Raw genomic sequence first — 72,089 nt, 5'->3', positions numbered from 1 at the left:
ACACAAACACCAAAACAAACTTTATAGAATAAGGAACATGTTAGGGTTCTGCCGAATGTGATTCAAAACTTCCTGTCACATAACCTGTGAAGGCCCAAAACTGTGAGCCAATTTTCACTCTGAACAAAGGTAAGAGAGTTGGAACTTACCTCTATTTCTTCAAGGTTATTTTGTTTCTACCTCAAACAAAGTTCTCCCACCTTGATTTAAATCAGAGAGTTCTGCTCTCTCAAGGTTATTGTCAACAAGTGTGTTTCTAGCTCAAAGAAAAGTCTAAGGATTCAACTAATAAGGTTCCAGTTCCCTTAGGACATAACATTGTATTCCACCCAAGGAGTGGTTTTTCTATGGAATATTTAGGTCCAGGGTGTGAGCATGACTTGTTTTATTCTAACAACAAAATTTTTAACTATGGCCGGGCGGTGGTGGCGCACGCCTTTAATCCCAGCACTCGGGAGGCAGAGACAGGCGAATCTCTGAGTTCGAGGCCAGCCTGGTCTACAAGAGCTAGTTCCAGGACAGACTCTAGAAACTACAGGGAAATCCTGTCTCGAAAAAACCAAAAAAAAAAAAAAAAAAAAAAATTTAACTATGGATGTAGCCCCTGACCTTCAACTGACCTGTTCATTTCCTTGTATCATGTTAATGTAGGTTTTTATATTACTCCTACCTCTTGGGGTCAGGGTATTTTAAGCAATTGGAAATTAAACATGGATGATTTCAGTATTCACTGATGCCCCCTCTCAGTAGTATTCTATATATTTGTTTTATTATTTTTAAATCCATCTTTGTACTCTTTGCTTTTATTTCTAATCACTACACCCTTACCCTGGCAAATGGTATTTTTGTTGAGACTGGTGCCCCACCTATCACACCTTTAGCAAATGGCTCAACAGCTTCTAAAAGATACTTGTTTCACACAAAGAGCACAACTACAGCAAGGTCAGGACCTCAAGAGTTACCAAAAACTCTCAATATCATGAAATTGAAGAGCCTGTGTACTCCTTATAAATATCACAAGTTGAAATGGACAGCATCTTCTCTATAAACTCATCCAGGTGCACAAGCATTCAAATAACAACCGAAGGTCAGATAAGCACAAAAGCCTTTCTGCCTACTTAGAATTTCCTCCCTTCACTTATAGGGGCCAATAAACCTACAGGTTTTTTTTCTTTGCTGATTTGCTCAACTCAAAAGTGCTCCTGGACACGTAGGTCTTATTTTCAAACAAATAAGAAAAGAGAAATTGGTAAAGAAAATTGGATTCAAATTTGAATGACTTCTCGGGGTTCATGGATCTTTCTTTCTTTCTTTCTTCCTTCCTTGTTTTCTTTTTTCTTTCTTTCTCTCTTTCTCTCTCTCTCTCTCTCTCTCTCTCTCTCTCTCTCTTTTTCTTTCTTCCTTCCTTTATTTGTATTCTGGTTAAACTGAAGGAGAACATACAATATCATTTTATCCTTGCAGCCATCCCTGTGGCCATCTCATAATTTATAGAAAACTTTAAGTGAGATCATATCTAACTGTTACGTGTTACAGTGAGTCACATTAGCTGGATTGTTCCTTTGTGTTAGGAGATGAGGACCTCATATGTTCTTGCTAACCTTAGACACATGTTTTGTAAGAAGTAAGATCCTTACACATTTTTGACTTGCAGACTCCTTGTTCTTAAGACCTTTCCTTTGTCAGAAAGTGGGTAAAAATTTCTTATCATTTTTAGAGTTCAAATTCAGATTCCAATTTTTATAAATGTCATAACTATTCAAAATTTTAAATTAAAAAGAGGACAGCCTGATAGACAAAAGGATAGGACTCAAAAACTTTCTGTGTTTAGAACATCTTCTGCCCAGCTGGAGACTCATTATGGAATAATGGCAACAATATGAAAGATTAATAAAATCTGAATGTTAATAAAATCAAGATGAATCAACAAAACCACAAATCTGATAAAAGTCGTAATGAAAATCTGAATGTGGTAAGAACTATTGATGTGGGCGGGTCTTCTGTTTGAGTTGATTTCATTGGTTAATAAAGAAACTGCCTGGCCAATTTGATTAGCCAGCCCTTAGGTGGGAGGAGTAGACAGAACAGAATGCTGGGAAGGGAAGTTAATATATCACCATGCCTTTGCTCTCTGGATCAGATGCGATGAAGCTCTGGCCCACGATGGACATACACTAGAATCTTCCTGGTAAGGCACCACTTCGTGGTGCTACACAGATTGTTAGATATGGGTTAATCAAGATGTGAGTAAGAGGCTGAAGCTAATGGGCCAGGCAGTGTGTAAATGAATACAGTTTGTGTGTTGTTATTTCGGGTGTAAAGCTAACCATGTGGGAGCTGGGCAGGATGAAAAGCAGGCCTGCCCGCTGCTCCCCACTACAAACTATGCTAAGAATATGCCAGGAATCATAAAAAAAAATTAACAGGGGACCAGGTAACCTTGTATGTCCATTAACTCCAGAAGTCATTGAAATCTGAATAATGGATCCCTGAAGTATCAGATGTAGGATCATCTAACTGAACATGTTTCTATGAAAGTGAGAGAATTTGTTGTTGGATGGGAACCATTACAGTAAATTCTATAAAAGAGTGATGAACAGAGCCTCCAAATGATGTTCAGGAGACAATGTACTGAATTAAAGATTTTGGGCGGGGGATTTCCTTCTAATGTGCAAACACTTTGGGCTCTTGTGACTGATGGAATGGATATAACCAAATCATAGCTACCTCCTAGAAAATCCAGAGAAATGGGCAAGAGAGGATGGGTAAAACATAACATAGAAAAGGTGAAAAATATTGAGTTAGTTTTAGGTATGTACAATCATCTTTGTATCAGAGAGTATAGTATATACATTTCTTCCCTGAAAATTAGTGTACTCAAAGTGATTTTACCTTGGTGACACTTAGATTAACAAATGTAGAGTTTGAGAGGGAGAACTATTGCTATGTGCAATGGGAGTCTGTGGAGAAGAAATTGTCTACCTAGGCATGGGCCCTCTAAGAAGATTTGCAATCAACAAACAGTCAGTGGGTACAAGGCCAGTCAGAGTCCATCAAAACTGAAGCTGGAAGGAAAGTGGACATAGCAGGGAAAATGAACAACACTGTTTCTTGGCTCATAGCAAGACCAAGAAGTAACACAATGAGACCACGTAGCCTAGAAGGCAGCCTTATGCACTATACCAGGAAGAAGAGACTGAAAGGCACATACGTCTAAGAAGGGAGGGCATCAGAAAAAAATGTAGAGCTCAATAAAAATCAATAAAAAAAGAAAAAAAGTGTATTTCCAATCCATGCTGCCTTAACAAACATTGCTCTTTGCAGGGAACAGTGTAACCAAGCTTGATCCAAGTTTTGTTAGAACTCAATAAGATTTTTCAGTATTCCTTTAGATGCTGAATCCCAGTAACAGTTTGTTCAAACTAGTCACCCTCTATTAAACATTGATGATATAATATAAATCTCTACATGACTTCATGATTTAGAAAAGCATCTACAAAGAACAATAAGGACAGCAGTAGAATTTGGAAGCAAGAACCTTTGTCCATTGAGATGGTATGTCTGGTAGTGATAAAATGTTTGAATAAAATCCCAAGGTCTAGAATGGGTTTCCCTCTTGGAGTTGTTGCAAATAAAGACAACTGAGGACTTACATAATATAAGCTAATGCCGTTCCTCACGGCTACACATCACAACAGGTTAGGTAGATCCTGTTGGTGAATGAAAGGTACAGTTTGCTTCTACATCAAGGAAAAATAAGGCTTAGAATGGTCTAGAATCCCTATCTGTATTAGATGGCTTTCTTAGTACCTAAAGGTGCTATACAGGTTTGTCAGACACAGTTGTTCCCAATGATACTACTTGGCACTTGTTTTGTTCATCAGCGACCCTAGCATGAAGTCACCAGTAGTGTAGTGTGTAGTAATGACACAATCGGCACATGCAACCAAACCATTTCTAATTGATTTTATATCCTCATATATTTAGAAAGAAGGCCAAGATTTGTTTTGCGAGTGTAAAAATATATTCCTGGGAAGATAGTAGACTCAAGCACGGATGCTAGTGATCCTGTCTGTTAAATCACAGGACTATTGCATTACATATGACATTTGTGTTTGGGACTCTCGATTACAGTGGCTATCACCCTAGTGTGTATACAGAGATAATCTTTACACATCTTTGTGGTTAACTGAAGATTCCCATCTTCTAAAACTAATGAGAAAACTGACAGTTGTGCCATTGTAACCCAGTGCTCTCAAAAGAATCAAATACCTAAGTAATCCTCTAGAAGAAACAGGGACTATTGTGAAGGACAGAAATGGTCTGAGAACCTGACGAATGTGAGGCAATGTATGAGAATAATTGATTTCTGTCTAGTCAAACATGACCACAAGGCATCTAGAGCATATATGGATTTTACTACCTAAAATGTGATGCTGTCATAGCAAGGAAGTAAGTAAAGCAATACAGATATAATTAGGTTGGTGATTATTGCTGCTAAAACTCCCTGAGGGAGGGGAGAGTCATGCTACCCTCACCCAGAACTCTAGAACTTCCTTCCTTCTGACATATGATATGTGTTCCTTTGGGGGCAATCTGCTATTGTACATAAGAGGTTGAAAGTCTACTAAAGGTAGGCCTCCTGTGAAGCAGCATCCACTAGTCAGAGCCAAACTGCAGGAGGACTCTTTAGAGATGCAGCCTACTTTGATCCAGCCATGCTCCTGTAAGTAACCTCTTACCTGTGCATGAATGGAATCCTTTCTTTGTATTTCCTGATATTCTATAAGACTGGCTAGACATCAATTCAAATCTCAGGGGAAAGAAAACAATACCAGATTTAGAAGAACTTTGCAATCATTTCTCTAGAACACAACTGTATGAGGGCTCAAGAGTCTTTCAATATTAGCCCTTAAAGACGGCAAGCCTCCTTGTCTTGGACATGCGTGACAATGTCCATGTCACATGTTAGGTTTTCTTAATTGAAGTGGAGAAATAAAGTGAACTGTATTGATAGTTTCCAATGAATAGAACCAAAGATGTTTTTCAGGATTTTCCAATGAATAGTGCAGCACTGAGGACAGGAATATCACTGTACTGAAACTGAGAAATTAGATTTTATTTGGGACATAAGGCTAATTACATACAGTTTTTCTTACCTACAGGGAAACGAAGGAACATTTTTAGTTTTTGTGGTTTATGTGTGAGTTTACTCACTGGAATCAACCTGGAAAGTATTCATTTCTGAAGCCTAATTTTCACTCATAGCAGATTTTGATTCACATAGTGTTTCTTATCACCTTTTTATAAGACAAATCTTACTGCAGAAGTACGAGTGGGGAGAGGCTAAGAAACTATCTTTTTGGTACATAGAATTTGAATAACTTCAGTTTGAGGTAATGGAATGTTTTATGAAATAAGTTGGTATACATGTATTTACAAGTTTTATATGTAAAATTACATTAAAGACATCAGTTTTTTTGAAAGTATTAGTTTTGGAAAATGAAACCATAGGATAAGTTATTTATCATTAAATTTTAGTTAAGGTGTTTGTTTATATTGTAAAAGTCATTGTACTTTAGTAAATTTTATTTTGAATATATGAGTTTAGGTATTTTATGTGCATAAATCTTTAATTTTTATCCACTTTTATGATTGAAATCTTCCAGAGATACCCATTTCTTTTTCACAAATTATCTAGGAATAGTTTCATGAAAATAATTGTGTTTTTGCAGTTTTGTTCCTTCTTCTTGTGAATGGAACTTACTGCCTCTGTCTGCTTATCTGATAAATCCAACATTGATGAGCAAACCAACACTCCCCATTATGAAAACTTACTAAAGCAGGTGCTTTGCAGGACAGGGGGAAGGGGGAGAATTCAGCTTCCTAGAACTTCTGTTACCATGTCATTGAAGACAGAGTTTTATTTTCTGTGTTTGAATTTATTTAATGTCATTTTATCTTAAAATTTAATACATAAACACTTCATCTACATCACCAGGATCCCCTCTCCCACCTCTGAATCTTGTGTATCCTACCTTGGCAAAATCATGATCTTTCCTTTAATTATTTGTTTTAACTGTATATATATAACCAAATGAGTCCATTTAATCTTCTTCCTAAGTACAGAAGCCCAGAGTAGTCCTGCAGGAGACAGACAAATTGGAACCTTGCCAGTAAGCCACTGCTACGTGACTATACAAAAATTAATGGAGATGGGTTAAATTAATATGTAAAAGTTAGCCCATAAGTAGCTAGAGCTAATGGGCCAAGCAGTGATTTAAGTAATGCAGTTTCTGTGTGGTTATTTCGGGAGTCTGTGGGGTGATGAACAAGCAGCCTCCTAGTACAGACTATTCACTGAGACATGATACAGGCATGAAGTGCAAGTAGCCTAATGGGAAAGCTATATATAGTAACATATTGAGAGACTGGCTTACCCAAGCCCCTTGGAGGCAAAATGCTTCCATCATGAGCCACAGATACTGCATATGAAGTGTTAGGATTTGCTGCTTAGCTGTGTAAGAATTTATTATTTTTTTGGTGATATCACCCTTGATATATCCCTATTCTTCCCTGTAAGAATTCTACTGCTTTCTTCAAGGTATTGGGTATTGGAAATCTATATCTTGGTTGAGTTTTATAGAACTTCACTATTAACTGATTGCCTTGTGTCTCAAAAAAAAAAAAAAAAAAAAAAAACCAGTGTACTTTGTGAACAATGGTGACATCACAAAAAACTTTGGAGACACATTAATTATCTCAATGAATTATATGTTCTGGTAAGGTTATGAGCTTATGGGAAAGCGGGTAAAACGCCTTGTTTTAAAATGGCAGGTATATATGTCATTCTATTAGTGACTGTAGAGTTGTAACATTATGACCGAAGGTAACACAAAGAAAGGGCATGTATTGAAGCTCATGCTTCCAGATGAATAAGACTCTGTGTTTCCAAAATGGAGGAGGCATGTCATCAAGTAGAAATATAGCAGGGACAGATATCTGGGAGTTCACAACAATAATAGAAATCATGGTACAGGAATAATGGAAATAGGCAAAGGCTTCTTTATCTCCCACTGTCTACCCCTCGCTTTCCACTCCCCTCAGCAGAGCTACACCACAAGTTGGAATCCATACAAATACTGAACACTATGACAGAAATTGCTCAGTCACACTACCACCTCATGGGAGAGAAATTGGATTTATGATGGTTAATGAAGATTGGCAATTTGATATCATCTAGAGTTATCTAGGAGAAAAAGATATGTCTGTGTGTGGGGGAGAGCATTCTGTAACTAGCTTAATTAGAAGAGAAGACTACCATCACACATGGGATCAACCACTTTATGGGCTATGTCTCAGACCAAACATACAGGACAAAAGAAATAGATCAAAAGCACTCTATACCTCTGTTTCCTGCTTGTGGAAAATCCTGAGAGCCGCTTTCTCAGCTTCTCTACCATGAGAAAATGTGTCCCTTTGCAGTATATCTCACAAAGAAAACTATTCTCCAACAAACTTGATCAGATTTATAAAGAAATGAAAGTGAACTTGGACGTGAGTTTTTAGTCCTCATCATCTTGAGGCACACTCTGCTATTCACTCCCGTTGTATTGACAGCTGCATTGCTTGTCCTGGCTGAGGGTAAATGGGCCCATTATTATCTTTAGAATTTTGTCACTTCACCTGCATTCTTGGTCTGACAGATACAGGCTTGCCCTACGGTCACATCCTGATTGTAACCCTTATCTGTATATAGAAACTGGGTGAATATATTTATACTCAAACTCTCTCACTTTGCACGTACTCTTAAGTTGCTCTTAGTTTTATGTTCAAAGGTGATATTTTCTAAATCTGCTATACAATATGTGTCCCATAAGGACACCAACCCACACTTAGTATCTTCCAGTAGAAAAGACAAACTGTATTATATTTGGGTAGACATAAGAATTGGAAGAATGGAACTCAGGTATGAAATTCAGCTATAATTCTATTATATGTATGTATATGTAGCAATTACAGTACAGATTCATTATTTCAAGAAGTGATAAATGCATATGCAGACAAAAAGTGAAATATTATTTCCTAAAATGCATTCCCCTTTTTTGTCCCACTAAGCCTCCCGGGTAACAATTTCTCCAGTTGATACAGCTACAAGACAGCTCAAGAACCTAATACTCAGGAATCAGTGGAGAATAGGAAAAAGAAAAGTTCTAAGAGCCAGCGAAACAGAAAAGTTACTGTCAGGTTTCATCTCCTAGAAATATCAGAGAATCTGCACTCATGAAGTCTCATCCACACTGCTGCCCAAATAAGGCCTGACCGATTATTATGTTTTTTAAAACTATTTTTAAAAATCTCCTTAAGTGCTTAATGTTAATACTTATATGCAGATGGTAGATATGGGCCTTTAATAATCAGAACCATTCTTTAAAATTTTTTCATTATGTAACATAACTTTTACAAACTCACAAATGTTAAAACCATCTCCCGGTAATGTAGCAGATGAGAATTTGGAATTTATCAACATATATGCATGGAAAAAAATGTATATTGCAAAGAATAAGATCACTGAAGGTTGAAGTGTCAATGTGGTTACCTTTCTCACTAAGGTCAGGCTAGTACAAAAGCAGGTACAAAGATTATGAAATTACATAGAATACTCAGAAAAGAAGCTCATGCACACAGGGCCAACAGATTTTCAACACATATTTGAAATTTCCAATGGAAAATGTATTCTTATGAACAAACAATATTGGTAAACTCTACAAGTGGATGTGAAGAAGCAATATCAGCATTTTATGAAATATGCCAGAAGGAAATTTGTAGAGACCTGGTTCATTAGGTAAAGAGCTTGCACAGAGTCCTAAAGATCTGGGTCATATCTATGCACCCAAGTGCAATACCAGACATGAAGTCATAGGTTCTTAAACTGAGAAGAGGGCAAAAAATCAGGACTATCCTTGGCCTGTGTGGTGTGACATGCTAGCACAATTGGTTAACTCCTAGAAGATTAATGATTCCTATCTATCAATGAGATGAAAAGTTATTAAGACAGTGAAAATCAACATTTGGACCACCACATGGTCGTGAAAATTGATGTGTGACAACCACCTGCATAAATACATACATTTGTACACATAAAATAATACATATATATACAAGTTCACCACACATAAAGGTACTCATGTAATTATTACTGATAAAAATGACATGATTTTGTTATTTTATGTGAAAAGCACAAACCCAGCATGAGATCATTGTAACTTCATTTTCAAAGGCACAGTCTCCTTAACCAAGCCATTTGGGAATTCACTCTCTAAAAAGGTACAGATAAGTTGATCTCTTCAGATTCTGCCTCTACCATTCATATTCTGAGATTTCTGCCCTGTGCAAGCAGCAATTGTCTAAATAGTAGTTGGAAGTGTTAGAGAAGCTATTCATGAACTGTAGAATAGGTAGTACATGCCCATTTATATTCAATGTATTCATTAAAATGTAGAGAGGTAATAAAAGTTACAGAGAGTAATAATTTAAGTTCTGAATGTATTAATTAATGGATCCTGTGACTGTAGTTTGCCCATACCGTCTTCACTTTGAGAAAATAATATAGCAAATAGGTTTTGGTGATTGCGCAATGCCATAGAACATATGAACATGACCTGAGCAAAAACTGAGAATTGAGTAGAAAAACACATCCTAGCCTAGTATGGTGTGGAAAAGCCTTAGCAATAAATAATATGATGAACATATGCATCAATGTATGGCATAATTAAATCACATAAAGACTATTCTCATTGTCAGGAAAGGAAAGCAAAATTTTATAAACAAAATGCAATGAAAGCGTGAGTGAGCATAAATTACTAAACAACACTCTGCTAAATCATCCTTGACAATGAGCAAAATAGCAAAAGAAGAAAAAGGGGTTAAGCTCAAAAAATATAAAATGTATCCTTTCAAAACTGGCAGCATGCATCCACAGATGTACTGAAAGGAAATAATAGCCTGTAGCATATATAAGAGGAAATGTTTAAAATCCCTTTATGAAGAAATAAGAAAAAGGAAAAGAGAAAAAAAACATAACAAACTCAATAGAAACAATCAGTGAAAATAAAAATAAAAAATGGGACAATCAGTGAAATTTAGTAGTGGTTCTTTGAAAAAAATCATTAAAGTTTGGAAACTTCTATTACAATGTCATGGTCACCACTGCTCTTGGCCAAACCCCAGAATTAATAAGACTATTCCTAAGGACAACACAGAAACAAAAGCAAACTGGTAGGAAACTGGAAGCTTCATGTCTACTGGCTAGCTTCTATAGTGTTGGAAGGCACCAGGCAAGCTACCCAAGCAGGAAAGTAATCAGTTACACACAGTTGTGAACTCTGCCAGCTATAGCAATGCCTGATATCTCAAGAAATGCCCACTGATGCAATAGTAGCAAGAATATATAATTGAAGTGCCTAACTTATTTCCTGATTGGTTTAAGTCCCACTTCACTAGATGAAACATATATCTGGTACCATCATCAGACCAAGAACTTATAGCTACACAGGACAGCCTCGCTAGTGGTAAATTTGTTGCTTTTAGGTTGGTAAATTGGCAGAGTATTAAGCTTGCTCCTGATGACTTTTTAATGATTAATAGAATATTTATTTATTTAAAGGGGAAAACTTACAGACCACCATCCCAGACAACAGCCCTCTGCGCAATCAGGAAAGGAGCCTAGTTGCTGGAAGGGGAGCCTGAAGCCAGAGAGAGAGTGGAGGGCAGTTGCTGCTTTTTTAAAGATGAGAGAGAGAGAGAGAGAGAGAGAGAGAGAGAGAGAGAGAGAGAGAGAGAGAGAGAGAGAGAGAGAGAGAAAGAGAGAGAGAGAGAGAGTCCACGCCCCAATGGGCTAGTATCTCAGTGGCTATTGGCTGAAGGAGTGGAAGGAGCTCCTGCAACACCTCCCCCTTTTGTTTTAGTAAGAAAGTTCTAAACCTACTACGAAATTATATACAATAAGTACAAATATCCTATTCTAACTAGCTTAAGTTAGTTAGAATAAATAACTTGGCCAAGTCATGAGAGGAAGGTAACTACTTTTATATAGTCTTTAACCCCATCGAAGATCTGAGAAGGAAAATAATGTTACCTGAGTAATTAGGAAGTGCAATCAAACAACTTCCAAAACATGCAACAAATCAGAGATAACTGGCTACCTGGGCAATCAACCAAAGTCACATTTGCAGTGTTGAAGCAACCAACTTTGGCTAAGGCCTAATATAACTGACATACCATTTTCAAAGGCAAGAAATTATTCAAAACTATCTTAACCTGTCTTGGCATTATATGACAGTCCTGTTTTAAGCATTTACGGATACTCTGTATCTCTGTCAGTGGTTGAGGTATGGGCATTTCTTTGCACAAAGGCCAGTTCTGCCAAAAAGAAAGGCTCCGGATGGAGTGCCTTTGGTGCTCAACATTCTCTTGGGAATAGATCTGATGACTTTTTTTATAATCCTAGTTTAACGCATCTCTCGATTACCATCTAAGAAGATTCTATTTGCAGTGGATGGTGATTAACACAGAAACTAACCTACAACTGTTAAAGGAGCAGAGAAAAAAGATAGAAGAAAATTATCAGTCAAAAAAGAATAGTAATCCTACCAGTTAAGAATATGCCAGAAGGAACACTTCATGGTAGAAATAGGTAACACCAAAGCCTATTAGGTTGTTGTAAAATCCAGAGACCAGATTGATTAACTTCCACTGAGTTATTGGCTCAGGTAGACTCTTCGGATTCCAACCCATAGAGGCATTGTCAATGATTTTGGTGCATGTCAGAACTAAATGGTTAAAACGTATTGTTGAATCTACATATTCATGCTGCATGTTATGAAGAAATTAGACTGAGAATGCATGGACATTTTCTTATTACTAAGGAAACTTTGTCATGCCACATGGTACCATATTAGTTACTGGAATAAAGTGTCATTATAAGACTGGTGCAAAAGATGATAATGGAACACCCAGACATGTAAGATATAACCCCTAGGCCAATTGAGATACAACTCTTATGAGGTCGGCAAACCACTTTCTCATTGAATTTAAGATCATCTTAGCCTCATAGAACCTGTAGTTGGTATTATTCAACTTAAAATTTTGTGTCTAAGGATGGAATAATCCCTAATAGGATGGCCTCTGCAGTTGTTTGTTTCAATAGATGTGATGTTTCTACCAGTTGCCTTCTAAACTGTGTGTTTACCTGTTACTTCTTTTATCTGTCTACTAAGTAAAACTCTGAACAGTATACCACAAATACTGACAAAGACTTTCGAAATATAAACTGTGGAGAATAAATTGATAGAATCTATTGATAGAACCTGGTAGCTCATGGAGCATTGCAGATGAGGTGACAGGAACATGCAAGAACCTTAAGAAAATTGTTAATGCCTGGTCCATAACTCTTTGCATTTGAGTATAAAAATACCATCAGTATTCATGAACCAGAGATGGCTAAGGCTATGTGCAAAAATATCTTGAAAATTAACCACAACCCGGAAATAAGATAAGCACAAAGATACACGTATGACCGTAGTCACACATATTTGGCTTCACTCCCTGACCCTAGAAGTCATAGAATCCTGATTTAGATTTTATCGGTTACTTCCTTCTGCCCTCTAGCAGGGTGCGCTCTGCTATATAGGAGATAGAAAGCTAGCAGAGTAAGAACCAAATTGATACAGAATTCCTCAGTCAGCAGAGAAGCTGGTGTGTAACTTCTCAGGAATGCCGCTGTCTTTGACTCAAGTATTTTCCTGTAAGTAACTCCTCATTTATGTTCCTCTATAGATGCTTTAGCATTATGTTATTGGGAAGTTTATTTATCGCTATAGTTGATGCCCTACCTGGAATAAATGGACATTTGTTCATACCTAACCAGGAGAAGCAAAGCCACATAGACTTTAGACATACTTTGTGGTCATTAATATAGAAAGAAAATATATTCTGGCTTAGTGGGTTTCAAAGGGGAGTCATTTTTCATAGAGAGGATTGGAGCTATGTCCAGAGACATTTTGTCTTGTATTAATTGATATAATGTAAAAAGTGGTTGTGGGACATTACACGTGTCTAAGTGTTAGAAACCAGGGTTTTTTCCAAATATTACATAAAAATGGTATCTTCAACTCAAAAATAAAAATTGTAAACCAGGAGACATTGAGATGAAATGATAGCAGTAGGTTCTATGGGTCAAATTAGTAATATATTAGGAAGGAAGGTACTAACATATTCTGGGCCTGGGGTCTTGACTGTGACTTCTTTGTCTTGAACGAGTGTAACCAAATTGCTGCTTCTCGAGAGAAATGTAGGCAAGCCTAGGAGATGTGGGTAGTACAGAACCTTGACAATTAGGTTGCCAAGGCAAAAAATAGCGAGGCAAAACCTCACATTAATGCTAACTTGTTTTTATTTTCTTAATAATATTTCAACAAAAATAAATTATTAACACATATGAACTTGATTTTATGATGTAGAAAAGAAATAATGAGTCTTTCTTCTTGGACTGTGAAAATTCTCCAATTGACACATATATATGTATATATACATATATATATATGGAGTGTAATATACATATTTTAATATATGCATATCAGTCTTAAAATAAATTTAGGAAAATATGTATATTTTTGAAAATGTGCCATGTATAAATTTTGATAATATTTTCATTTTGTATATAAAATTGATGGTTATCTGTGTTTGACACCACTTTTTGTTATATTTTGATATTTTAAGTATTTGGTTGTAGCTGTTTTCCTTACATTGCCCCTACCAATTTTCTAAGTTTCTGTTGGGCATTACCATTAGTATTAACAAAGTTTCTATTGAAATATAGTCATAAGAATCATATTTTATAACATAATTTGTTTCAGATTTGTGTCCATAAAAGTAAATAGACTTTTAATGATAAATGCATGGTGTTTCACCCTGCTGTAAACTATTGGTGCATTACAGTTCTGTGGTTCTTCAAGTAAAGGACACATTTAAAGGAAACTGATAAAATCAACACTGATCATTGCAAAAACATTTAAAGGTATCTATTATATAGAGAAGAGAAATCAGATAAACAAATTTTTGGAGCCAGTGACATGGCACCAAGGACAATGGGTTGTCCATTATAAGTAATAACCAAAACCCTTGGCAACACTGAGTGTCAAAGGAGGTACAAAGTCCTCATTGTGTTTTTGTGTTGCCTTTTAAAGTTGCTATTAATTGGATTATTACAAAATCACAAAGCTACAAATTCAGTTTATTTATTTCTGTGTCTTCATTGTAACTATGTTGCTAAGCCTATTCACAGACTTATTGTAAACATTAAATTGAGAGGAAAATGTCTAAGACATTTTGTAAAGAAATAAATACATGACATTTTGGAGCTGAGTTTGCAATTCCAGGCAGTGGCATCATGTTTATGAGAACATTCTCTTCATCCTCACTATCACTAGAAAGGCAAATAATGTGTTTTTCACAAATCATGAAGATAAAGCAAACATGTGCATGTTGCCTTTGTCAGATGAGGGTCAAATATTCTAATATTAGACACTAAACTACCGGTTACAAATTCTTGACTGTCCTATTCAAAACCAAGAGAAATCTGCAGGACACTAAACAACCATAAGAATAGGATTAGGCCATCCTAACTTGATTAATGTTCAGCTCCACATGTGAGGAAAAAACAGAAACATGTCTTGAAATTATGCTAAAAGTTCAGTATCTTTGACACATTTCAAAATATAAATCTTTGCAAATATATTTGTATAACGAAACTTGCACAGTGGAAGATGTTCCTTACCTGGCACATCTAAAACCACCTAGGGTGTAAAAACGTTATTCCAGTAAGACTACCATTGGCAGGGTGATTGCTGACAACCTAAGAGAAAGAGACCTCACAGTGCCTTCTCTTCTCCTTTAGCTAAGGCACTGCTCCTGCTCCTGGTGTCCTACCTGCTTTTGTGGGAGAATGTGACCTCTGCACCCACCTGTGTCAAGAGGGATGGGGATACCCAGAAGTCCTTAAGGAGACTGTTCACAATGGCAACCTTTATTTCTCAGATCACCAGTAGACAAGCTGCAAATTTGTTCACTGAATTTGTAAGTACCCCTGTAACTAATGACTTCCTTTTAAAATGGGCCTCCATGCTACTGGTTGGGATACAGTGTAGCCTAATGAAGGAAGATCATGACAGAAATTTCAAGTAATGAACCATCATCGGGAGAAGAAATTAGCATCTACTATACCCTTTAACAGGAGAAAAGGATATTCTCAAAAATGTCAGTTACATCCTCAAATTAAATAATTTTGATACTCTTCTCTATTTTTGAACTTTATTTTAATTTACTCTTGTAACATAGGGCCATAAAATGTATGTCTAAGAGAAAGGTGTGATTTTTATTCCTTCATTCTGTGCAGTACTTTTCAACCTTCCTAATGTTTCAACCCTTTATACAGTTCCTCGGGTGGTAGTGACCACAAACCATAAAATTAATTTGCTGCTGCTTCACAACTATAATTTTTCTACCATTATGAATTGTAATGTTAATATCTGGTATGTATAATATCTGACATGTGACCCCTGAAGGGGCCATGATTCACAGGTTAGAAACCACTGATTTACTGTTTTGGCCTCCACTGGTGTCTTTACTTTGGGTATTATAGATAACAAACAAATGAGGATTACTTTGCAGGGAAATACAAGCAGGAAAGATACAGACATAGGTTATCAGAAGTTTTCAATTTCTTTTCCTTTATAAATCTGCAAATGCAGTTAATCCATTTTAAATAATTCAAATTCATGGGCTTGCAACAAGGAGTTCTGGTATATAGATGAAAGTATAATATGCCTGCATGATTAAAATAAATTGAAAGTTACATATTATATTATGCTAACTGTTTTAAGAAATCAATAAGTACTTCCATACATACGTCAATGTATATGTGAAAATATGACTCAAGTTTGCATAACACACACACAGACACACCCCTCTAGCATTCATAATGTACACTATTGTTTCTGCCATTCTCATTTCTTGATGGGTTGCCTTGAATATTTTAAGTCATCTAAGTATCCCTTCAATCTATCAAAACAATAACAATAAGAGTTTTACAGAATGACTTTAAGAAATAAATCTATTGTAGCAAATTAATGAATAAATATTGATAATTGCAAATGGTATTTTTCTATCTTAATTAGCTCTTAACTTATTATTTCTTGTATTTTTCCAAGAGATTTTATGACTTGGTACCATCAGCAAAATAGTACTCTGAATTAACAATGACATTGGTAAATAAAATTGTATAGATGCAGAAGTAGTAACAAGAAGAGCTATAATATTAATATGTCTAACAAACTAAGTTAGAAACTAGAAACTCTATATGCCTAATCACTATGGCACCTGTCAAAAATGCCAGATAAAGTTGATACACAGTTAGCAGTTTGTAGTTTTGCTAATTTTGTTGTTGCAATGAACAACTTTTAAGAAGTCTGAGAATAACAAACAAGGGGGAAAGTTGGGATGTTTGAAGGTTATTTGGGTGGAAAAATGAGACTATTGATCAAGTTTTAAACTGTAGTCTTTCTCTAAATATATTAATTTCAACTTTCAGTAGCGGCTAGTTCTTATTTAGAATTTCATACATGAATGCTGCATTTGTGAGAGTCTTACCTTTCTCCTCAGCAAATCTTTCAGTATCCTCCTATAACAAATTCATGGTTTATTATTATTGCTGTCATATGTATATGTATATATAAATACATATACATCAAATATATATCTGTATCTGCATTATTTAAATATATATGTATGTTCACATTTTCCTTTGCTTATATGTGCATTTATCCATGGCTAACTATGTAGAATAGACAACCGATATGGGTATTCAGCACAGGAAGTACCTGATTTTCCCTCTCTCGGCAGCCATGGATTCCCTGTAGGTCTTCATCTAAGGGCTGAACTGGGTGGGATTTCTCCTGTACACATTAACAAGTCAGCCAGCATGATTATTTTGTTGATCTTGTTCAGTCACATTGTTGAGCATTCTGGGTTCACTTTACCTGTAATACCTAAAGGAAGCATGTTACCTAGGCAAGCTTTCTACCCCCACTGCCCTTTTGAGAGTTTCTCTGAGTCTAGGTTTACGGATGCATTACAGATATATCAGTTGGGATTGGGAACCTCAAAGTCACTCATTCTCTGCATTTTAATCAGGTATGTATCTCTATACTGGTCTCCATCCATTTCAAAAAGAACCTTCCTTGGTGAGCGATGAGATGAATCATATCTGTGAGTATAAAGATATTTATTTAGAATACAGTTACAGAATATGTTGGATTAAGAACAGACAGTAGTAGGATATAGGACAGCTCCATTTACAAATAGTTGGCTAGGCTTACATTACTAGGCATCAGTTTTCTTCTGTTAAATTAAATTAAATATCTATCAAATGCCTCAGAATTTGGGTCATTAGCTCCTTCATATAATTTCCAATCTCTAACTTATTTAATATTTCATCCTTTCCAGGACAAACAATATGCACAAGGCAAGAGGTACAATGACAGGATCCCTGACAGCTGCCCCACTGATTTTCTTGATACCCCAGAAAACAAGAACCAAGTTCTGAAAAGCAGTGTAAGTGTTTATTCTTTTGTATTTCTTTACCAGATAAACTGAAGAAACATAGCATTTCTACATATAGTGGATATGATCAAAGGCTCTCTATATTTGTTATCATAGAGAAATAATGAAGCCATACCCTATGGTTAATAAATTACATGTAAAATATGCCAAGCTGTATTTTAGAGTATCTGTAATTTTACATGGAGAAGATCCTTTACCACCTTAAACCCCTGGATTTGTAATCATTACATGCAGGAACATTTCGATTGACATTAACATTCTTGGTTGAATATTCATTAATGTAATTATATGCGATGCAAATGCAGTTTTATTTCTCATGGTCACTGGTGGAGCCAAATTTGACAGCACAGTACATACTGACATGTTTATTTCTAACTGTTAAGTTCTTTCACTAAGTGTTAATTCCTAACTGATTGTCCTACCTTTATTTTGTAACTGAAAACCAGCGGAAAATAAGAGTCTAATGAACACTGTACATTATTTCTAGGGATAAAATTATTCTTTAAGTATGATGGCAAGTCTACATATCATTATCAGCTCCAATTTATGATGGTTATCATCTCCCATATATGATTCTCGGCCATAACACATCTCGGGATTGAGCTGAACATTATCATATATCTCTACACATCTATATGATACAGTTCATCCTTCATGTTTTGCTTAATGGCAAATATAGGTCTACAGTTCTCATTTATATAATTATGCTATAAATAAAGAAGAATAAATAATTAATAGTAGAAGTTTGATCAAGAGAAATTATTTATTGAAAGTATTTTGCTAGAAACTTCATAGAACACTCTACTGCCAGTTTTGAGTTTAATGTTCAACAAAATTTCATAATAATGTTAATCAGTTTTTACATATACAAATTGTATCTTATATAAAATAATATGAATAGCTACACAAATGCTTTAGTTTTTTAGAGCAAAGCTGCCTTATCTAATCCTATTTTAGTTTACTTTGTTATAATATAATTGTTAAATTATGCCTACTTAGCCAGAAGATCTACTGAAATTGTTATGCAATCTACTGTATTCCTGGACCGTCCCTCTGAATCATCTTGTGAAAGAAATGTCTTCCATGCCAGGAGCCCCTAATGGTATCCTCTCCGAAGCCAGAGCAATTCAGGAAAGGGTTGGACAACTCATGGTGGGAGTTAAAACAATACTCAGTGAGGTGAGCAGCCTGCTGACTAGCTTTCTTCATGCCTGAATGAGGAGTTCTTTGTAATGACTAATGTATTTTTAGTTGTTTTACTTTGCACAAAAATTGAAAAGCAATGTAATTCATACAGACTATTACAGAAAATCGTAACGAGTCAAAATGAAGAATTGCAAAGTCCAGTTCCAATGGATACATCTACAAAATATTCCCACATGTAAGGTTCAGGGAACACTGAAGAAGATGAGGAGGAAAGATTTATGAACCATAGTCTTAGGGAGTTTGCATAAAAATGTATCTCCGAGAAATCTCATAAACGTCATCCATAGAGTCTCAGCAACATGTTTTCCTAAACCTCAGATGAACAAGGGCAATTCCAATCAATAAACATACAAATGTGGTCAGAGCTTCAGAGAAGGGTCAATGAGGCCTCAACCTTACACAAAGAAACCAAGCAACTACAAGCAACTAAGTGATGTTGAGAATAGGAGAAATAGGATTCTCCAAGTAAAAGTTTATCATTTGGTTTCCAATACCAAATGGTCATCACTTAAAATAATACATATGAGTAATATTGCACAGAATAATAAGGTGTTATATTTAGGAATACAAAGATAAATACAAATATGTACATATAAAAATCAATAAAAAGGCCATGAATTTAAAAAAATAGGAAAATATATAGGAGAGTTTTTAAGTAAGTAGGGGAAGGGAGAAATAATGTAATTATATTATCTCAAAAAATAAGAAAGTAAAATATTGAAAACAGAAAATGTAGGCATTCATATCTGTTATAGCCTTTTTATCAAAATGAATACTAGCAACACATACACACCTCTCAAAAATAATTCACTCACAGTCCTCATCCAGAGGTATTAGAAGAAGGCAGAATTTTCTCACTCTGTAGTATCTTTCCTGGGTATAAAGACAGATACATAACTACCTCAATAGGTATAATACAATAATCCTCTGAATATTTGCCTCTTGAACTATCCAAAGCAATCCTCATTTGTTCTAGGCTTTATTGTACACACAGTATTTGGACAACTAGTTTGGTTAAAAACAGAAGGGAAATTGGTTTAATGTCAAATTCCTTAAAGTAGAGAAAAAAAAAAGCAAGATTGAGTCTATGGTAAGGACACACAAAGTTTGTTCAATCATAAAAATGAAATCAGTTCCCCCATTGCCCCTATGTCATTCATGTAAAAAATTAAGTAACACCTTGCTGGTTGTCCATCTATATACTCCTGTAAGAAACATTTTACTAGCTTTTTGACATGTGCCAGAAAATTTATTCATTTGGGTTTGGTAAAGTATATCCATGGAGATCTATATTTATTTTATAATTTTAACTTTACAAGTACTTTTATAAATCTATATTTAGAAAGAATAAACATCTAAAATATAATTAATACTTGGCTGACTATATTTTTGGTGATCATGTTTAGATTGGAGAGAAAAATGATGAGATCTACCTTGTCTGGTCTGGGCTGGCATCCTTGAAGTCAAGCAATGAAGATGTTCGTTGTTTTGCCTTTTATAACCTGATCCGCTGCCTGCTCAGAGATTCCCACAGAGTAAACACTTTTCTCGAGGTCCTCAAGTACCGAATTATCCAAGACAAATGCTAACAGCAAATTTATACCATCTGTTTCTGAGATGCCCCTAGATAAGACAATACTACAAAGCTCCAGTTTTCCCCTCTCTTCTTTAAAAATAAAAACTGGTGGAATTTCAAAATTCTTAGTCAATTGGTCCAAAGTTCTTTTGTTGATTTCGTGCAAAAACAAAATATTTGACAAATAACAACTTTCTTCACGTTTCCAGAATATTAATACATGTAAAATTGTTAGAATCAGCAAAAAACAATGTTACTGTTTTACAGTATCAAAAATCCATCAAAATGCATTGAATCTGGCAGTTACATTTTAAATGCCAAGTAGTCCCTATTGGATTTGTTTTCAGAATACGGATTGACAGAATAGGCAGCATGCACTCGCATTATCTGTAAATACTGTGAAAATTTGCAGTAATTTGAAGTGTGTTAGACCACAGTATGAAATGACTCAATCTCTCTCCAACTCTCTTCAACCACGTTTCTCTGAATTCTTGTCTCTGGAGCATCATCTTAGACAAATTCCAGATGTTCAATTCATGCTGAGTAGAACAAGTTTTTCCAAGGCTTATGTCCATTTTTGTTCACATGAATGTTCTTTAGTACTTTGCTCTCATCCTCAAGTGGTTGAAGTAAGAAAGCAGGGAAGGCAGAGATGAAAAGGTCCTACAATGTCTCTTCCCCCTCCTTCTGGATTTGCATTCTTTTGTATTTTTTGAGATTTAGAGATTAGGAGACGGAAAAAAATGCCATTAGTGACTTATGATGCAACAGCCAAGATTTATTTCTGACTATGGCTTGAAATATATTTTTTGGAAGTAGTAAGAACCTCTCTTAGCTGTGCACTAGTAATTTCCAAAACACATAGCTGAACAACTCAGTAATCAGTGTTTCTTCTTCTTTTTTTTAATGGTCAAAACATTTTATTTTCTTTTTTAATAAAGTTAAACAATACAACAAAAATTCACAAGCTGCTTCCCTATCTACCCCTGGCTTCCCTCCTCTTCTCTCCCCAGTGCTCAGTGCTGGCTCCCTTTCCTTCACCCCACTCATACAGACACAGGGCACCCAACTGAGAAAACAAAACTGCTCTAAGTACATGGGGACATGATGGAGGAGGTGAACCATCCACATTCATGGTTAAACTGAGCGAGTCTGCATTTTCTGGGTTCTGAGTAGTTGCCCTTCATTAGCCAAACTGAAAGAAGAAATTCCCCGGGCCAGATGCTTCAAAGCTGAAGCCCCCAGGACCACCGAAGAATGCCTTGAAAATGTTTGTGTCAAAATCGCCCATATTCATGCCCTCCTCATCCAGGTCCTGTCCACTGTCATAACGAGTCTTTTTCTTGGGGTCAGAGAGGATGGTAAAGGCCTCTCCCACTTCCTTGAATTTCTTTTCCTCCTCCTTCTGAACCTCAGCACTGGCCCCACTGTGCCGATCTGGATCGTGCATCAAGGCCCGTTTCCGGTAAGCTTTCTTGATCTCGTCCTCAGAGGCATTCTTGTCGACCCCCAGGATCTTGTAGTTACCTTTCCTCTTGCTCTTCTTCAGCTCCAGCTGTGCATTCTTTAGGAGCTGTTTGTGTTCTTTTGTTTTCTCCGTCTGATACACTTTTTCATAGTCCCGCACAGCTTCTTCAAACTGCTCTGTGTCCATGTAACACTGAGCTCTTCTCAAGTAGGCCCTTATGTAGGTGTCGTCCAGCGTCACCGCATTTGTGCAGTCCTCTATGGCGTCATCTAGCTTCCTAAGCTTGGAATTAACCGTACCCCGATTACAGTAGAGTTTAGCACTTGTTTTTATGTTGTTGGGGTCTATCCCCAAGGCTTCTGTGTACAGTTCATATGCTAGCTTGTAATTTTCTTCCTTAAATTCCCATCTTCTTTTTTGGCTTTAAGGGCTTTGGCATTTCTACAAGCAATACAAGCCTTCTCGTGGTCAGGAGCCATCCTGAGAGCCTGCACAAAAAACTGAACTGCTTTCTCAATACAATCTTCATAATAAGGGCAAAGACCCCGGACATACAGAGCATCAGCATTGGTGGAATCCATTCGTAAAATGTCACTGGCCACAAACTGTGCTTCTGGGTATCGACCCAGCATTGCTAAACATTCTGCTTTGAGGATTTTGAAGCGATGGCAGGCAGGGGCAAATTCTAGGGCACGGTCCATGCAGAAAACCACCTTCCGGAAATCTCGTTTTTCAAAATCCATTTCCGCTATTTTCTCGTACTCCATGACTGCATTGGTGTTCTTGAACTCCTGTTGTGCCTGGGCATTTTTTATGATCCAGTTCTAGGGCTCTTTGGAAACTGCGACGTGCTGCCATTGCATTCCCCAGTGAGAGGTGGCATTTGCCTTCTCAGAGGTGTCCCCGGACAAAACTGTCATCCAATCTCACTGACTGCTGCGCATCTCCAAGAGCTTCCCGGAACCGTCCAAGCATCGTCAATGTAGCTGCTTGATTACCGTAATAGCTAGCATTTTTAGGGCACATATCTATGGCTTTTGTGTAATAGTTATAAGCCTTGTTGTAGTCCTTCTTAGCATAGTATGCGTTCCCTTGTTCCTTGAAGGATTCCGCTTCCCTCTTGGATTCTTCGTCCTCTAGCAGTTCAGGCTAGGTCCCCGCCATTACCACATCGCACTCCGCGGTAGCTGCCATCTTACCGCCGGGACCAGAGAAGTAATCAGTGTTTCTATGTATAAAACAGCCGAGCCAGATGTGGTGGTCCCTCTAATCTCTGCCCTTTCTCCCTTCATTATGTGAGAAAACCGCCTCCATTTGTTCTTCATGGTTTGATATATTTTCATTCATTTTTTAGCCAGTTTAGATTGAGTTGATATGAGAGATGATTTTGATAGTTAGATATATGAGAAACATTAAATATGTAACAATGTGCAGTCTATACTATGATGCATGTATATCTCAGATATTCAACAAAAGAAGCTACAAATTTAGTGAATATATAGCACTATAAGAAATCAATAAGTACAATAAGTAACTGGTGTTATTTTAAGCACATATTTGACATCACTTATTTTATGCTATATTCATTACTATATGATGACAAAGGAAAAACACATGTTGAAAATAATCATAATGTTCTAGAGCAGGAAGCACATGAATTTTGAAAGTGTGTATTTATTCTGTGAGAAAATTGGAAAGTAGCCCAACCTAGACCAAGAAAATTCTATGTCTAGACTCATAAAAAGAAAATGGTACTCTAGCTTGTTAGATTCGATGATTGTGGACTAGTAGAAAAAGAAGGAACCCAGGAACATATGCAACTATCATCATACCAGTCTAAAATACAGTAACTGTACATAATTCAAACGTAAAGAAGCAAAGAGGCAGAGGATACGGGACACTCTGGGGGCATTCACGACTGTTAGCTTGTGAAAGAATAAATCCAAGAGACTTTGGAACACAAGACTAGAACAGAAACAGAAGAGGGCTGGATTGGTCAGGGGGCAAAGGGTAGGCTGGCAGAGGGAATGGGAAGAGAGAAGGATAAGGAAACTATGGTCGAGGTGTAAAATTAATGAATAAACTTTATTATTAAAGAATTCTACAAGAAGCCAGGCAGTGGTGGCGCACGCCTTTAATCCCAGCACTCGGGAGGCAGAGGCAGGCGGATCTCTGAGTTTGAGGCCAGCCTGGTCTACAAGAGCTAGTTCCAGGACAGGCTCTAGAAACTACAGGGAAACCCTGTCTCGAAAAAAACAAAAAAAGAATTCTACAAGATAGACAAAAAATTAAAAAATTCATAAAAAATAAATAGAGTTTTGTGTCAGGAAAAGAGCAAAGGTAAGACTACAAGAAAAAATGAAACAGACAGATTATGAAGGAAGGGATACTGTTAGAATAACAAACTTAAATCTACAACTGAACATTCTCAACATCAATAGCAGGCCTTTACCAGATGCAGAAGAGTCACAATAGCTTCTGTATCTCATCAGATCATAGTATCACAAATAAGAAATTAACATAAAAACTTCATAATCCAGGCGAGTACATGGAGGATGAATTATTTTCTGTTCATGTACTGAACCAACCAGAGAGGAAATTTTAAGAGGTCCTAGACTCAAAAATATCAAATCACAGCTTACCACAACATTTAGGGTATAATTGGAACAGAATAAAAAATAGTTGTTGATAATGGAAAGTTAAAAGTTCCCTATCTTGAGCAGGAAGAAAGGCAACTTATTGCTTCATCAGAGTTCTATGCATATATTCCTAGGGAATCAACATCTCAAAATGACTATGAATTTAAGACACAGATTATATGAAGAATATATCTAGTTCAAATAAAATGAACATAGAGCAAAGAATGGCGTGTTTGATATAGAGAAATGAAAACCTGCAGAACACACCTATGATCATGTAATGGAGAAGCAAATATATAGTGGGACACAATGAAGAGATCTTGAGCAACTGACATCTGCATCCTAAAGCAATTTTTAATTTTTAAAATTGACTGGACATTCCATTCATGGATTTGTTATATCTCTTTTGTATCTACTTCTTGCTCTGCTTCCTCCCAAATTGTCTTTAGACTGTGGAATCACACAGCAATTGTATTGTCTTGGCTATGCTTCCGCAGTGAACATTATTTCCTAAGGACAGTCCAGCTTCATGAAGCATTATAAAATTTACATTTCTTTTATAGTACATAGATTATTTAATTGAGAGTTTTACACTTTGCTTGAGTAACTTGAGCTTCATTACTTTCCTGTGAAGTAAGTCATGAATGTTTTTTGCATACTTAACATCTATTATTTCTGCTGAATTTGATTGGGGCAACTTAACTTTAATATGATAAATATTTTATTCAATGAACAAAAGACAAATAGTCTTTTTAGATTTAAGAATGAGAATGTTTTTATTTTTCAAAAAGCGGCTATTAAATGCGCACATGCATTCACAAGGTATAACATTAAAAGAAACTTCTTGGCAATGGACTGTTATAGACCATCTTCAAAGAAGACAGGGTAGATGAGCACTTAGCAGTCTTTCCCAGTTATTCGACACTTCAGTGTTCTCAGATGACCTACAGTGTGGAATATATCTGTGCGCAGGCAGTAGGAAAGGTTAAACATTGCCAAAAATTTATTCAGTTTGTCATTTGATTTCAAGGATGGAAGATAGTCCCAGACAGGATCTTTTTCCTTTATCTTTGCTGTAGGAAATGCCTAAAAATCAAAATGATAGTAAGTTTATTGTTGATTATATTAGTAATGTTTCTTTCTCCTTGCTTCTTACATGCTTAATCACCACAGAAATACATACAGAAATAATGCTTCCATCAAAGGTATGGATTTTCATTTATCTTGGCCAGGAGACCCCTAAGCAGATGGCCTTGTAAAAACTATGATTAAAACTCATGTATGTGCATTTGCCCTAACATGTAATTGATTGCAGATGAAGGAATTCCCCTTCAGAAACAAACAGAGGAAAGGTAGGAAGTTTGTTTTTGACTTTTGGACAGTGGATGGGGTGGTGATCAGTTTCTCACTCAGGAAAGTTTTGTGTGTTCTCTCTATTTCATAGATGCTGTTACATAGCCCTATTCTTTTATGCTTTTCAACTAAATCTACACTCCATGTAGTTTGTGTTTATAAACTTCACATGTGATGAAGATCAGATGGTGACTTAATATATAGAACACAGGGATGACTGTGGGAAGAGCTGAGCTCCTTCTCTTCCTCCTGGGAAAGGTGTCCCCTAACATATGTTATGTTATGGTGATCTCCAACCATAAAATTATTTTTGTTTCTAGGTCAAGCTGTGATTTTGCTACTGTTTGAATGAATCATAATATAACTCCACATTTTCCAATGGTCTTAAGTGACCCCTGTGAAGATGTCATTGGAAACCCAAAGGGTTCATGACCTACATGTTGAGAATCAATATCTTAGGGGAAGACTAAACAAAAGATGAGATACCTACGTTTCATTCTGGCAAAGTAGGCTATTGCAGAATATTTTTAAAAAATTATGCAACCTACCTCTTTTATGAATGAGAATAACTAACAGAAAATTGCTTACCTTGGTGAGTATCCACCGAAGGTCATCCAGGAGTTCTCTGTTGTTCTCTTCAAGAATCTTGGCTTTTGAAATTATACTTTCAGGGACATTTTTCATGGCACTCAGTTCAATCATGAGATGGTATAGAGGCCTGCTCCAGGCACCCAGATAATGAATCAATGATTTCAAATATTTTTTGGTCTAAGAAAACACAATAGAACCATTGACTTAAAATAATTTCAATACAGCAAGTGAGTTGCTTGTAAAGCTTATGGAAAGAAACTGAACTCAAACATGTTTTTACTATTTATGTATCTTGCATCTTGTATAGATGTTACAGAGTGTGGCAATATAAAATTTAAGCAATTAGTCTATTGTCTACAAAACAAAACAAATTATCACACTTATAAATAGGCACTTTTCAGAGGTTATGCCATCATGTTTGTTTTCCCTATGAAATTCGAACAGCTGACTTCCAATTGAGATCTTTATTGTTTGGTTATTTTGCTTATCAATTGGTAAACCAGGTCCTGCTGTGACTAAATAGAGGCCAATAAAATTTGACTCAGGAAAGATAGAGGCCACCAGCCAGAGAAAAGTGACTCAAATAATTTACACTCGGGGATTACTACACATCAATAAATCATTCACTCATTAATGCACTCATTTATGATTTCTAGGTGAATTTAAGACAACAGAACAAGGAAAGAGTGAACAGCATGGTACTTATTATGTGCTGTCTGCTTGCCTCTGAGATAGTGGGATATTTGTTGGTATGTACAGGTGAAGAAGTGTGTATATATGAAGAACATTGGGTTTAATAGCAGAATCAATGAGAATCACAACAGAAATTTGCCCCTCCAGTATTTAATGTTCTTATCTGATTTAAACTATTTCTGTATTGAGGTTTGCTAGTATCTCCCATGGTCATGAAAATGAGAGTAGACTAGAGCCTATTTATTACAATAGAAAGATGTAAAGGGCATTAAGAAAAGGAGCAGGCAACTGGTGATGGCAACACATGTGAGCATGATCTTATGTGGCTAAGATTGAGATCTGTGGTTTGATGAAGTGCACACTTGAATTCTTAATTTTCATACAAGTGTAAATACAATTTTTCAAAACCTTCCTTTCCTTTTTTTACATTTAATATCACCTTCTGTTAATTTTTGGCAAGTTTCAAATACAGAAATGCTAAGAGAATGCTTTTCGATATGCTTAGCAATACTGTGGCTTTTAAAAAGCATTTCCTTTATATCTCTGTCCTATTTTCCACATTGTTGTCATAAAATATTAAATTTAAATAATATTCAGATTTGCTATTGTAAGGAGATGAGGAGATGATCGTTATCATAAAATAAAACTGCTGTAATATGTGGACATTCTCATTATGAATTGGAACTTTGTTACATCCTAAGAAACATATAATTGTATTTACAGGACTATTCTGCTCATCTGCCTTTCAGTTAAGGCGTAGAGAATAACAGAGGGATGAGAGAGGTAAGAATGGTATTAGAACCAAGACAGATTTGAAAATAGAGTAGGTGTAGTGTTTAGCAATGTAGAATGTCACAATGAGGACCCCATCAGCAATATATAATAAAGATAGCTACATTATCGTCACACAAGTAAAAGTGAGTTTATAAACACAAGTAGCCAGTGTAGCTCAAAGTGTCCTAAAAAATAGTGAGCGAAATTTCAGTGGCAAGACATTGATAAAATGCCATCCTCTAAATGGACTATTTAAGAATCTGCTACACTGTTATTAGTTATTTGATTTTATTTATAATTTAATGGCAGTATAATGTAATTTTTAACATACTTTAACTCCATTGTTTTCTTCATGCATGATTACTGCATCTGTCATAATGGCTGAAGCAACTGTCGCACCAAAATCCCACTGTATCGCTTCTGATGTTTATTGAAAAACCCAAGATGAAGACTCACCTTGATATTTGTTGGTTCAGTTCTCCCATCTGGATGTATTGTGGCATTAGAGTGGCAGTGTAGTCTGGCCCTGAGAACAGCTGGATTCCTCTTCATCATTAGTTCAAGCTGCAGGTATAAACAAACTTCAATGAGAGTTCAGAAATTATAGAAATGACTTCATGACAAGAATAATTTATGCATTTTGATGTATGTGTAATTTTTAACAATAATTACTTCATAGAAACAAAAATTAAAGAATTAAGAAAGTGCCCATCACTTAATACTGTGTCTATTGGATCTGCAGCTTAATTTGACAGTTCGCTAACTTTTGAACCTTTTAACTCATCTTTTATTTGCCTGTCTTCCTACTCTTCCTAAAAGTTACTATTTGGAAGGAAAACATAAAAAGGAACAAATTTATCAAGAACTAAGTGTTTTAATTATTATCTTTCTCTAGTATTTCAGCAGCAAACCATAACACATATTTATTAATATTCCTATTTTCTGTCAGTAAATATTGAAATTTCATTACCCAGCCATCAGAATTTCAAACTTATTCAATTAACATTGAATACATATAGCTGTGTAGTAAAAATTTTATTATACTTTTAGAATAAAATTGTATTCATTGTAACAAAATTACACATGAAAGAGTATTTTGTAGGAAACTCTAAACAATGAAGAATCAAAATATACAAAACAATTAATGTTCATGTGTTTTATTATTCATTGCATTATCAATTATATATTAAGTTTACTTAAATATAAATTTATGATATCTTACTTTTTCTAATAATCAGCTAATTCAAGAAAGGTTAATAGACTATTATGAAGGCTAAGATGTAGAAAAACTGTCACTTCAGAACTGAACGTAAAAATTCAGTGTAAGGCTTTCTCATCTAACTTGAGATCATTGGCATGGTCTCCTTTGGGGAAGTAGCTGGAAAGAAGTAGGGTACTTACCAGAGATTTAAATGTACTGGAAGAGAATTCACTGTAGAACTGAGTCATGTTAAGGGAAAAAAATAATATCTAGTCAATAAAAAACCAGCATGAGTACATGTTTATTGCAAACAGACATATTCGCTTGATGTCCATCATACTGAAGGTTTGCCTATTTTCTCTTTGTGTTTTCTGACCTTGAAAAATGAATGACTTGTAGCAATCAGAAAGAAACAGAAGAAACCACTTCTAATTCTGCCATGATATTGAACAAAGACTAGCAATGAAAATCTTTAAACCACAATTCTAGTATTTAGGGGCTTACTGAAAAGCTCTCTTCTCTCTCTCTCTCTCTCTCTCTCTCTCTCTCTCTCTCTCTCTCTCTCTCTCTCTCTCTCCTTCTCTCTTTTTCTCTCTCCTCCTCCTCCTCCTCCTTCTTCTTCTTTCTCTCCCCTCCTTCCTTTCCTCTCACTCTCTACTTCTTCCTTCATCCCTTCTCTCTTTCTTGCCTTTTCACATGCATTAGGTTATCTCTGTTCCAAATACATATTTTACTGCAATGTCCATTTATACAGTGCTAAATGAGGATGAACAATACAAATTTGTGATCCTGAATGAAATATAAGAAAATGAGTATCTTACCCAAGCACATATTAAGAGTTTCTACCTTATATTTTTATTTTTTAAGAGAAATAAAATCAGAGGAAATATAAAAAATACCATTAGATTCTTTGAAATTTCATGAAACTATCTCTTTGACCCTGTCCGTGTTTCAGTAGTTGGTGCTTTCTTTACTAATACAAGTCCTTTAGAAACTTATTTTCTAATATTTGTGTCATGACAGTGTCTCAGTTCCTAGTGCAGTTCAGACATTAGCATGAAGGTTAAGGTACTTACAAACTCTTGATGCATTTCCTCAGCCACATCCCGGATGGTTTCTACTCGTTTGATGGCATTGTTAAAGGTTTCCACAAGCGGCTCCCAGCAGCCTCCCACTTCTGTGTGACACTCGGGAACTGATGCAGCTTTCTCCCATAGGAGTAGGCTCGACAACAGCAGCAGCAAGAGTGTCCCTGCTACATAGAAACAAGAGTCACTTAGGGATGATGCAGTAATATGAGTTTTTCAAACTTCAACCACTTCACAAGAGGTTTATCTGGGCAAAGATTTCTCTATTGCAAGACTTGATATTGAATATCTGGAATGACAGATAAAATCACCTGAATACTTTAGCAGTTAATTATATTTTCCTGTATAATAGTTTGAGAGATAGGTGGCTTTCCATTATTTTGTATTGTTTCCTGAAGTGATTCTGGATTTTACAAATGTCTGGAACTGAATTTCACTCTCAACTAGTATTTTTAAATCATTCCCTTTAGATGGTTTAGTGTCTTTGGAGTTTAAGCTCATTATGAGTTACCAAACACGTGAAGAATTTGTAATTTTTAATCTTCATGCCTTATATCAGCATTTTGGAAAATGACGAGACAAGGACCACACAGCTTCTCTGTTTGCTTTCTCTACATGCTATATCATAACACATGATGCCTGTTCATACAGAAGATGAAGAAATGCTGTCCTAAAAGTGATGTTATCTCGGAATTGCTAATTTATGGTAAAACTTCAACAGAATACTAATTCATCAAAAGCTTTAGATTATTTTTTTAAAGTTAATCTTCATCACAATTCTCTGAGTAAATAGATTACATTGTCATGATTGTAATGTGAATGTATTTATGAAGGAAAAGGCTTACATGACTTAATGATTTTCTTAATGGCTTATAATTGGCTAATGGTGAAAGCAGGACACCAACCATCAGGATTTTGTTCTTTTGATCAAAGAAAGATCACCCATTGGTTCACACCACGCATTTCTCTTGCAGAAAACATAGTCCCATTTTCTGAGACTTAGTTTTCTCAGAGCTAATTGCCAATCTTTGTAATGATAAATTTTGTCATTGGGACATTATAATAGAAGCTCTAGAAGATGATTTGCACTACTGTCTTTGCTCTCTGAAACACTCACATTTAAAAGTTTTGACAGTGATCAGGATTGACTTCAATCTAAAAATTTCCACTCATTAAGCAGTACAATACAAGGCCAAAACCTAAGGCTGAAGGAACATAAGCAGAGGAAGAAGAATCAATATAAAAGCTAGAGGTCAATAGAAAAGGACATTACGGAAAATGTCCTTTGCTGATGTAATATCAATGTTCTGCTCTGAATTCATAGACAACTGACTGACACTAAATGGATTCAACAGGATGTTTCTATCTTTATATCTATGCATAATTGCAAATATGATAATTAAAGAAAAATGGCCCTAAACTTTAGGAATCATAGGAAAAGGTTGTTGAAGAGTTAGAAGAATGAAATAATACAATATTCTACATCTAATTCTCAAAAATGTAAAGATATCTTCCTATTTTATTTCAAACGATATCCCCATTTTTCTACAAAATATCACCTACAAAATATGACACTCGGTCCACACTCTTTACTCTTCTTTTTATGATGTTATTTGACTTGTGCTAAACTGAAAAAGAATGCAAGTCACAATCTGCCATTTGTCCACTTCAGGTTTCTGAACTTAAAGATTCTTTAGATTTATTCCAACGTGAAAACTCTTATAACAATACACTGGATAAAAATTCTGCTTCTTCTGCCTTGAGATAAGACGAATTGGACATACTGACTTTACAATGTAGATAATTTCCAATTTTCCTAAATATAAAACATTTTCCTTTTGAGCGGTATTATTTTTTTCCTGGAAGATGCCCTATGCATTGGAAGTTGTTTAATGTTCCCCATATTTCTACTCATTGGATTCCAGTAACACTGCCCTTCTCTCACTTCAATAGAGATAACACAGCTTATCCCTGAACACTTGTAACATGTGTCAAGGTGAAAGATGTTGATAATACTGATCTAATTGTCACTTATTCCCTGTACAGTTGCTTTCAAGTCAAGTAATTTTAAAGGATCTTAGAAAGTCTATGCTGAGTCTTCTGGAAACCTATTAACAAACATCTCTTCATACCAGATAAAACACCAAAGATTTCAAAGAAAGATATCCAATAAAGCAAACTCATTGAAGAACTGAACTGAATATTTTACTTAGAGATACATAGGGGCAAGTTTACTTACAGACATGAAGTTGACTCAAGGGCCGTTCCATCTCCGAGAAGTTCCCAAAGAGGAGGAGTGCTGTCTCTGGAGAACTGGCTCACTGGAGTGATACATTCAGCTAGTTCCCTCCTCCTATATATACTAGTTGATAGCCCCAAGGGCATGCAAAGTCACTGGACAACAAGAAGTCACATGGAGAATCCTTCATTAGTGAACTACATCTGTCTATCTTCAGGGAATGCAAGCAGTTTTATTACCACATACTTATCTGAGTCTGGATTTTTTTTCACTTCTTTTCTACGTGTTGATTCTTGTCCAAATTGTTTTTGATATCTCTGAAGCCATCTCGGCTGCCTGATGACAGATGATCCTGTCAGATCAGGAGGAAACTGTTGTTCATAATTACGACCCCCTCCTTAGACAGTACATTCTTTATATCATCTCTTTTACAATGTTTATAGACAAAGAGGGAATCTTTATTTAATATTTGACCATCATGCCATAACATTAGTAAATTATCAGTAGTGTTATTGTGAATCTCTGCCAGAAATATCTGACTACTGTGAAGAGTGTTTCTCTTTGAACTAAACTGACATAGTAATCTACATGACTAAATTAGATGTTTAGAAGTCATTTTGAAAGACATCAAATATATTTAACAGACATCTTTAACTCCTCTTGAGAGTCTATGACTTCTCAAGTAAATGATTGTGCATTGGCTTAAAATACAAAATGTGGTTTATTTCCTTAGCGTTGGACTTAATCATATCAGGTTTGTTCATTGCCTCCAAAACCATATGTGCCACTATTTCCCTAATGAGTATAGTTTTGTATTTTTGCTGCTAGCATTAGTACTTGAGCCAAAGTATCACTGGACAATTCTTCAAAAGACAACTCCAGCCGGGCGGTGGTGGTGCACGCCTTTAATTCCAGCACTCGGGAGGCAGAGGCAGGCGGATCTCTGTGAGTTCGAGGCCAGCCTGGTCTACAAGAGCTAGTTCCAGGACAGGCTCTAAAAAAGCTGCAGAAAAACCCTGTCTCGAAAAACAAACAAAAAAAAAAAACAAAAACAAAAAACAAAAAACAAAAAACAAAAAAACAAAAAAAAAGACAACTCCATAGTAGCTTCCAGACTCTGACAGCCAATTGACACACAAGGATCTTCTACCATAGTGCCAACCAAATTTTGTCATATTCTTAAAACAGTGTGTTTGCTGCCTAAAAAGTTAGGCCAATCAGTTAGTTCTGGTGCATGTTCAAGAAGAGATATAGCTGTAAGAATGGTGTGAGGGAGCTTGGAAACCAGACTGTCCAATATCTTTTAGAACAGTAACTCTCCCTGATCTCAGGGATTTAATACAATAATCCAGTGGTTCTCAGGAATCCCTTTCTTTTTTATGCATGTACACTCCTATAGATTCCGTAACTGTTATCTTTAATATTCTTTCAGATTCTCTCTCAAATGAGTAAAGTGTATAGAGGTTGGATTTATGCAATGGAAGTTTTGCAGACTTTAATTTCCATAGACCTAAGGTTATCTGTTTCAAGAAAACATATATTCACTTCCTGATTCTGCATCTACATGGACACTAATCACTTCTTAACATTGGTGCTATACAGTATAAATCCTCAAGCATATATCAGTTGTTTCTTCCAAAGTACATGATTTTGTAGAGTGGCGTAGATGGCATCATTACTTCCTTTTCAATCCTACAGTCTCCATACAGCTCCATGAACTGTTTGGGATGCTCCACCTGGAACTCTGACATATGATTAGAAAGAGATGCTATCCGACTAATGGCCAAAGTGAAGCAACAAACATTCAGACCTGAAAAACATCTTGCCCCTCCAGATGTGTTCCACCTTTGGAGAGTCTCTTATTTGGCCCTAGGCCATGGAGCTCTCTGTATGCCAAGTGTTTTAGGGAAGGGTCCAGGTCTGCATGAGTAATCTCCTCCCTACAAACTCCCCTTTTCTCAACCATATAAGTTTGACATAAATTTCACAAGTTCCAGAGAACACTCACACCCCGCTTTGTAGCTTGTGTCCCTGTTGCACACTCACGTCCAGCGTTCCTATCTACATGAGAGAACTGCACACAGAGTACTCTCTGATGCGGAGCTAATTGCCTACTCCTAGGGCAAGCAGTATCATTTTTATGTTCACTAATCTATCTCCTCCTCCTAATAGTGCTGACTTTAGTCCACAATGATTTTAGAAAGCCATGGAGTCTAGTCTACTAGGCAAATTGAGAAAAAGCAATATGCCTTTCCTTTAAGAGTCCTTTGAGATGTCCTCAGGTCCTCTGTACTGCCCTCCCTTGCTCAAAGGCAATATTGGCCAACCTGCTGATTTTATCTGACAGGCTGTCCCTCCCTCTGAGAATTCTATGTGCTGCAGATGGGAGTTCAGTTTTCCCTTGTTTTCTACCCTATGGAGGACTGTTACTCAGTTTATAGCTTTTCGTTTGCTCATAACCAGCACATCTTTTATGTGTTCAGCATTTCCACTGCAAATCCTAGATTGGTCAGAGTGCAAATCTTCCCACAATTGACCTCCCCTGAGCCCTGTTCTCAACTTATTTCCTTTCCTGTATCAACTGTATTAGCACTTTTTAAATGATATTTAAATCATGTTCCAGTCACTTATATTCTACCCTTTCTACCGAAAGTGTAGTCTCATGCTCAGTCATGGTTGAAGAAGAGATATAATCAAACACTTAGGTCAAAATTTTGAAGACTAGACTGTCATCTCTTTTCACAAAGTGAATGTATTTTTCAGGGATGCATGACTTGAGATCTAAAATTGCCTGATAAAGTCAAGGGGATAATATTGCCATGCTCAAACACAAGTTTTCTACTTGAGTCTTACTCTGTCTAAGTGAAGATTCTTAACATCACAGCTACCTGACTACAATGTTCAGTAGAAAGTTTTATTCTCTTCTCATCTATTTTGTCTTCTAAAAGCCTCTTGGGTGTTTGGAGTCTGGTGACTTTCCCTTTATTTGGGAATTGTTTTTCTGCTACATTTTCCAATTCTAGATTTTGTGAAGTTTTCAATAGTCACTATCACAAACATCTATTCATGTTCTGCCCCCACCTCGTAATGCACTCATACAGACAAACACATATACATACATATACATATACATATACACACACACACACATATATAAATATATATATATATATATATATACACACACACACACAGATACTCAGAGAGAAGTATTATCTCAAAATGTAGTCCATGCTCACACTGCAAAGAAAAAATTACTCTAAACTAAGATTAAGCAAAGAAAATCTTACAGACAATAACAATAACTCCCATTTCCCCATTTTACAGGTCAACACAGTCTGCTACTAATGCCCCTCTATTCATGTGGGTTCTCTGGTCACTATACTTGGCACTTTCGCAGTTGTTGATGGGTACCCATCAATAAGGAAAGAAGTGGAAGACCCTACTTCAAGAACCTTAGATGCTTTTTAGGAAAGGTAAGACAACAAATACAGAAATAGTGCTCTGAGGTGGGTAGGTACACGGGCCATTTGTCCTTTAGAAAAATATAAACAGCGGCAGAGTAGAAGTCTCAGGGGAACAAGGGATGAGAATAACATATTTGTAAGCCATGAGTTGGAATGCATTCAGAAATACAAGTCCTCCTAATCCTGAGATGCCTAGAAGTGAACGAGAAATAAACTCTTTCCTCCTTAAGCAGCTTCTTCCAGAGAATTTTATCACATAAATGTGATAAGTAAGTCAGTGTTTGTTTTTCTGTGCGTCTGTATGTGTGTATTTGTGTCTATGTGTTTCCATGTGTGTATGACATAAACATGTGTATGTATATATGTTCAGGTATATATATTTATGTATTATGTGTGTACCTAGATGTGTGATTGTACATATATATGTACAATTATATACATATGTACATACATGCATACATACATACATACACATCAGAAGGCCTATACTGAATGACTTCCTCAATCACTCTGTCCTATTTTTAAGAGAGGCTATTTCACTGAACATAGGGTTCATTGCTTGGATACACTGATCAACTACAAGCCCCAGGAATCCCTTTATCTCCACCTTCCCAGAACAGGAGTAACAATCATAGGCAGTTTGGTCCTGATAGTCATATGGATTTTATATAATTGGTTTAGGTCCTAGAACACTGTGTACAATCTCTACAAAAAATATAGGTCTACTGATACAGGCCTTAAGTTTTGAAAACTAATGTGATAGAATAAAACACTAAAAAAAAACAGTTACAGAATATTTATTTGTTTTAATATAATTTTTTTTTACTTTATTTGCCATAGTAAAATTGACCAAGATAAGTAGTTCTTAGCCTTAGATTGCTGAACTATTTTTAAGTCTGTCAAGATAAATAAGCTTAGCAATGCAGTCCACACCAGAACTCACTGCAGACATTACTCAAATTAGGCTCTGTTGGGTCCTCTATTGGTACTATAATCCCTACCGGGACATGCTTGTAAAATATGTACTCTTCTTATCACTTATTCATTATCAATTTTTACTTCTGTACTAATTGCCTAATTAAAAATCTAAAGAAAGGAAATATAGAAAAGAAACAAAGTTTTAAATGTGTCAAAAAATTTGAGAACTGCATTAAGGTATTTTATATATTAAAATAGATTTTTAAAAAAGTAAATTTGTATTTTCCCTTAAAATATAAATGGGTTAATTGTACAATGAAACATTAATGTAGAAATGAGGAAAACCCAGGAGACCTCAACCTTACACAAAGGTCTATAGGCTACTATGGAATTTTGAGAGATGAGAAATAGCCTTCTCCATGTAAGAACACATGAAATGGTTTCCAACATCAAAGGAAACATACGTATAAGTGACATTATGCATATTGAACAGATTTTATTTATTTACCTAGGAATACGTATGTATGTACAATATATATATAACAACAATTGATGAAGGAAAAGAGACCACAAATTTGAAATAGAGCAACAAAGTATATGTAGGAGGATATGAAGAAAGGAAAGGGATGAGGAAATGATATAGTCATAATCTCAAGAAATATAAATAAATTAATAATAATTTAAAAAAATTTCAAATGTTTTGTTCCTTTGCAAATGTCCATTTCAGGGTTAGTGTATCCTGCCATATTTGGAGCACCATTAATGGAAATATGGGAGTTTATAAATTGCTCCTAATGTTTTTCCTTTTCTATCTCTACTAGCTAAATCAATTATGATTGTGACAGATTGTTTTTCATACAGAAGAACTATTTTGCTGCTTGTAAAGTATTTTTGAAAATTGCTATAAAGATAAATTCTGCCACTGAGCTTTTCTTTCCATAATATTAGAATGTATACAGTCAACAAGTATTAAATATGAGTACTCTTTAAGTGATAGATAAGTGTAATTATTTGATATTCATTCATCATTTGATACTAACATATAAAGGGATGATCCAATCAGTGGTGACTTCTCAAAATATTGGGTTAGCAACTTTCCATTGCTGTGACAAAATACCCAAGAAAATCATCTTAAATGGAGAAAAAGTTAATTTTGTTTTATAGTTTCCAAGGGTTTAGTCAATAGTCACTTCGTCCTGTGACAACACAGGATATTATGATGAGATCAGTGGGTAGATGTAACCAATTTGAATATCTGTGGTCAGGAATAAGAGAGAGGGGGAAGAAGAGAGGAGGATTTCAATATCTTTTTCAAAGTATATAATCATTGATACAACTTCTTTCTACCAGGTTCTATTTCCTAAATTTTTACCACCTTGCTGTAGTGCCACAGTTTTAATACAGGGACTTTTGGAAATTCCTGCAGATACAAAGTGTTGCACAATGTATTGTAAAGTTGGACACAAATTAAAGAGAATAGATAGTTCTTGTGTGCTATTCAAATCCAATGAGGAATAAGGAAGATAGTGACTTCTGTCACTTATTGCTTAACAATGATAAGTCTTTTCATCCTGTACAGTACATACGTAAAAGTACCATTTGATTAAGTTCAGCTTAATGATGTTTTATGTTATAATATTTTGGTAAATTTGGCTCATATTGGAAAATAAAGTTCATGAGCAACTGGCCATAAGGGTAACTGACCTCATCTTAAACTCATGGATTTCCCCCTCATTTGCTTTTGTACCTATTCTTATTCTCTGAAGATCTTTTGTCATTCCCATGTGCCATCTTCCACTGTTGAGCCATGGGCTGCTGATGGCTGCCTTGATTTCTTCTGCATTGGAGAGTCCTTGATGAGTTTCTTTTATATAGTCAGCATTGAATATAAATGCTAGCTTACCTGCCTTCTTCTACCACTTCTGCATTCCAAAATTCCCTCTAGCCCATGATCACATATATTCTAGGTATATCATCAAATTCCAGCTATCTTCCTTTCTAGTACCTTGTATTGTTGTCATACAACGCAAAACTGATAGCTATCACTGTCAATGGTGGAAAGGTTTTTAGCGTCAGGGGTTCACATTTCTTACTCTATAGGAATATCTACAAAAAACTTAAACATTGATTGCTTACTAATGTATTATAATAAAATTCACCTCCTCTTTATAAAAGTCAGAGTATGCATGTGTTATAGGAATACTGAAAATGAATTGATGAATACATTTTCTTCCTTTATTTGATAAATCAGCATTTCATTAATCCATCAGAACTCTGAGGCCTTGAAAGATGTAATTTCTTTGCTAATAGTTTTTGTTCATATTTTCTTTATTTAGCAGTATCCACTACTCTGACATTAGTGAAGTAATTAGTGAAGTGCCTAACACTTTATCCAAGTTCAGCTAAAACTACCAGCCGCCATTTCTTTTTTATTCTTTTATTTATTTATTTATTTATTTATTTATTTATTTATTTATTTATTATTATTTTTTTTATTTTTTGGTATTTGTAGCGCCCATGACATGACATTTTAAAGCTTCAGTTTGTGGACTGTGTTTCTTTCTGTTTTGGTATCATGGCTCCTATTCCTACAATAAAACGATTACTTTTTAATTTAACTCCAATGTTACTTTATGTTGAATTCCGTAGAAGCAACTACAAATGCTCTCATTAGAGACAGTTGACTGCTATATTCTTCTGAAACATTATTTTTCATTCTTCTTTGCTGATTCTGTGTAAAACATATGGCTATAATAACTTCTTTCTTTTTTTAAATAAAAAAAAAGTCTTTCTGAAAAATTTGGTATGTCACTTTTGAAGAGAGGCCTTTCTCCATCATACGCAAGTGATTAAATGTTAGCAAAAATCCATGCTTTAAATAATACAGTGAAATTTACATACTTTAGAATTGTTAGTCATTGCTGAATTTTCTCCCTGTTTAGTTATCATCATACATGCATAAACTGACTGGTGAGAAGCCAAAACTAACATATATAAAGCATCCTTTGATCTTATGATACACACCCATCTTTTGAAGAAAAGTTTGAATCATGTCAGAGCAATAATAGTTTTGAATATATTCAAGAGAAAGTAGAGGAACTGAGACATTCTGAAGCATGGTGTTTGGATGCGTTCTAAAAGGCAGAGATCAATACAATCAGGGAGAAGTCAGGTTCAGGTGCAAGTGAGCCTGACTATGAGGAATCCAATAGGTTTCACCTGAACTGTTATCTTTTAACCATTAGGAATTTTTATTACATAGCAAGAATTTTTCTTGAATTTTGTCATGGAGTGTTATCTAGTTTTGTTCTCTCTAAAGCTCTAACAACCCAATGGATGAAGGAAGAAGAAGAGGTTCTTTTTTTTTTTCGAGGCAGGATTTTTCTGTATAATAGTCCTGGCTGTCCTAAAACTCACTTTGTTGACCAGTCTGGCCACAAACTCACTGACATCCACCTATCTCTAACTCCCAAGTTCTGGAATTAAAGGCGTGTGCCACCACTAGTTGGTGGAAGGTGTACTTCTGATGCAAGGAAACTTTCTAGAAAACACATATGTCAAGAAAAAGGCAAATGGAAGGAGAAGATGATATAAAAAGTTTTATATGAGGGTCTAAAACTTAAAGTAGTTTTAGGTGATCATGAAGTTTAGTATCCTAACCCTGTAGTATCATTGTTAGCAACAAAGTATACTAACATTACCATAGGATAAAAGCATAACATGTTTTTTTTTTTTTTTTTTTTTTTTTTTTTTTTTTTTTGGCTTTTTGAAACAGGGTTTCCCTGTAGTTTCTAGAGCCTGTCCTGGAACTAGCTCTTGTAGACCAGGCTGGCCTCGAACTCAGAGATTCACCTGCCTCTGCCTCCCGAGTGCTGGGATTAAAGGCGTGTGCCACCACCGCCCGGCCCATAACATGCTTTTTAAATATATGCTTTAATTGAGTCTTGCTTTTCCTTGCTCCTTCCCCCAACATTCTATTTTCTCCATTTCATACACTGTTTCCATTTTCTGTTCATTAGAATTCTGTTTGCATGGTCTCCTGCTGTCTGGAAATCCTTGCAAATCTCTGATACTTTGAAATAGTACCTGGTAACCCACCTTCCTCTAGGGGCATCTGACAGTGTGATGAGTCCTTATCTTAGGTGGCTTAGTCACATTTGACAAGCTAAGCTCCCATCAACTAATCATAACTGTGCAGACTGAATAAGTCAAATATCAGATGTTCTGACTAATTGTATTGAATGACTATTAGGATTAGTGAGCTATTCAGGAATGTCTGAGTGAATGACTCTAAGGAGATTGTTCCCAGACAAAAGTACATGTGGGATTCGAAAGAAAGGAAGAATGGCATATCATTCTGATGTGGGAGAGTCTTCTGTTTGAGTTGATTTCATTGGCTAATAAAGAAACTGCCTGGCCCATTTGATAGACCGCCCCTTAGGTGGGTGGAGTAGACAGAACAGGAAGAGGAAGTGAGGTAGAAGGATCAGTAAGATGCCACGCCTCTCCTAAGTTAGGCAGACTGCCATGCCTCTGCTCAGAGAGATGCCAGATGCAATGAAGCTCCAGCCCAAGATGGACGTATGCTAGAAACTAAACGGTAAGGCACCACTTCATGGTGCTACACAGATTATTAGATATGGGTTAATCAAGATGTGAGTAAGAGGCTGAAAATAATGGGCCAGGCAGTATTTAAAAGAATACAATTTGTGTGATGATATTTCGCGTGTAAAGGTAGCCGTGCAGGAGCCAGGGCAGCAGGAACGCAGCCCATCAGCTCCACACTACAGAATGGCGCCCACGTGGATAACCGAATCTGCAGAAAGCTTGAGAAAGCTTGGGAAAGAATAGAGTAAAGCATGTTTTCTTGGTAACAGCAATTTCTCGGGTCTGAGCAAGCGCTCTCATCTAAGAGAGGCTTCCTGACTCAGTCAGCTTCAGCTGCAAAACACTGCAGCTAAAAGAGGTCCTGCTACGAAACACTTAAATGCTGTTGATGAAAATTAACTGCATGCTTTTCGGTTTTCAGCCGTAGCAGGAAAAAAGCTGTGTCGTTTTAAAATGCCAGCTTTCTGGGTCATCCTACCAGGGCAAACTCTGACTCTTTCAAGCAAGCGGTACTGACTATGGAGCTTTTGAGTGTTGTTTAACACTGTTGCAGCTTGCTTGCTGGCAGGGACCTTGAACCGCCACAGAGTTGTGGTACCTCTGCCATGAGGCTGGAAAGCTAGGGAATGGGCTGGATCTAGCCGCTAAAGTCACGGCTTTAGTCCTACTGATATTGTTTGGTAAAGTAAAGACTCATGTAGTCAGAAAGAGAGATATACAGTAAAAGAAAAATTCAAAGTCTAAGAAAATGTCTAAGTGGTTTACACTGTGTTAAAAATATATGCAGGCTAAAGGTTAAAGTTCTTAAAAGTAACAAAAAAAAAGAAAAAGAAAAAGAAAAAAAAGGAAGTAGTTTGTTTTGGTGGTACACACCTTTAATCCCAACACTTGGGAGGCAGAGGTAGATTGACCTCTGTGACTTCAAGGTGTGGCAGCACACACCTTTAATCCCAATGCCTGGGAGGCAGGGACAGACAGATCTCCGTGAGTTCAAAGTGTTGTAGCACACACCTTTAATCCCAGGCTGAGACAGTGGATATCTGTGAGTTCAAGGACAGCCTGGTCTAAAGAGTTATTCCAGGACAAAGATATATAGAGAACCTGTCTCAAAAAATAAAAGTAAAAATAAACGAAATAGAGGTTAAAGTAAAGCCACATAAAGATGGAAAATACACAGAGAATCTTGATACTCTATGCTATTATGCTCTCTTTGAATTGTTTAAATGCTGAGGAAGGAGCAACAGCTGCTAAAAGATATTTGTTTACAAATGCTGCTAAACTATTCCAGAATAGATATTTTGAAAATACCTTGACTTTAAAATTTGGATCTAAGGACATGATGCTTTGGAAAGGAGTTTCTTTTGTTTTTACAGAAAATGAGACCCTGTGGATTGCTTATATCCCAATATGGTATGATAGACCACGCCCTCCTGAAGGTTGTTGTGAACATCCTCAAAAAATTACTTTACGCAACTGATGACTGAGATGAACATGGTACACAGCTTACACCATAAAAGATCGGATTAACAGCGTCCCCATTCAGCAGGAAGCAGTTTGGAGAGAAATAACTGCGCCCATATTCCCAAATATTGTTTATAAGTGTTCTTTTACATTTAAAGGGGGATATAATATGGAGATGAGTAATTTTGCATTGATATGGATTTGGCTTTAGTGATTTAAATTTAAGGTCAATTTTGTTATATGTATATGTATTTCTGATACTGATTAATGTATTGTGATTGTGTAGTTCATTTAAAAATGTAATGTATATAGGTTGTTAATGGATAGTTATCAATATTAGTAAAACTTGTAGTTATGTTAGTGATATTTTCTAGCTATATAGAGATATATTTAAGTTACATAGGCATTCTTCATATCTTTCAAAGACTACAGAATATCGCATTTTAGATGTTTTAATAACTTAAGGCTTTTCATGACAATGAGACACGTCAGCTCCTGGCAGCACCAATCTACTTAAAGAGGAAGATGGGCATCGAAGAGGATACTTATGGAGTTTGATAGCCATTTGGGCAAGAAACTGCTCTTGCCTGGACTATTGCATAAACTGAACACAGAGAACCCTCAGAGAGAGGACTGCTGAACTTGCCTATAGGTGAGATGTTCCTTCTGGGTTCCTGATTCATGAAAGAGTCTGCGAGACATTCTGCAGGACACAGCAGATAGTGACTGAACTGTCTTTGAAATTTCCTGCTTTATGGAAATGTCTGCTGGAAACTATGGGCCTGAAGGCCGAAGATGGATGCCCCAACGGTACAGAGGAATTTTGGGTGACTGTCCAGGCAGCGAGATGTCTCTGTCATTTCTAGAGTTTTGTAAGTTGCTTACTTCTTCTTTACTTAGGTAATATTATATCCTTCTGGAGTCTTTGATGGAGTTGAAGAATGGATAGATAGTTAAAGTTTTCCTTTGTTATGATAAAGATAAAATGGATATAAGTATTGTAACTAATTCTTACTTGATAACTATTTTGTTATATGTAATTTTACTATGTTAAAGTTAAAGCCTTTCTTTTATTGTTTAAACAGAAAAAGGGGAAATGATGTGGGAGAGTCTTCTGTTTGAGTTGATTTCATTGGCTAATAAAGAAACTGCCTGGCCCATTTGATAGACCGCCCCTTAGGTGGGTGGAGTAGACAGAACAGGAAGAGGAAGTGAGGTAGAAGGATCAGTAAGATGCCACGCCTCTCCTAAGTTAGGCAGACTGCCATGCCTCTGCTCAGAGAGATGCCAGATGCAATGAAGCTCCAGCCCAAGATGGACGTATGCTAGAAACTAAACGGTAAGGCACCACTTCATGGTGCTACACAGATTATTAGATATGGTTAATCAAGATGTGAGTAAGAGGCTGAAAATAATGGGCCAGGCAGTATTTAAAAGAATACAATTTGTGTGATGATATTTCGCGTGTAAAGGTAGCCGTGCAGGAGCCAGGGCAGCAGGAACGCAGCCCATCAGCTCCACACTACATCATTCCTCAGGTGATGAGTGCTAGTGAATTTGAGTTGCTATGCTAGTTTATGTCCAGATGAACAGGAGCTCCTAGAGGCCCCAATGAAGAGATAGCAATGATTCAATGCTATTGTTACTTCACTGCTCAAGTAATCCCGATGAAGATAACGCCCATGGCCATTCATCATAAAGATCACTTGGACCATTCTCGAAGACTATGGATGTAACTTGAGCCAACATTACACAAAGGATGGAAAGGACAATGCAAAACTCAGAACTATGTAGTGGGTAGGAAAGTTCAGCAAGGTTATTAATGTACTGCATCTTGTTGTATCCTCTCAATATGTGTCCTTGGAAAGCACCAAAGTGACTCACTGGAAAGTCAGTTGCCACCTAGAGGAAACTAAATTGTGATCTTATGACCCAAGTTTCAACAGACTTCCAACACTGAAAATAACTGAGGCTCAAGGATTCAAACATAAATACCGGTGGAGACAGTTTACACTCAAACAAAAACAGAGAGTGAGAAAATCTTAACTGACAAAAGGTTAAGTTTTGCCAATAACTTCAATTAGGAAATGACTGAATCAATAGAAAAAATATAATGGAATTCCAGAATAACTGAAAATTTCTCAGTTTTGCTTATTTTACTCATTTAAAGATGATATCTGTTTTACCTCTTACCACTGGAAATCTTTGGAAAGTGACTGTTCCATGAAAGATTTTTCACTATCTGTAATGGGAAATGTGTATAAGAGCAACCTGACACAGTTCTCCACTCCCAGGAGAGTTATAGAATGGCATCTTTCCTCTTCTTGTCATTTTATTAATTTCAAAATAAACTTATATTTTATTAAATGAAGAATTGCAAGGTAGAGAGTATGAATTTAAGGACTTTTCACAGTCTCTTATGTATGTGAAGGAGCTGGGGGCTTGGGGAGAGTGGGAATGAGTTCCTACCAGTAAAACCTGGAATACTGACTTTGTGCAGCCAAACATCCGTGTGCTGCTGGTGTTTGGAAATTTGAGTTCCTCAAAGACTGTCTGGTTTCCTCTCTCAAGCTGGATCCAATGTCCCAAATAATGTTTAAGGATCTTGAAAATTACTAGGATTATTACCTGATATGATTTTAGAGAAAAATACTGTTGTGAAATAAAATGTGTTTTGCTTTTCTATGATTTTCTAAGTCATCAATGTAAATTTTTAAGGCTTGACCTGAATGAAAGTAGGAAAAGTCAGTCACATCATTTGTCAATCAAGCATTTATTTGTTCTATTAGAAAAAAGTCCATGCTTTTGATATGTGTAGTACTAAATGAATGGATGGTATTAATAATTGTGACCTTACACATGTACATATAGAAAGCACTGTTTTGATTTTATGGAGACATGTTACACTCAAGCCCACACTCAAAAATTATTGAAAATGGATCACTAAAGAACATTAGCCCTCTAAGTTGTAGCAAACGTTACCATGAACATCCACACACCTCAAGAGTCTGAGATAAGTGTTAACTTTATGTGTTAACTCATAGGCAGTAGGTCAATTTATAAAGAGGAAAAAAGCATGGTTTTCGTCTGCCAATTGTAAGGATGCAAGCTCTGACCAGACAGGGTAGTCTTCGTTTCCTTCAAGTCCAGGATGAACCTAATGACAAAATTCATAATCTTACTATTACTGTTTTTATTTGGTTGTCATTTTCCCTGAGAAGTATTGGATTATACTTAAGATAATGTTATTAATGTAAATCCTCAGCCAGAAGCATGACTTTTCATGTGTCTAAGCCTGAGTACCATATATCCTTCTAGTCATATAAAACTAGTGGTAATACTCAAGCATATACTTTCGTAGATGAAAATTATTCTAGATAAAGCATATTATTTTGTGAAAAGTTACAAAGAGGACAAAAGAAACAGACATATTTGTCCAAGGCACAATGGAAGGGCTATTTGTATCTGTTTTCTCAAATAAGATGCACAGAGCCCAGGGATGCTAGTAATAAGATTGTTGAGAATAGCTCACTTTGCCAAGAAAGGTACAGCCCCAGTGACTGTGAGGAAGGGCTTTATCAATTAGTGGCAAGGTTAGCAGGTAAGACTTTGTGCATAAAATTTGATTTTGCAAAGAGAAATGTTTCAAATGCTATCATTCTCCACAGATAGCGTATCATTCGAGAAGGAAAGGAGGAGAGGAAGAAGCCTGCTCACCATGCTGAACATCCTCATGGTTCTCCTCAAAGTCTTTGCTATTTACCTCAGTGTCTTCAGCTCCTAGTGATAGATCATCAGAAACTTTTGGCATAGCATTGAGTTCCTTCAGTCAGTGGTACAGAGGGTTGTTCTAGGCATGCTATATACTGAGATGCAGAGGGTTGTTCCAGGCATGCAATATACCGAGATGCAGAAGGTCTTTTCAGGCATGCTGTATACTGGGAACCATTCTCAGAAAGTCTTCAAGCCTTGCAACAGTAAGTAAGCAATCACACGGACACCAATGAAACTGATTAGGTATTACATTTTATTTTTAATCAGAGACGCATAACTAAAATATATATTTGTCATTTTTATGGGGACATGGAACATATTTTGTAGATAAAATGATGGAGAACTGTGAATTTCAACAAATTCACCTCTATTTTACTAAATAACACATTATCTTAAATAGTAACTACTTTTTTTTCTAATGAAAATCATGTTGCTCTTATTGTGTTTTCTTTCTGAAATCATACCATTTGAACCCCTTTTAGATCTTGCCTATAGCATCATGTTGCTTGTCCACAAGACCCCAAAGCTTTCTTGGGATATGGTAGGTGCCCAAATGACCTGACTAAGAAAGATGACTGTTACCAATGTGACATGTGGCCCAAATCATTTTCCGTCAGAGTCATCGTGACAATTAGATTGTTGACAATTGCACTCAGCTAAGATAGTTAGGTTGGAGGGGATATGAGAACAAGGATTTACTAAGGAAATTGTGTCATTCACGAATGTGCTTTTCTCGGTTTGCTTCACTCTCTGTCCTTGCCTCTAGCCGAGCAGTCCCTCAGTCAGCACGAGCAACGGCCCAGTGTTTGCGTCATTTTTAGCATCAGTGGGGATCTCAGTGGAGTTTGACCTCCCAGTGCGTGCTCACTGCCAGAATCATACAAGAACCAGCTCTGATTTAAAATACTGGCAGTGTTGGTATTTATAAGCAACACTCTGGTAATAAAATATAACACCTAGAAAGGTATGAAACAAACTTTGCTTTTATATAAAGATATAAAGGAAAAGACCTTACCAATGGTATTGGATCCTGACAGCATTGTGACATTTCACCTACAGTGAAAGCATGAGTTAGAGAAACTACAGATTCCCAATCTCTCTGGGCATATTGGTGGTTAAAATTTTATAATAAACTTTTAAATATTCACTTTATATTCCTCAGTTAGTATGATAATATTCCATTTTTTGAGGCCACTGGGGTAAAATCAATACAGTAGTTTATGAAGAGTCTACCAGTGTAGAATGTCATAAAAATCTTATTTCTCCCTCTACCTTCATTTCTCATTATTACTTCCATATGATGTTCAAACCAAATCAAATCATTTTAAGAGAAGTTATGGTAAAGGTCGTACAGGAATGAACATATAAATTGCAAGTTATAACTGCCATTGGAAGTAGATTGTTCCCTAATATTTGAGAGCATGGTTTCATTCTGAGGAACAGTATATAGTATTTGCATGATCCTCATGTTTGAGTCCTTTCAGTAAAGCCACAGGAAAAGTTCATGAAAGCAGAGATTCATAACATATGAATAAGATGTAAACACGGAACCAGGGGATTCTTCAGAATCAAGAAGAGCTGATTTAGTGGTCAGTAGTATAAAATATTATTAATGAGGTACCATTAGTAATATGTAATAAAAACACCTGGATTTACATTCTTATGCACATATATGAATGAGTATTTAAAATAGGTATCCAATTCAGATCAGTTTCCTAGAGAACAATCAATAAAACCTGGTAGCCAGACATTGCTAAACTAGCATAATCTAAATGAACATTTTATAACTCAGTTACAAAATTTTATTATTTATTATTAAAATTTTATTCACGTATAATTTATCAACTATAGAATACGATTTTCTGTCATTGCTTAATTTTCTGCATTTCCTTGTCGGTGTGATTAAAACATGTATTTAGTGGTCACAATGACCTACAGAATGGCTGATCCAGTGTAGTGGTCACAATGACGTGCAGAATGGCTGATCCAGTGTACTGCTTGAGCTCTTTAGGATAAAACCATGGACTGAGGACTCACTGAGATTATTTTGGCTTCCTTTTTGTTTCGAGAGTGTTGAGCGAAAAAGTGTGGCAACTGTTGACAGTCTTGACCATGAGCTCTTGATCTCTGAGGAATTCTAATGTCTGTAAATGTTAAAACAGAAACTGAGGAATCCATGACCAGAATAGGAATGCATTGAATAATTTGCAATTTTAAAAGTGAGTGTCAAATAAACCTGAAATTAAGGAATAAAATGTCTGTTTTACCAACTCTTTCTCATTAGATCTGAAATCTCAGTTTGTTTTCATCTGAATGTCTAACCTATGAGCCATTTCCTCTCTCACTGTTGCTATGTATACTTACCCTTCTCAATATTTATGTTTTGAAATGAAGTCTTTCAAGTAACAAAAAAGCTCATGTTTCAAAGCTCGTTTTGTTCTGGGATTTCAGTTAAAGCTCATTACTCTCTTACTCTTTGCTGTTCAAAACTGATAGTTCATTTAACGATATATTGTTAAATTGGAAAATTCTTTCTATTATCACTGAATATATTTAATTATAGCTTGAAAAATTAACCATAAATAATTAATAGAATTGTGTTACTATTGATAAAATTAATCTAACATTTCTAAAAGACTAAACAAGAAGAAATTAAAATACAAAAATATGAATTAGTATGTATCAATTATCACATACATTTTAAACATATTTATTTAACCATATTATTTAAAATAAAAAATCAGGTATTTTGTGAACATTTACTGGTTTATTAGAAAGGATAGGCTGTTGATGACTGTAAAGTCTAGAACACAAAATGAAAGAAAAACACGTGAGTAGAAAGAATTGTGAATGACATTTATTACAAAGGCTGTGATATATTTTCTGGATGTCATCTTTTGGATTGAGCTCTAATTTATTTTCTCATCATCTCCACTGAATGCCCTTGTTCAGATAAAAGACAGACATCAAGCAGACATAAGCTATTCTCACTTCCCTTTTCTCCCTTTTGTTACTATTTTTTCATACTATGTAGTTAGATTATATTCTTTACTCTCTCCCAGAGAGTTATAAATCTCCAACTTCCATACCCACTTAACTTCTTGTTCAAACTCTTATTTGCTCTCTCTTTGTCTCTTTGAAACAAAAACAAAACAAGCAAAACAAAAAATGTAGAAATAAAAACAAGCAAAAATAAGATGAAAAATATCAAAAGAAACTAGAACTAAGTACTATTAATAGATGCTGAGAGGCAGAATGCCAGCACTATGGACTCTGTACCCCACATGGAAATTGACCTTTGGTCACATAAGCACAGAAGCCCTAGTAATTTTTATTCTTAATCACATCTCTTCTTCTGTAAAAATATTATATTTATACTTTTGACAGTGACCACTGATGAATTGCTCCCTAATTTGCAGAAACAATAGACAGTGACAAGTCTCTAACATATCAACAGTTACACTCTAAACAAGAAATACCTAGATATAGAAACCAAGTTGATATCATTACCCATAAATAATTGGCAAAATAAGAAAGTAATGTGATTCACAGTAATCTAAATTTTACACGAATTTTTGTGATGCTCATGAACATGTACTCAGGACATACCAGGCCAATAATAAAGATTTATGACTGAAGTATACCTAAACTCAAATGCTCACAAGTAAGTGGATCTAAGCATTTGTATTAAGCAATTTTACTTAAGACTTCTTGGGTAAAGAACTAATCTATTAGACACACTCATATTGTAGACTTTAATTTTTCATATCTTGGTTTCAGACATTATTTTGCAATATATATATATATTATAAATAAATAGTTATTTTTCTATAGATGCATGCTTGTGTATGTTTATATAGTTGTGCTTTCCCATTTCCATAATTTAACATGAAGTAGACAAATACTTTTGTTCTCTATTTCATAAAATACATTGATCTTATTAATTCTGTTTTCCTGTGCTTGTCACTTACAGAGCTTTAGTACTAACACGGTCAATAAATATATTGGTGTTGTTCAAATAATTCCATATCCCCTGATTAGTCAAGCATGTAAGAAATACATTCACTATCATTGTCTGTTCAGGGCTTCAGCACTGAAAGTTTGGAAGGTGAATCCAAGTAGTCAAACTCATGCATAAGATGCAAGAAACAAAACAAAAAAACCATTTTCTTCATTCTGAGTTGTCACATTTTGAACACACTGACGTGTGTTCTCTGTAAATTACCATTTCTGAATCTCAGCAATATCAACATTTGAACTATATGTTTTTCTGGAAACTGTCACGGCAATTGATGATTTGTAAGCAACGTTCATAGTTTTTAATTGTTGGAATGTTTTCTCCCTTGTATGTGGGACAGTATGAGGGACACTGGAGTCCTGGTTTCTGTTTGTTTTTGATCTCCTATATACCCAGCAGGTTACCGCAAGGTCACTCCCAGCTATAGCAGGAAGGAAATAAGGTTTAAAACCCTGGGTGTTTTTCCCGCTTCTGCAAATGTTAGTAGTGTTATCACTATTATCATGGAACCCCTATATCTGTGTGGCTGCTATTTGTAGCCCATAACTAGTGTCGAAGACAATTTAGAGTTCCCCAAAGCCAAGGTGACTACCTGATCACTGATGGACATATCAGACCAGGTGTAACATTCTTGTATGTTCCCACATCTTTTCCTTCCTCATACTCTTGCATTCTTTCGGTAAAGGTTTATAAATTTCATGCCTCTTTGATAGGATGATGTATGTGTATGCTTTATTACTCAATACTGAGCCGGTATGTCCCCGCACCCATCAGTTTTTTCCTGCAGCAGTTTAACTACCTGTTACTCCTGTAACCAAACTGCTGTGTTACAGTGGTTATGGTGGACATGCTTTGCTATGCTTGCTCCTGGCATTAGCATGTAATTAGCATACAAAAATTTACACATGGTCTGATATGTCCATCAGTGATCATGTAGTCAACTTGGCACTGGGGAACTCTAAACCGACATGGTCATTAGTTAACCCTACCAATAGCAGACACATACTGAGACAACAGTCCCATGATAATAGTGATATCACTACTAACATTTCCAGAAGCAGGAGAGTAATTGGAAAATTATCCAGGGTTTTAAACCTGATTTCCTTGCTCTTATACCTGTGAGTGGCCTGGGGCAATCTACTAGAGAATACATGAGTTCAAAAGTACACAGAAACCAGGACTCTAGTGCACCAACCTTCTCCAGGGACCCACATACTGCAGTAAAACTTTTCTGAGATGCCCCTGTCATTGATCCAGCCTTGCTTCTTTCATTGGTGCAAGTTATCCCCAGGCAGATCCCTTAGTGTCTTTTAAATTGTGAAACAAGGAGCATAAAAGAAGATTCCAGTTCATCCCCAGTCTGATTTTTCCACATCATGGAATAAGACAATTGAATGTCTTTCAGCAACTGGGTCCAATCAGTTCGTTCCAACAAGTGTCCTATTGTAGTCTCAAAAACCAGAATGGTGTAAGAAGATGTAGAAACCTTGCTGCTCACTAAGTCACAATGAGGTAACACATGCCAGGCAGTGGCAATTCATTCAATAAACTTATGACTGTTAGCGATGCTTTTCCCACATGCCTGTGTATACTATCTTATTCCTTCTTTTAGCAGCTAACTGTAGCTGGTAACCCTGTCAGTCTTCTCCTGATGCATCACTAAACTATTAAGACACACAGAGGTTGGTGTTAGATAACAGTAGATTTGGTGAGAGTTAGCATGCTTTCCTATTGCCTAGCGTGGTCTACTTCATGAAAGTGTAAAATTGCATCCGAAATGTTCATCTATGTGCATGCTAAACAAAACCCTCATAATTGTTCAGTATGTCATGAACAGATCCCGTTCTCATATCAGTGTTTTCCTCAAAAGCAATGATTTTCAACCTTCCTAGTGCTCGGACACTTTATTACAGCTTATCATGTCGTGGTGACACCCCAACCATGAAACTGTTGTCATTGATAATTCATAATTACAAGTTTGCTACTGTTATGCATTTTAATGTAATTATATGTTTTCCAGTGGTCCTAGGTGACCTCAGTGAAAGGATCATTCAATCCCCACCCTCCCAAAAGGGTCATGACCCACAGGCTGAGAACCACTGCTCTAAAGCAAACATTCAGATATAATAGAATGTTTATCAATAGATGTCAATACCTACTTTTCAGACCTATAATCCATTTTTCTCTTGAGTAGTTTGCTCTGATTCCTTGACATGGCTTCACCAGCCTTGCTAGATGTAAGTCCTCTGTGCCACATTCAGCTGTCTACTCTGACTTTTGGTTAGCAGAGCAGTTTAACTGCAATGAGTGCTTTCTAAAACGGCCTGGAGTTGGGTGAACAGCTTCCTCCGCACGGATAAATTGCTGGGAAAACAAATGATTGCATAATATTTCACACCCTCAGAGAAGAGGCTTACAAAAGGTTCTACAGCAGATGATCCCCTGAACACTCTTATGCAGCATTCCTAAGCATCCATGCACAGGACAGAGCTGTACACAATGGACTCAGGAGAAGGGACCATTGTCCACACTTAAGTTTCAGTTTGTTCATCTTCATGTCTCTGTGCTCATCCATCCACAGTGATAATCCAGACGACTTTAGTTTTAGGAGGTAGTCATGAATTAGAGAATACTTAGGATGATTTTGTGTTTCCCAAATCTACCTCTTTAAAAATTTTTATTAGCATATGCTAAAAGTCATTATAATGGGTTTCATTTCAACATTTTGTACTTTGACCACAATGACTTTATTACCTGGTTTCCCCATCCTAGTGATCTCTTGCTTCCTTACCAATCTCCCCCTTCTACTTAAAATATATTTTATTTGTTTTTGAGAAGCTTGTACAACATATTTTGAATTTATTCATTTATCTCCCCAATTCTTCCAAGATATACCCTATATTCTACTCACCCACCACTGCTGCTTTTGTTTCCTTTTGTGGCTGTTGTTAAAATTATCAAGACCAATTTGTATTGCCAAAATATTCTTGGTTGTTCGGACTTTTATTGGTGCATGATCATCTTCCAATGGTCTGAACTTCTAGAGAAAACTGACTTTGGTTCTCTCTCTCTCTCTCTCTCTCTCTCTCTCTCTCTCTCTCCATCTGTATGTGTTTCTCTGTCTCTCTGTCTCTCATTATTTTACTCTGTCTCTATCTCTGTCTCTCTGTTTCTCTCCATGTGTCTCCATTTCAGTCTCTGTCTCTCTATCTCTCAGTAGCTATCAATAAAAATGGTCCTTGAATAGGGGTAGAACTTCCTGCCAAAGTTCCTTTTCCAGATTGGGATTTTTTTCTATCTTGGGCAAATACAAATCTTATGCACACTGTCATAAGTAGTATGAGATTATATATGCAGCTTCTGTGCTGTACAGTGAAGACACTTTCATCATAGCTATTTCTGTCCTATAGCCCTTACATTTTTTCTGCTCCCACTTCATCAGGTACCCTTGAATCTTGAAAGGAAGAAGGTATATGTGTTCCATTTACTTGTAATCATTCTACAGTCTCTTATACAGTTTAACTTGCTCAGTAGGTCTATTTATTAATCAACATTTACTGCAAAAAGGAGTTTCTCAGATGACAGTTTAGAGATGAACTTATTTAGTAGCATAATAATAAGTTATTTGGAGCCTTTTTAGTACAAAGTTCTTTCTAGAGAATAATAGGGAAATGTAGTCATCTATGGTCAATGAATTCTTTTGCTATATATTCTTAGTGCAATGATCATATCAGATACAGGCTTTCTCTTGCACAGGGGCTTTAAAACTAACCAGAAAGTGACTTATTACTTTCAGAGTGTTCCTGACACTATTGCACCAGTGGTTATTACTTCCAGAGTGTTCCTGACACTATTGCACCAGTGGTTATTACTTCCAGAGTGTTCCTGACACTATTGCACCAGTGGTAATTCTTGCCGGACAGTCAATGTTGTAACTTTCATGTTTCTTCACCGGGTCAAATTGATGGCTCCTTCTTCTCCCCTGGCACTCTTCATAGCATGATCTAGCAGTATGGAATTAATGCAGTTGTGATAAAGCTTCCAGGTATGTACCACTTTAATTTCTCCATGTTATATGACTTACGCTTAGTATCGTCACCAATAAGGTCTTATCATTAAGTTTTGGGAGATATCCAGAATATTGCCAATAACTTTTAGTGTTGGGTATATATAGTACTTCACTGAACAACAACTACAAAAGAATCACCCTTCCTATCACTGGACATTTTATTACTTAGCTTATGGTATCAGCGAAGACCCTGTTGCCCCTCCACAAAGAAACTCCACTAGAATTCAGGGCCGTGTGGAGACAACTTGGACATTTTTCAATACCTGATGTCTCCACTGTCTGATACTAAACAGGCAGTTGTAGTCTAGCTTTTTTTTTTTTACATTTTAAAACAAATGCCCATAAGGTTAAGAAACTTGTCCATCCACATTGTATTTGAATAAATATTTGAATATCTCTACTGTGGTATTTGTAACCATTAGAAATAATGTATCCATGTTATATTGATGGCTTTGACAAAAGAACTCAATGTGAATAGTCATTTTTCAAACCTTAGAGTGTTTCCTGTATCATTACATGTTTTCTTGTGCCATTTTGATATATGTATATGTCTATAATACTTACTTTATGGAAACTTACTATCTAATTTCTGAATGAGCAACCCCTATAGAGATTCATCTACCTGATGGTCTACTGGACATGCAGAAAACAATGCAGCTTTCTCAGTGCCCAACTCTAGTGAGCACAGGGAGCATGATTCTTAATCGTGTTGTTGGGTATCTTACTCAAAATATATAGTGGTCTCCTAGAAGCACACATAATTAAGTCATAACCACATCCAACCATGTATGCTTCTGGTGTGTCTCTAGGAAGAAAATACTAGACTTTGAAATGAGAGTCGTTACAAACATAACCATTTCTACTTTCAATATATCTTGGTCACTCAAAACTTTGTGTGAATTATAAGCATTGCACTGTAATAAGAATAATATGTATGCCACAATTTAATTACATAATTCTGAGTACAAGGAATACTTGGTGAATAGAGTGAGATTTAGTTTCTATACTCTGGAAACAATATTTTTTTGTTTGCTTGTTTTGAGACAGGGTTCTGCTGTATAGCTTCAGTGCCTGTGCTGGAACTGGCTCTTGTAGACCAGGCTGGCCCTGAACTCACAGAGATCTGCCTGCCTCTACCTCACAAGTTCTCAGATTAAAGGTGTGTGTCACCACTGCCTGGCTTCTGGAAATAGTTTTAAGTATTATATTCAATATGTACTGGATTTTCAGGAGTTTGCTGAATGTTCTCAAAAATCTTTCAGTTTAACTGGAAAGTGTGCATAGTTAGGGCTCCCTTGTTCAGATCTACTTGAAGTACACGGCTAATGCTTAGCTTGTGATATAAAGAGACATTTTTAATTTTTTTCCCAATCTATTAAGATTCATATTAATTTCTTTTATTCTTTTCTCTTTTTTAAAAACATTGTTTTAAATTTATATGCCAATCCAAGTTTCTGCCTCTCCTCCTCCTGCTCCTCCACCTTCTTCCCATCTGATGCCCCATCTACTCCTCAGAGAGGATAAGATCTCCCACGGAGAGTCAACAAAGTCTTACACCTTGAGGCAAGACCAAGGCCCTCCTGCCTTGTATCAAAACTGAGCAAGTTTCCTCCATAGGGAATGGGCTCCAAAAAGCCAGTTCATGTACTAGGGATAAATCCTGATCCTACTACCAGTGGCCTTACTTACTGCCCAAGTCATACAACTGTCACCCACATTCAGAGGGCCTAGTTTGGTCCTATGCAGGTTCCCAGACTGTCAGTCTGGAGTCAGTGAGCTCCAACTAGCTTGAGTCAGCTATATCTGTGGTTTTCCCACATCATGGTGCTGATTCCTTTGTTCATATTATTGATCCTTTTCTTTGATTGGACTCCAGAAGCTCAGCCCAGTATTTAGTTGTGGATCTCTGCCTCTACTTCCATCAGTTACTAGCTGAAGGTTCTATGATGACAATTAAGGTAGTCATCAATCTGATTACGGGGTGTGGACAGTTCAGACATCCTCTCCACTACTTTTAAGGTCTCTAGCTGTCATCCTTTTGGATTCCTGGGGATTTTCCTAGTGCCAAGTTTCTCCCTAACCCATAATGATATTTGAAATATCAGATATCTGAAATAAAGATATCTGAAAGAGATATTTTGAAATCATGTAGGAGCGTCTTAAATCCTGAAGGACAGAGCAAAAGCTTGATCTATGATCCAAGAGAGCACACATAGTTTGATGTAACACAGGAAATAAGTTTTGCCTTGGAGTTTACACATCCCCAAACTCTGTTCATCTGCTTCACCGTGTTCTTGGGTCTTGTCTGTGTTTCATTTCTCTCCCAGTTAGAAATTACATTTAGTGCAGTCAGATGCACATAATATTTTTCTCATCAGTATAAACCCAACACTTGCCAAAGTCGCTGAGTGAGTGCACAAGAAAAAAAATGTATCAGTTAAGTGGCCAATAACAGCTCTCTGGAGTGACCTATAAATTGGGGAATCAGTAGTTACTATTGACTTTGGAAAATGTATTATTCACTTAATGTGACAAGGTTAAGCTATTTTTTATTCTCCCAGCATGACTATGAACTAAATTTGAAAACAATTGTTAAACCAGTTGTGCTAACCAGAATTAAAATTTACAAAAACAGTCCTACAAGGCTTGCTTTGCTTAATTTGATCTTTACAATTTTTAAATTTTATTTGTGCAATTAAGAGAAGTAAGCGGTTCTGAGTAGTAATTTTGGAAAAATCATTTTAAGCACGGGAGTTAATGAGCTTCTCAATGAAGCACATGCATAGCTTTAATGGCTAATTTGACTTCTCATTTTTTTCATGGTGTGTAGGCACACAGTAGTATATAGTAATATAAGTTATCATACACATCTGTGGTGAAGTGGTTTCCATATTATACATGATTGGGTTTTTATTCTTGTCTTTCATGCAAATTGGTCATGACTGTGACAAAGATTTTCATATAGAAGCAGCAGTTCCAGCTGCCTGCTGGTTATGTGGCGAAGGCGCTAGGTTAGAGACAGGATGCTGCTAATACATGTTTTACAAGATATCAGAATGGTTCCTTTGGTCATCAATCAAAGGAGCAATATTTTTAAAGTATATTTAGAACATAATTATTTCCATTAGCTGTTGGTTGACCATCCCTTGAGAGTAAGACATGGATACAAAATCACAGGTAGATTTGAGAGAAAACCAAACAAAGAATTATTAGCCAACTTTCCATTGCTGTGACACAATACTTGAAGAATTCCCATTAAGAGGAGAATTTGTATAATTGATTAACAGTTTAGTAGGGTTTTAGGTACCTTGAAGGTGTTATGTTAGTCCTATGAAAGTATAGTATAGCCAGAAAGAAGTGTGTTTGTGTGTGTGTGTGTGGGGGGGGGTGAACTAGCATCCTATTGTCTCAAGAATTCCAGGCAAAACTTAGCAACAATGACCCTTTTCCACCATGTCTTTCTTGTAGAGCTATACAGTTTTTACCTATTAATCACTGTGCCAAAGGCCTCCAAAACATCAATATTTGTAGATATGCCAGTTCTAAAGAAGAACAATGAGAAATGCTTAGGAAACTTTAAAGGGAAAAGGGTTTAATTTCTACTTGTGACTGGCATAGGCAGTGTGATTCATATTAATTATTTCTGTCTTAATTATAGTGAATTAAAGCACATACCATATTTTACTTTCTGACCCAATATGAATCTCCATGAACAGGAAGAGAAAGGAAGTGGTTGAAATTCCAGGAAAGGTTCAGTAGTGATTGAGTGCCATTGATTTTACTGCTTAAATAATCCCAATTAAGGTTGAGATCTTGTCAATAATAACGTGCTCAAGTTCACTTAGCAAATTAGTAATGGGTCATTTTTTCCATTTCTACTAATGTACCATCCTATTTTAAGGACATTAAATGAATGTGTATTCAGTGACAGAAAAGAGACTAGAAATGTTTTAGGGACTGAACATCTCTCTCTTCTTTGACATATGTCTTGAGCCACAAGAAGACAAGATTTATATAATTTGAATGAGATGAATTTGAAACTAGACCAAATAAACCTTGTTAGACAAGAGTGAAGAGATATCATGGGGGGGGGGGGCTATGTGCCCAAGATGAATTTAAGGAGAAGGAGAAATTTAGGGAAGCATGACAGGAGACATTTGGATGTTTCTAACCTCACAGTTTCTGTGCTGTTTAGAAGTTTAATGGTATGTGGGCACTGGGCAGTATCATAGTATTTGTATTGTTTATCATTTCACAATGAAAGTTATCCTATATAGAGTGTGAGCCTTGCTTAAAGAATCTTGGGTTTTCCTTATTCTTTGTAGGATAGATCACAGTCTCACCCTGCTTCTATAAGGTGACCCATACTGACTTGCTGTGATTCTAAGGAAATTGTGAATTGTCTTACTTGCAATCAAACCTCTTAATGATGACTGTTTGGAGATATTTGTACACTGTGTGAAGTATTGCTCTGACTAGTGTAAGAAAAGGTTGAACAGGAATGAGCTGGGCAGGACTCCTGGTCAAACGACAGGAACTCGGGTGAATCTAGGTGCATAAGGGAAATAAAAACAAGACAAGAAGGGAGTCGGATATACATAATGAAAAAAGGTAAAAAGTCATGAGGATAAGCATAGTTTAATAGAAACAGGTTATAAGAACTATTTAAGAACAAGACTAAGCTATAGGCTAAGCTTTCACAATTAATAAGAAGTCTCTGTGTTATTATTTAGGAGCTGAATGGCAAGATGGAGAAAGACTAGTTACCTACATCTCTATGCTAGTGATAAATTACCTACATTTCTGTTAGTGATATATTTGTATTTCATGGAAAAATAAAATGTCAGCCGGGTGGTGGTGGCGCACGCCTTTAATCCCAGCACTCGGGAGGCAGAGGCAGGCGGATCTCTGTGAGTTCGAGACCAGCCTGGTCTACAAGAGCTAGTTCCAGGATAGGCTTCAAAGCTACAGAGAAACTCTGTCTCGAAAAACCAAAAAATAAATAAATAAATAAATAAATAAATAAATAAATAAATAAAATGTCAACAAATTGGCTTGTAGATAACAACATGTCTGAAGTGTCTATTTTATTGTTAATGAAGGACCCCACACAACCAAAATCCATTCAATTTACTAATTAAACATTGGTTAAAACAAGACAAATTAACAAAAGACACCTCAAAATTAGAATGGATATCTGGAAGATTAACAATCTCTTCCATAGATAAGTTGGCACTTCAGGAGCCTGAGATTAGAGAGAACCTTACGTGAGTCTTTCTTCAGACACTGAAGTAAGTCAAACAAAGCAAAAAAGCGAGTGTCTTCATCAGATGACTGCAAGGATGCCAGTCCATTCCAGGTGGGATATATATAATCTGAGAATCCAGGAAGAACCTAAACAAGAAAAGACATTCATTTATCATCACTATTGTTTGCTTGGTGTTATTTATTTTAAATGGGGAGTGCTCTTGGCATAAAGTTGGAAATGTAAAATCTCAGGCGAAGGTATGAATTTTTAATGTATATGACTCAGTATGAAAATTATACAAGAGAAACTCCTGGATATATTTCCTGTATACAATAGATACCATATTAAGGATGGTCTTACATACAAGGCAGATAGAGACGCAAGGTGCTACCTGCCTGTAAACATGGACTTTACCATGGGACAATACCAGTTCTCTCATGAGGAAATTTAAACATGTCCTCAGCAATGTCCCAGACTTTGTTTCCCTGATCCTGAAGAGAACCATTGCCCTTCTGTACTTTTCAGTTAAATCTATTGTCCACAAAATACATGGAATGGAAATCTCAGACTTGGAGAGGACTGTGCCCGATGCTTTCAGGTGCAGATAGTCAAGAAAAAGTTGTGATGAGGACATCTGGTGATGTCAGGAGTCTTTCCCCTTGCCAAGGAAAGGTAGTTGCTCAAAGGTCTATAAAGAGCACTTGCTTTGTATTGAGATTCCTTATGTGTAAAGTACTTAGTAAAGAACCCTAGAAATGGATAGCATCACCAGTAATGTTTTGGTAACAGAGCCAGATGATTAAATGATGTAGGTGGGTCATCTGTCTATGTGTTGGTTAATTAATAAAGAAACTGCTTGGCCTAATAGGTCAGAACATAGGTGGGTGGAGTAGACAGAACAGAATGCTGGGAAGAAGGGAAGTGAGGCAGATGCCATAGCTCTCCTCTCCGAGATGGACACAGGTTAGAATCTTTCCCAATAGCCACCACCTAGTGGTGCAACGCATATTAAGAGAAATAGGTTAATCAAGATGTGAGAATTAGCCAATAAGAGGCTGAAACTAATGGGCCAGGCAGTGTTTAAGTGAATGCAGTTTCTGTATAATTATTTCGGGTGTAAAGCTAGCTGGATGGTGGGATGCAGCCCACTGCTCCTCACAACAATTAAATTTTGCAATGTAATATAAGGCAGCTCTTCATTCATTTCTTCCTACCATGGCTATCTATCTGATGAATGAAAAAGGAAAGGAATTTAAGAAGACTACATACCTTGCTGAATATGCTCTTTAGAGCCTCTAGAAGTTCTTTGATTTTTCCTTCAATCTCTTTTGCTTTTGATATGATATCATTAGGGGCATCTTCCATATGACTTAGTTCAGTTGTGATGTGATGCAGAGGGTTAGTCCATGCACCCAACATGCCAATCGTCTCTTTCAGAAGGAATTCACCCTAAATACCCATTATTAAATAATTGTATTAAATTAGTAAAATATATCACAGTTAGCCCATGTGGCATATGGTCAAAGAAACTAGACTAAAATATACATTTATTATATTTATGCATCTGTCAGTTATGAAAATTTCAAAGTTTATTCATTTGCCTATGGTTGGATTGAGTTACACTAAATATGCCTTATTTGAGTAGGCATTTTTTTTTTTTTTTTTGGTTTTTCGAGACAGGGTTTCCCTGTAGTTTCTAGAGCCTGTCCTGGAACTAGCTCTTGTAGACCAGGCTGGCCTCGAACTCAGAGATCCACCTGCCTCTGCCTCCCGAGTGCTGGGATTAAAGGCGTGTGCCACCACCTCCCGGCTATGTTTTCTTATAATAAACATGTTTTATAATATTTCTGTTTCCATCTGAAATTCTACAATCTGTCCTCCTGGTATAAGCAATATTCTTTTATTTATTTATGTTTATTTGTTTCTCCACAAGTAACCAAGACTTCCCAGGAACTGAATAGATGGTCATAGGACCTGTGTCATACAAAATTGATACCACACTGCACGTCAGTAGAAAGTGGCCCAAATGCTTTCCCCATAAGAATGATTTGTTAATAAAACATCAGGTTTCTCACTGACTGAGTTTTTCTTTTAATTTACTTTTAGACAGTGGAAAAAATGCAGTGAAGACAACTGGGTCTTTTTATGTGCTTTCCTCATGCTTCATGAAACATAGTTCTTTCCTCTTGCTGAGCAGCCCACGTGTGACCATGCACAGGTGAAGAACCATGAAACAGCACTGCCTTTAATAAGAAGAATGATGGAAAGCAAAGGAAAATTTGATTCCCCAGTGTGTGCTCACTGCCAAGGTCACATATGAAAATCATCCCTGAATAAAATGCTGTCGTGCTGCTGTCCGATAGTTATTCTCTTGATAATGAAAACGAAGACTAAGATCGGATTGCACTGACCCACTAGTGTCCAACATTTTGACATTGTGATAGAACATCAACTACAGATGTGGTTGATTAAAGCAGGAATCAGAAAGAAGAAAATATAATAATTACAAATGGAAAGTGGTTTGATACATGAACCTTGTCATCACAAATGAGCACATAGTTGTATTCTGAGAGTTGCAGTGTTTTACAGGGAACCTCTTGTTCAGCTGACTTTCAGTGAAGGCTTGGGAGAAGACAGATGTTTTATCAAGGACTGGATGCTCAGGTTAGATGCAACCAGGGAGATGTTGAAAGTTGAGATTTTTGGGGGGGGATCAGTAATATGCAAAGTAGCGAATACAGCAGCATTTCATATTATAATTAATGAAACTGTATTTGCATTCCCTATACATAAATATGAATATATTTAAGCATTGTGCAATTTAGTTCAAAGTTTCTACAAAATAATCACAATAACCCTAGCTATAGGCTTCGGTAAGATGGTTCACTTGTACATAATTTATGGTTCTATGAAAATATTATTTAATCCTCAGTTTTACTTACAATTTATCAACTGTACAATGTGATTTTTCTTTGATTATTTCCTCCTCCTTTATTCTTCTGCATGTGTGATTGCCATAACTATCTTCTTACCCATAACCACCTTCAGTGTGGCTAAGTCAGTTCTTCAGCTTAAAACCCAAGCTGTACTCACCCGGATCTGCTGGTGTCCATCCTTAGGGATCAAAACAGATAAGGCAGATGTGTGGCAGGCAGTAAGGTCCCTTTCTGGGAACCACCGGTGTGGTGTATATCGCGTATCCTCCATCTGGAAAAAAAAATCAGTTTTAATTTGTACATGAGTAGCTTAATCCATAACCAGAATATTGATACATTTGCTACGTGTGTGTGTGTGTGTGTGTGTGTGTGTGTGTGTGTGTGTGAATGTATAAACTTTTGCGCTTGTGTTGACAGAAAGATGGGGAGGGAGAGGGAGATCAGAGTTTATGTTCAGATTTTGGTCCTTATATTCTATCTTCTTGGACACACTGTCTCCTTTTGTCTGCCATAGCACACAACAAGCTGACAAGACTGGAACTGCCAGAGATCACCCTGATATAATTTCCCACCTCCCTATAGTAGCACTGGCTTTATAGACTTACATTATCAAATCTGATGTTCTGTGGATTTGGGGGATCCTGATGTCCTCAAACTGATCTTTTTATCTTCTTTTTCCATGTTAATTCTGTAATCCCTTTTCCCACCCTCCCTACCACCCCCATTTAACCCCCCAAATGGTTCAGCCCCAACTATTTTCTTTGAGATTTCAAGAAGTTCTATGCTTGTTCCTGTTCTCAATTAAGAGGGATTTCCTGATGGTATATATTATCTGATTCTGTTGCCACATGCTTTCTAGTAAACTATAGAACTCTGCGAATGCTGGCCTGAAGGTCCATTTTGTAAAAGAGCCAAATATAAGTGAGGTACTTACAAATATCCTGTGCATTTCTGCAGTGAGCTCTCTGATATTGTAAGACTCTGTCATGGCATGATCCAGAAGCTCATTTAGAGACATTCCACCATAACCAGAAAAACTTGTATATACAGGAACAGAGGCTACCTTCTCCCAAAGGAAAAGGTTCAACATCAACATGATCAGGAGTGCCCCTGCTATACAGAAGCAGAAGCTAGAATGAGATTCATTCATCAGAGGTTATCAACAATAGTATAATCTCTGCCTAGTGTCACTGAGTACATGTAGTAGTAAATAAATATCTATGACCAAAAGATTCAAGTAAACAATTAATTTAAATTCCTATATAAAGAGGTTAGTTATTTGCCAAATTCTTGGATTGCTATCAAAACAAACACCACATGAGACTAAGATGCATAAACCAAACTGTGATATAGAAAACAGGCTTTGCCTGGAAGCCTGTTGAACACTGGAGCTATTTCACAGACACACAGAAGGGTTCACATGTTCAGGAAGATGCTACTGCTACCCAGAATGTCAAAGTTTCATTTTGCTCAGCCTGATACCTCCACTAATTTCAAACTGCCTTTGAACCACACATTCCAGAAATCGTTCTATTCAATGTACCCCCTTGCCCAAAGTTTTGGATGGCCAGTTCTTCACCAATCTTTTCTTCCTCCTTGAAGCTTTCCCAGTCTATTTTGAATGTCTCAAGAGTGTTTATTTCTTGTTTTGTTTTGTTTTTCATTTGTTTATTTTGTTTTGGGATCCATTTTTCCCAAAAACGTTTGCTCACACCGCTTGTTTTATGAAAGGGAACCTCAGCCAATCACATTCAGTTTTGGGCGTGTTCCCCTTGGGCCAAAAGAAACAAATAAAACATCCGCGTACGTTTGTTTTTCCTCTTTGTTTTCCTGCACTCCGCTGGAACCTTGGTTTTGTAAGCTCCCCTTCTTCCCCTTATTAAAGCTGAATATTTTATATTAAAGCTAGTCTGGTTAATTTTATCGACCGCTCGCCAAAAGTGTTATACCAACCCAGCAGAGAGTGTTGACAGCTGGAGAGACATTAGCCTCTGGGTTTTTTTTTTTTTTTTTCTCATCTTGATAAATAATTTCTTGACTTCTTTGGATGCAGTATCTACTTCCTTGGTAACTGTCAGTACTTCACCAGCAAATTAAAACACTTTGATGATTTTTCACCTTTTCTGTTTCCCTAGATTATCTGCTTTGACCACCAGTTTACTTGAATTTGTCTCTAGTTTCCTCTGATGCCTTAGCTTGTGAACTAGAGTCTGCTTTTCCTTTTGGTTCCCCTGCAATAAGGAAATTTGGCCGTAATCTCTCTTCTTTCTTTTGCTTTGCATTCTTTGGCCTAAGGCTCCCTTATTGTTATTTATCTTCACTGCTACTAACTCCATATTCTTCCTTACCATCCTTCCCTTCCTGATCTAAAAGAGACCACTTTGCCTGCTCTTCCAGTCTGATTCTCTGAGGCTTTTGGTATTCTCAACCAACTCTTTACCATCCTGTTCATCTTCCTTCTCTAATTCATTGACTGTTAATACAGTGATGGCACATTTTTCTAATCCTCTTCTGACATGGAAAAGTTTTGGAATTGAATTCTGCCAATGTAGTTGAGGCTTCAGTCCTGAAACTCCAGAGACCCTCAGCCTCTGGCCACAAATGGGATGTGGGTGGAGGGGAGGGGAGGAAAGTAGGAGGAGGGGAGTAGATGGAAATTTTTAATAATAATAATAATAAATAAAAAAAACCCCAAAACCCAAATACCTACAGAGAGAGCACAGAGTAACAGAACCAGCAGCTAGAGTGGCTTCTAAGACAGATTTCATGTAAACAGTTTAACTCTCTATGCAAAAGAAACAGGATATAGAAAACAAGTTTAAATTAAATTTTACATTTCTTGGCACTTTCCTAAATAATTACTGAAATATAAAATGTGATTGTCAGAAACCTAATTTCCTGATGCATTAAATGTGAGTCCAGAACATAGCAGATCATTGTCCGAGATTTTTGCTTGAAGGACTCCTAACTGCAAATGCTCACAATTAAATGGATCTAAGCATTTTGTAGTATACAATATGGCTAAAAATATATTTTGTCTACATAATAAAGTCATTAATACATAATCCATAGACTTTTCATTTCCTGTAAATATGATGGTTATTTTGCATATATACATATTTATATCTACATACATACATGCATATTTTTATGTGTGTGTGTGTGTGTGTGTGTGTGTGTGTGAGAGAGAGAGAGAGAGGGACGGGAGGAGAGAGGGAGGAAGAGAGAGATAGAGATCTATTTTTAGTGAGGAAATTCTCATAATCTAAGAGGAAGGGGAAGAGGCAAATACTCTGTTCTCCATTTCCTAAAATCCATGACTGTACTGAATTCTGTTTCCTGCCAATGTCATCTACAGAGCTTTAGCTCCAGCAACAGTTAACGTGGTAGTGTCATTCAGTTTACCCCAGTGTGACAAAAAGTTTAAAACAGGTATCTGCTATGACTGCTTACATTGGGCTTTAGTGCTATAATTAGAAAGGTTGATTCAAGTGGGCAAACTCAAGTTTAAGATTCAGGAAACAAGAAAACATTTCCCTCTTCTTTCTAGTGGCATGACAATTTGAACACATCAACTCTAGTGTTTCCAGTACATTCTCACTCTCTGAAACATCAATTGTTCTGCATTTTTCCTCCCTCTGGGAAATGTTCTGGGACTTAAAGATTTTTAAACACTGCCCATGGTTTCTAACTATTAGATGCCATGATAACATCCTATCTCTTATGTGTTTGTGTGTGTGTGTTATGTTTTTTTATTTTTTGAAGTTAAATAACTAATTGGCTTGAAGTTTGTTAAGTAAACTGGGATGACCAGTTTGCCAAAATCAAGGAGTAATCTCTCCTTTTACTTACAGAACTAGAATTATGAGCTTCAGTGATATCATGGGCCTCTTACCATTCTCTTGCTTACTTTAGCCCAAGGAAGATGCTGATTCATCTTACAAAGTGCTCCTTGTCTCAAGGACAGAACGATAATTCCCATGTTTAAAAACTGTTCTAAATGATCTACTTTGCTCTTAAATAGGCTATTTTTAGAATGTAATTTTTCCTGTAAATCTTTGTTGTGTTTCTTTTCAATTAAATATATGTATTAACACCAGGTACACAGGATAGGACTCAAAGGAAAGATGGATTGATCAGATTTGCTCAGAAGAGCAATAGTGAGAGCTTACTTACAGAAGCAAGGTTGATTCAAAGACAAGCGCATCTCAGAAATCTTCCACGATAGTAGGTGGGCCACTGGAGAAGGCTGCTGCACTGGAGTTCTGGGCTCAGTTTACTTACTGACTTTTATATACTCTGGCAGATTGCCCCAAGGCCATTCACTACTAGAGCAGGAAGGAAATAAGGGTTAAAGCCCTAGGTAGGGTTACACTTACTCTCCTGCTTCAGGGAACATTAGCATTGTCACCACGATTATCACAGAGCTGCTGTATCTGTGTTTCTGCCATTCACAGAATAGGCTATGGGGTATGGCTACAGGATATGGCTACAGGATATGACTACAGGATATGAACTGGCTTCAAGCAGAAATCATTTTTATTCCATGACTAGTGATGATGGTCAGCTCAGATCAGTGTATTGCTGGCCTTCACAATATCTCTGCCTCTTTACCCAGACTCTTGCATTCATTCGGTAACAATTGATTTTTGCTGACTCTGAAGAAGGTGAGATATGTATATGAATTGTGCTGAATTTTGGGAACCCTGTAAGAGCATCAGTCATTTCTTCTCTGTGGTTTACCTGGTTATTGCACTTTCTACAACCAATGACTACTGTAAAGATTGTCTCTGTGTAAACTAGGCAGAAACAGAAATCTTTAGAAGGCAGTTTGTTAGGCATCTTACATCTATTTCATAAGGAAAGAAGAATGGCATCATAGTGTAGTCTGCAACCATATAAGATACATTTTTACCTTTCATATATATACATATACACACACACACACACACACACACACACACACACACACACACACACACATTATGTATCTAATGAGTTTCCTCCTGTAGAAGTGGCATTAGATAACATTAGAACATTGTTGATTGCCACCAGAACTATTACATCACAATTACTTTTGGTAGGCATGCCTTGCTGTGCCTGCTTCTGGCATTAACATTTAACTGGGTTTCCCCATTCTCAACTTTGAGCCAAGCATATTTCTTGGTATCTTTGGACTGTGAATGCCGGAAAGCACAGCGAAAGTTTCCAGTTTAAGAACAGTCTGATTTTTCCATGTCATGGAACCAGAAAATGACGTATTTTTATGAACTGCTTTAAATAAATTCCTACTGACATGTATCCCACTGTAGTTTCAACAGCCTCAGTGCTATAAGTGTTCTTAGCAACCATGTTGTCCACTAGATCCCAGCAAGGTAACATACATCAGGAATTTGTAATTTTTCTTTAAAAAACAAACAGAACTATGAGAAGTACCTTTCCCCCAGGCATGTGTTTAACAGCTTCCTAATTCTTTATAGTTTATTGTTAAATTTTCATTTTAATTTCCCTCCACAGTGGTCCCTGCCCCACCCCTTCTTCTGCACCCTTTACCCCCCCTTGCCAACTCCCCATTCAATTCTTTTACAGATGCCGTCAGCTGCTAATCTATCAATTTTCTACTGATACACTGACAAATGGCTAAGATAGGTAAAGATCAGCTTATAGGTTAGCTTTGGAGGTCAGCAGTCTCACTGATGTCCCAGTATTGTTTAAAGCATGAATGTGTAAAACAGCAAATGAATTATGCATCTTGGTGTATTCTAAATCGAATCTTTGGAGAGTTTATTAAAATTATGAATAAGTCAAATTCTCCTATCAATTGTTTCTTCTGAAGGGCATCGTTGAGTACATTCGTGTGACTATCAGATTCTACTGAGATTAGCAGTATGTCATTTGTGCTTATTCTTCAGGAGCTGTCAAATTTGACCTTCCTGACTCTATGCTATGGATTCACTAGTATGATGAGGTAGAGTTATATCAAGTGGAAGGTAGACTTGCTGTGTACCAAAAAGTTTCCACTTCAATTCCTCATCCACTCACACAACCATGTGAAACTTAACGTTTGGCTACGTGTTCATTTGCTGCTCATCTGCAATGAATGTTTCCTGAAAGGGTCCATGTTGGGTTAATAGTCTTGTTTCAATAGATTTATCTCAGGCCAATCATGGTTTCCTAACACCTTCCCCTTGCCAAGCAAAACGCCGCAATATGTGTGAAGCAGATTCCCTGTTAAACATTCTTCTGCAGCATTTCATGTTCCAGACAGAATTGTATACAGCACACATGCTCATGGGAAAGGCACTATTGTCCACACTTAGCATAATTTCAACCATTTTCGTCTTTACTTCTCTGCACTTATCCATCTACTGCTGTCTATGATTCAGAAGTGTTTAGCTTTAAAGTCTTTCAGTAAAATGAGGCATGCTACATTTAGATGTTACCCTGAGCTGTATTTTTAGCATTGGGTCTACAGGTCTCATGCAATTTCTTTGCATGCAGTGGATATTGCATCCTTCTATGGATCTGCCTCAGTAAGTTCCCATTCCTGAGGACTTCCTGTGCAGTAGAGAGTGCGGTGGGAATCCCCAGCTCATGTAGAATCCTTAGATTGGATTGTTCTCTTTTTTCCTCTTCAAATCCCGTGGAGTTCATGGATGCAGCATACTCTGTTAGTACTTCTCTGGGATTCTCTGGCTTCCTCACAGCACAGATATTGGCACATTTTCATTCAGAAAGTTGAATACATATTTTATTATATAAAATGAAAATTTAGATATTCTTGGGGAGAGATTGTTGAAGGGGGCCACTTGTCTGTTCCTGGCCACTTAGACCCAATATAATCACACAGAAACTGTACTAATTAAATCACTACTTGGCCCATTAGGTCTAGCTACTTATTTACCTGATGGTCATGCAAGACCTAAAGAGAAGAGTCCAGGAATCCCAGAGAAAAACATTGTGTGAGTGTAGGGAGTTGAATTCTAAATGCTGTTTCCATGGTATTTGGCCCAAAATGTGCAGTGGTCTAATAGGAGAATCTTCAAAAGACCTTAGCATTCATGATTGGGAAGAACAATGGCAACTCACTTCAAACACAACTAAGGCTTTGTTACAATCTCACATTCACACATAAAAGTATTCCCACTTTTGCAAGGAAACCTCCCCTCCTCACATGGAATATTGGAAGGAACTCTCCATTAAGCAACAAATATTACTCAACTAAATCCTTCCCAGAACTGACTCATGATTACATCCCTTGCTTAATTTCTTGCAAAATGTCAAAGGAAAACTCAACTTGTCCATTGAATCTTTAACAGTAAATAAATATCAACCCATGTACCTACAGGTGCTTCATTGTTGATGTTGTTTTCTTGAAAAAGATTTATTGAAGAGTAAAAATATTATTCTTTGTATGTGAAGTTTTAATTGAGCAAATATTTTTATTATTCTGTTTTGTAGTTTCTGTAGCTTTGTTTGTTTGTTTTTCAGAGGGTTTTTTTTTTACTATTAAGAAAAATTAGTCTGAAACTCACAATATAACCAAACTCCTCTCAAATTTACTGTGTTATTCATCTTTAAATATCTGGAAATTTGGAGTTATAGGCATGACCCAAATCTGTCTTATATGAAACTGTATCTGAGATAAATTTTACATGTATAGTTTAAGTTTAATATTTGTTTTTCTATTTTCCTTCTCTCTTCTTCTCCTATTCCCTTCTTTTTTCTTAGTCTTCTGTTTTTTAGAATAGCCATTTCTATTAGCAATATAGCTTGTTTTTATTCAAACTTTGCATAAATTTTAAGATACAAAATATACTCAGGGCAATCATACCCAAAGAAATCTACAGATTAAGTGAAATCCCTATCAAAAGACCAACAAAATTCTTCACAGACCTAGAAAGAACAGTACTCAACTTCATCTAGAAAAACAGAAAATTTGGGATAGCTAAGAGAATCTGCACAATAAAGGAACTTCCAGAGGCATTGCACTCCTGATTTCAAGCTCTACTGTAGAACTTAGTTATAAAAAATAGCTTTGAATTAGCATAAAAACGGACACATGGATCGATGAAATCGAACTGCAGACTCTGACATAAATCCACATGCCTCTGAACATCTGATTTTTTACATAGAAGCAAAAATTATATAACCAAAAAAAAGAAAGCATATTCAAAAAATTGCTCTGTCATAACTGGATGTCAACATGTAGAAAAATGCAAATAGATCCATATGTATTGCCATGTACAAACCTCAAGCACTATTGAATCAAAAACCTCAACATAAATCCAGTTACACAAAACCTGATTGAAGAGAAAGCTGGTAGTGGCCTAGTACACATTGGCACCGGACACTACTTCCTGAATATAACACCAGTAGCAAAGAAACTAAAATAGATGATTAATTAAAATCAGGATCTTCTGAAACTGAAAAGCTTTTGTAAGACAAAGGACACAATCAGCAAGACAACGAAACTATAGTCTAGCCCATGGGAAAATATCTTCACCAACCCACATCTGACAGAGGCCTGATCTCTAAAATCTACAAAGAACTCAAGCACCTAGACATGAAAATACCAAATATTTCAATTTAAAAAATGGGGGTACATATCTAAACAGAGAATTATCAACAGGAAAAAAAAACCTCAAATGGCCAAAAGCCATTTAAAGAATTGTTCAACATCCTTAGTCATCAGGGAAATGCAAATCAAAACAACTCTGAGATACCATCTTACACATGTCAGAATGGGTAAGATCAAAAACACTGATGACAGATTATGTTGCTGAGGATATGGAGTAAGAGCCATACTCCTCCACTGCTGGTGGGAGTGCAAACTTGCACAGTTACTTTGGAAATCAGTATAGTGGCTTCTCAGAAAACTGGGAATCGATTTTCCTAAAAATCCACTGATACTACTCATGAACTTACACCCAAAGGATGCTCAGTAATTCCACAAGACCACTTGCTCAATCTTGCTAATAGCAGCATTATTCATAATAGCCAGAACCTGGAAGCAAATGAGATGCTTCTCAAGTGAAGAATGGATAAAGAAAACATGGTACATTTATACAATGGAGTATTAC

At 36.4% G+C, this 72,089-nt stretch overlaps 3 protein-coding genes and 1 pseudogene across 3 annotated transcripts; 1 reads left to right on the top strand and 3 right to left on the bottom strand.

Annotated features, from left to right (window-relative positions):
• Positions 1-12,774: 12,774 nt before the first annotated feature.
• Positions 12,775-20,474, top strand: LOC119816049 (prolactin-2B1-like). Its single transcript, XM_038332308.1, has 5 exons — positions 12,775-12,805; positions 14,957-15,135; positions 17,563-17,670; positions 18,679-18,858; positions 20,292-20,474. Exons 1-5 carry the CDS (start codon positions 12,775-12,777, stop codon positions 20,472-20,474), a joined length of 681 nt encoding a protein of 226 aa, XP_038188236.1.
• A 1,074-nt stretch (positions 20,475-21,548) lies between these two features.
• Positions 21,549-23,123, bottom strand: LOC119817639 (annotated as a pseudogene).
• Positions 23,124-25,465: 2,342 nt separating this feature from the next.
• Positions 25,466-46,772, bottom strand: LOC119817111 (prolactin-8A9-like). Its single transcript, XM_042055327.1, has 6 exons — positions 46,679-46,772; positions 30,257-30,435; positions 29,381-29,419; positions 28,436-28,543; positions 26,510-26,689; positions 25,466-25,654 (listed from the first exon to the last, which is right to left on the bottom strand). Exons 1-6 carry the CDS (start codon positions 46,770-46,772, stop codon positions 25,466-25,468), a joined length of 789 nt encoding a protein of 262 aa, XP_041911261.1.
• A 13,255-nt stretch (positions 46,773-60,027) lies between these two features.
• LOC119817110 (prolactin-6A1-like) lies at positions 60,028-67,213 on the bottom strand. Its single transcript, XM_038334305.1, has 5 exons — positions 67,183-67,213; positions 63,941-64,119; positions 63,164-63,277; positions 61,340-61,519; positions 60,028-60,216 (listed from the first exon to the last, which is right to left on the bottom strand). Exons 1-5 carry the CDS (start codon positions 67,211-67,213, stop codon positions 60,028-60,030), a joined length of 693 nt encoding a protein of 230 aa, XP_038190233.1.
• Between the last annotated feature and the right edge of the window lie 4,876 nt (positions 67,214-72,089).

This window comes from Arvicola amphibius, chromosome 6 (genome assembly GCF_903992535.2).
Source record: "Arvicola amphibius chromosome 6, mArvAmp1.2, whole genome shotgun sequence".
NCBI lineage: Eukaryota > Metazoa > Chordata > Mammalia > Rodentia > Cricetidae > Arvicola > Arvicola amphibius.
This window is presented reverse-complemented; position numbering and strand designations above follow the sequence as displayed.

Coding starts and splice junctions, on each gene's coding strand:
- LOC119817110 (XM_038334305.1), bottom strand. CDS start 67,213: ATGCGCTTGTCTTTGAATCAACCTTGCTTCT. Junction 63,278..63,940: donor CAGAAATGCACAGGATATTT/GTAAGTACCTCA, acceptor TTTTTTTTCCAG/ATGGAGGATACGCGATATAC. Junction 60,217..61,339: donor TAAAGAGCATATTCAGCAAG/GTATGTAGTCTT, acceptor TTTCTTGTTTAG/GTTCTTCCTGGATTCTCAGA.
- LOC119816049 (XM_038332308.1), top strand. CDS start 12,775: ATGCCGCTGTCTTTGACTCAAGTATTTTCCT. Junction 17,671..18,678: donor ACCAAGTTCTGAAAAGCAGT/GTAAGTGTTTAT, acceptor ATGCCTACTTAG/CCAGAAGATCTACTGAAATT. Junction 18,859..20,291: donor TTAAAACAATACTCAGTGAG/GTGAGCAGCCTG, acceptor GATCATGTTTAG/ATTGGAGAGAAAAATGATGA.
- LOC119817111 (XM_042055327.1), bottom strand. CDS start 46,772: ATGCCAAAAGTTTCTGATGATCTATCACTAGGAGCTGAAGACACTGAG. Junction 28,544..29,380: donor CCAGTACATTTAAATCTCTG/GTAAGTACCCTA, acceptor TTATACCTGCAG/CTTGAACTAATGATGAAGAG. Junction 25,655..26,509: donor TTCGGTGGATACTCACCAAG/GTAAGCAATTTT, acceptor TTTGATTTTTAG/GCATTTCCTACAGCAAAGAT.